The 72,089-nt window shown below is 39.7% G+C and overlaps 2 protein-coding genes across 2 annotated transcripts in view; both read left to right on the plus strand.

The window, feature by feature from the left end:
* Positions 1 to 12,234: 12,234 nt before the first annotated feature.
* On the plus strand, positions 12,235 to 41,912 carry TTK (TTK protein kinase). Its single transcript, XM_054630035.2, has 23 exons — positions 12,235 to 12,329; positions 13,747 to 13,916; positions 16,131 to 16,275; positions 16,551 to 16,776; positions 20,900 to 21,006; positions 24,573 to 24,716; positions 27,775 to 27,883; positions 28,000 to 28,075; positions 28,158 to 28,255; positions 28,789 to 28,888; positions 29,597 to 29,714; positions 31,039 to 31,220; positions 31,342 to 31,478; positions 32,821 to 32,947; positions 34,032 to 34,124; positions 35,822 to 35,979; positions 36,063 to 36,214; positions 37,408 to 37,532; positions 37,843 to 37,923; positions 39,215 to 39,391; positions 39,699 to 39,789; positions 40,024 to 40,121; positions 41,218 to 41,912. Exons 3-23 carry the CDS (start codon positions 16,131 to 16,133, stop codon positions 41,305 to 41,307), a joined length of 2,634 nt encoding a protein of 877 aa, XP_054486010.2. The 5' UTR covers positions 12,235 to 12,329; positions 13,747 to 13,916; the 3' UTR covers positions 41,308 to 41,912.
* A 26,891-nt stretch (positions 41,913 to 68,803) lies between these two features.
* Positions 68,804 to 72,089, plus strand: part of LOC129119038 (nuclear receptor subfamily 0 group B member 2-like) — a 5,288-nt gene continuing 2,002 nt past the window's right edge. Inside the window, exon 1 of the mRNA XM_054630764.2 lies at positions 68,804 to 69,407. Within this exon, the coding sequence (XP_054486739.2) occupies positions 68,804 to 69,407 (604 nt within the window). The remainder of the gene's footprint in view (positions 69,408 to 72,089) is intronic.

A 72,089-nucleotide genomic window follows, 5' to 3' on the forward strand; every position in this document is an offset into this window, starting at 1 on the left:
TTTGGACAGTGTTTTAGAAAGACATCTGGAGATCTGTGTTCAGCTGTACATCCTGAGAACTGGATGTTAAATCCCAGTCACTTTTTTTTTTTCCTGAAAGAGATAAAAACAATCAGGGACCAACTAATATGCTGCAGTAAAACTGATGATAGCAGCAAGCTGCATTAATTCAAGCTGCATAAATTGTTGCTTGAATAATAGCAATTACAAGTAAATCTAATCAGTTTCTTCTCTTCAAAGAAGGGAGAGATTGAAGAAAGGGACTGAAATGGGCATCTCCTGGAGCATCACAGAGAAGACCACCCATATCCCCCACAAGAGAGGACTATACTCTCTGATTCCTTCTCTTACTTAGTATCCAGTCTCCTCTGGAAACTAACAAGAAAAAGACAATAAGAAACAGTATCAAGTTGTGCCAGAGGAGGTTTATATTAAATATTAAAATGATAAGATTCTTCCCCAAAAGGGTGGTCAGGCATTGGAACAGACTGCTGGGGAAGTGGTTGAGCCACCATCCCTGGAGGTATTTGAAAGGCACATAGATGTGGCACTTAGGGACATGATTTAGTGGGGGACTTGGCAATGCTGGATTAGTAGCTGGATTCTGTGATCCTAAAGGTCTTTTCTAACCTAAACAATCTATGATTCTATGTCTTTTTCCTTCAGTGTCAATTTTTTCCTTTATGTTTTAAAGAAACAACATTTAAATCCATTTTGAGTTCATTCTAAAATTTCAGTTTGCTCCTCTTTTGCTGAAGTTTAAAAACTGTTTTTAATTCCAGCAATGGAAACAATCCCTGATATTTCAAATCTTACCATTCTTCACTGTTTACATATTATGAAAACAAAAAAGGTTTTTATTTCTGTTTATTGGAACATGTCCCAAAAATAGCTGAAGACTCATTCAGTTGTCTTAAATTATTATCCTCAGTTGACCAAAGTTCTATTTTTTCATTAAATAGGAAAAAAGCATTAATTTACAACCTATAGCACTTAAAAACTTGCAGAGAAAGTTTTTATTATTTTCTTGGAACATTAAAAATCAAACCATAAAATTCAACTCAAGGGAACTACTAAGAAAACAATTTCTACACTGTGCATTTTGTGGAGAGTGTTGATGAGATTATTTGGCTATTGGTAAATAAAATATTATTATTATTATTATTATTATTATTATTATTATTATTATTATTATTATTATTATTATTATTATATTGGGTATCAGTAAATAAAAAACTATCTATGTAACTCCAGCTTAAGCAGTATCCACAAGCAGGTATTTTCTGAGACACTTTGCATCACAGGTCCTGTCTTCTTCCCTGGCAAAATCTGATTAACCCTATTTCCTATATGATTGGAAATCACAGGCTCCTCTTTCTCAATAATACTGATGGACAGTAATTACAATGTAGATCCAAAAGTGCTCAAGACAATTAATACCAACATGATGCAACACAAAGCTGACCCACCTGTATGGTACTAGGATACGCTGTCATTTTAAATATTGGTCCAGTTGAATGCTATGGTATGATACTTTCCTACTTCTTGTCCAGCTTCACAAATAAATTAATTAGATTTTGTCCCTATGTAATTATTTTACCAAATGTGCGCATTTTTTTAAAACTCTTTCCAAATTGTAAATATCTTTGTAATAACAATAACTTTGTGATGAGGTGCCACCATGATGCTTTTGATGCAGTCTGTCCAGGGCTGCTAAAAAAGACCAGAAAATCTGAATCTGATCTCTCTCCTAATTCTGGCAGCAAAAGTTTTGACACACTTCTTTGTTAGCAGATCATTAATTTGTTGGGTAGTTGTGGTTTGTGCATGCTCATGGTTCATCTAACACAGGAAAATCTCCTGTTGAAATGAGCAGATGAGTGCTTTGTGTCACCGGAGTCTTCTACTAAAGCTAAGTGTGAGACAAATGTCAAATGCTGCATGTTGCTAACACTGGAGTTGTTTTCTCATTATTATCAGCAGAAACAGTGAGAACTTTAGAGGCAGGAAATAATTTATCCATTTCCAGGGTTAGGAGATGCTTTTGAAAGTAACTGGCCTTGAATGTTTTGATCATGCTGCTGAGAAAAGAGGTGAGCCAGTCTGAGATACTTCTTTCATCCCATGGCCTCAGGTTACTTTCCCTGTAGCAGAGAGCATCAAAAGGAATGTGTATTTGAGCTGCACTGCTTCAGTGGAACATCCCACTTCCACTGGGACTAAAGAAGTACTCTGGATACTTTAGGTGCATTATGAAAGTAGGGACCTCCAACAGAAAAGGGAGAAATCAGGTAAGGGGTGAAAAACAAGATTCATGAGAACTTTTTCAGAGTTCAATTGCATAAAATGCCATTGCTTTGGGGGGCAGTTGTGACATACTCAGGTCCTTGTGTAACATCACCTTCACTTCCCTTGCAGCATTACTGATTGCCCACTTAGCTGTTTTTCTTTGAATGCTTACAGGGTTTTTTTTATAATTTTGTTTTCCCATCTGGTTTGATTCCTTATTCTTCTAAGGTTGTTACATGTTACTTCTATTCCAACTCCTCCTATTCATGTATCAATTTCACTAATATTTTATTTACTTCCGTCTTAAGGCCATTAATAAAGGTTTAATTAACAGGTCAGAAGTGCAATCTCTGTGGCTTAATGATACATTGTTTGGATGCATTGATAATTCAGAGGGTGGAGTATTAATGATTAAGTATTTAAATAAATTTTGAACACTACTTCTTCTAGTTATGAGGGGACACTTTGTCCCAGTCCAAATATATTTTTATATATGCAATAATAAGAGAAACTCAATTTACATACTTATAATAGTATCTTCCACATGAGGCACTGAGATAATTACAATTCCATTACTATCATCATCATTTTTCATAGATAAGGAAGAAGAAAAAAACACACTCCAAACCTTAACTGTATGCTAATAAGACAGTGAAAGACTTGTAAAGAAAACACAGGCCTTTTCCTTATTAGCTTTTTGTCAGCTCAGTTTTTATAGAATTGTTGAAAAGGGATGCTGGGAAAAGAAGCAACAGGCAAGTAAGAGGTAGCATAGAAACAGAGTCATAATTACACCTGAGGGGCATGGTAAATGTTACTATATGTTGGATTTATTCTCTGAAAACCCTGTCTTGGCTTCTTGGACCTTGACTGTACTTTCTTGGATGTAGTTCTCCTCAAACACACTCCATCTCTCTAATTCTCTAATTCCTTTTTTCCCAGCAGATGATTTCCAGAAAATTAACGCTTCTCATGTTGTTGTTCTTGTTGGTTTTTTAATTATTTTTTTATCTTACTAAATATCACAGGTACACTGGCTAACAGAAGCTGCACATAAAACCAGACTGATAAGAATTGGCTTCTTTGTTAAATATTTAGAAATAATTTCATGTCCTTGTGGTTAAGAGCATAATTTAAGTTACTGAAATCTAGATAGTAACATCACTTTTTCAGGACCAAATTCACAATTGTCTGCAGTATCTTTTCTTGCTTTTACTGTTTGTGGTAAAGGAGACTTTTAACAGTTGCAATGGTATCAGCAGTTAACAGTCTGTGGAGCACCATGGCCAACACTTTATAGCTCTCCCAGCCTCCTAAAGACCTCACATGGCCACATAGACTCACGAATTAGCAGAAACAAATCTGTATCTTATTTTCTGGCATTTATCTGTTATCTATTTTCTGTTATTGATCTGGCAATAAACAATCTGTTTGCTCTTAATCTTTTTTTTTAGACAGTGGAACAAGAAGTGTCTGATACCACACCTGTATGTCCCATTACAGCTATAATGGTGATTGCTGTTCAGATGGCTATTACACCTCTTTAGAAAGATACATGTTGAAGTGACTGATACACACTATTGCGTTATGGCCACCTCCTCTCTGAAATACTCTAATAATGCAGTGAACAATGGTGATATGTTGTAATAACTTTAAGCCCTGATCTGGTATTGCACACAAATGCATCTTTCACCCATGAACACCATTAATTTACTACTTTGAGCTGCCCAAGTAAAACTACTTTTACTTGGTTCTTTCTGATAGTCTAAGTATTTTCTCCAAAATCTAACAATAGCTAGGTCTCAAGTGAGGAATTTATGAGGGAAGATGTCAAGAATAGATGTTGAACAAACTCAGGTCTCAGATTTCTTAAACTGGGTGTCATTCACCAATTATATCCCTCTGCCCACACCCCTTGTTTTCATCAAAAGTAAATGGGAGTCTCTCAGGGCTTTCTCACTCTTTAGGGAGTGGCAAAAATAGATTCAATTTCTCTGGCCATACTTAAGTAGTCACATAGGAACCACATGCAGTCTAAGGGCTGTGCAGAGGAACTCTGCACAAACCAGCACATGGTGCTTTCCAGGCAGGTGTCAGAGGACTGTCCCAGTACAACTGTGTCTCTTCTGAACTGGACTTTTTTCATGTCCAACTAGAATGTAGGCAGGAAAGATAACTTGTGACTATCTGACTAACTGGCTTAAACTGATCACTTTTGCCAAAGCTTTAATCTCAGAAGTAGTAGACAGCATTATTTACAGTTTTAAAGATCAAACCTCAGATTTAAAATTTCACAAAGGAATTGAATAGCACACTGTGTAACAAATTTGATAGGTTTTAAGGCAGTTAATATATGTTATCTGACATTTTTAGAAGTATTTAAGAATGCACTAATATAAAGTGTGCTGCAGTAAACATGGGAACTGTACCATGCTTAGCTTCTATAAAATGGACACTTGAAAGGAAATTTCTGACAGATAGATATATATACATATATATGTTTTCTTTTGGTTTTTTAACATGGACATTTAATAGAACCCATGGATCCAGCATGACCCAAAGCTGTGAACCTGCACAAGCAACATTTTACGATTTCTCAACTCTGTTCTTTTCTAGTTATTTCCAGCCCACATAAATCTGTAACTCAGTTTGGTCATAAATGAAATAAGCTGCTGAACAGCACCAGCTGGATCTGATGAAATCAGTGTGTACAGCTGGGTATTATCCTCCTACTGGATGGACCACAACTCTCATATCATCACAGATTTCCTGTGTGGCCTCATACATGCATTATACTGGCCAGATAACAGAACAAAACACAGAAGAGCTCCAGCTGAAAAGCCATCCATGGCAGATTACTAATTATCTAACAGGCAGGTGAGCAATCATCTTTGTTGTACTCAGTGTCAACCTGGTTTACAGAATCCCCTGAGAGAAGTCCTGAGGGCAAAGGAGTCCAGGATGGTGGAACATTCTTCAAGGAGGAACTCTCATAGGTGTAGGAGCGGGCATTCCCATGTGCCAAAAGGTGAGCCAGCAGAGAAATCTGGCCTGGTAGAACAGAGAGCTTTGGCTGGAACTTAGAGTAAAAAAATAGGGTGTATCACCTTTGAAAGAAGGAGCAGGCAGCTTGGAGATGCTACTACAGGGATGTCACAGGGTTATGCAGGGAGAAAATTAGAAAGCCAAAGCCCAGTTAGAACTTAATCTGGCTACTGACATAAAATACAATAAAAAAATGTTTCTATAAATATACCACCAAAAGAAGGCTTGAGGAGAATCTCATAGAATCTCACAGAATGGATAAAGTTGGAAGGAACCACAGGGCATCATCTTGTCCATGCTCTCTGTTCAAAAAGGGTAATCCTAGAGCACTTTGCACAGGATTGCATCCAGATGGGTTCTGAGTATCTCTGGTGAAGGAGACTCCACAACCTCTCTGGGCAATCTGTTCCAGTAGTGGTTACCCACACCGTGAAGAAGTTCTTCCTCACAATTTCCATCCTTTACTGGATGCAGGGGAACATAGTGACAAAGGACAAGGAAAAGCCTGAGGTACTAAATGACTCCTTTCCCTCAGTCTGCAATAGTAAAACTAGTAGTTCTCTCGGTATCCAGCCCCCTGAGCTGGAACACAGGGACCAGGAGCAGAACGAAGCCCCCATAATCCAAGGGGAAACAGCAATCTGCTACACCAAACACACACACACAAATCTATAGGGCCAGATGGGATCCACACAAGGATACTGAGGGAGCTGACAGAGATGCTTACCAAGCCACTTGCAATAATTTCAATTATCTGTCATCCACGTATTACAGGTGTTTTGGAGTTCCAGTGCAGTCTGGATCACACTGTGGCAGATGGTAGGGCTATGTTTCCACTCCCAGGACAGTCAATCCCAGGTGCACTGGATGCCCCAGGAGCAGTGTCCTGCACTCTGCTGCCAAAGGACTGAGGAAAACACACTTCAATGTCATTGTGATAATGCTTGTTGGCTACCTTTGACTCCAGCTTGTGTTGAAGTTCCAGCATGTCCAGTATGGCAGCACTGAGTGGTGGCATGACTTCATCCAGGCCACAGGAGTCCGTTTTGTGTCTCCTTTCTCCATTAGACTTTCACACTGCCCCTATGGGACTATTAAAGGGTGAGTCCTGCTGATCACTCCTTGGCTCTCCAGCTGATGAATCAGCTCATGGATGGGAATCAGGGAGTCTCAGCTGGTGTGATAATGCTGCCAATACACTGTAGTGGTAGGAATCAGCACCTGCTACTCTTCAGCCTTCAGCAATGCTGAAGGGACCTCTGAGAGACCTGGCAAGGTAGAGAGTTGCCTAATTTCCTCCTTCTCCAAGGCAGCTATACTAAAAGCCCACCAATACTCTTTTAGGTCTTTCAAATACCCTCTCCTGAGATGTCTACAGGGCAGATACATGGAACCTCTGGGCCAGTCACAGATGGGGGGGTTTTGCCACTCATTCTCAGTTAGACTTAATTCAATCTTCAACACAGACAGATCCTGTGATCTCCCATTACTCCAGAAACACAGGTGGGTTCTGCCTCTTTGTGATCTGATGGCATTAGTGGACACTGTGGACTGGTATTTACTAGAGCCTTCCAGTCCTGTGGATCTGATGTGTGAGGCCATTGGGATCCCCATAGTCAGTAAACCAGGCTGTCCTCTTCTTTCACCTAATTGCAGGAAGAGCCCCTCTAGCACTGGTGATAAATGTCTCCATTGACTTGTAAAATCAGAATTAATTTCCATAGGATCAGAAGTAAGACCAACCCACTCTGACTGGGGAACTGCCCACTGAAGACTGGAGCAGCAATTTTCCTGGAAGAACCTCCATTTGTGATTGCTTTTCTTTGCAACCCATGTACCTATGTCTCTAGAGTCAAGGTAGACTTTCCACCCCATTTCCTCGTGCCTTCTTTGTGGTCCCTCAGGTAAAACCACAGGGTATCTTGTGGTGTACACCCTCTATATCCTCCCTCTTGAGCAAAAGTAGGCTCACTGCAATAGCTGACATACTAGTCTGCACAGCTGATGAGTAGGACCTATCCTTTCTTTGTTGCTGAAACTCCTGGAACAAATCTTCCCACTTTTGGACAAGTTTTCTACAGCTAAGATACAGCTTCATAGGGAAGAACAGAGATTTTCTTCATATTGCTGGAGTTGGTGAGCCACTAAATCCACCATTGGTGCCTCTGTTTTTCCAGATAATGACTGCCAATGAGGTGGCATACACAGAAAGTGCATTCGGTACAAATTTCTGCCACGTGGGTCGTGTACATTAGATTTCATCTTGATCTGTGGGTGACTGCCTATTGTTTGGGGCAGAATAAATCATCTCTAGCATGGCTAATTCCTGAAGGTACTGGATACTTGTCTTCATGGTGGTCCATCTGTCTTTCTTGAAAGGATTCCTTTCCTTCATGCTTGACAGGAATCATCTCCACCACAGGCTGAGGACTTCAGTTCCTCTTTTCAATTGCCTTATCAATACTCCCTTTACCCAGAAAGTGATCCCAGCTGCTTGGTTTCCTTACCCTCTAATTCCAGATACTAGATCCATTATCCCAGCACTGGAGCAGCCAAGTGACCAATATGCTCTGGTCTGGATGATGGCTGAGATCTGGATATATATCTGGATGATGGCTGAGATCTTTTCACACATCCTGCAGATCATCAAGGATAGGGATCAGGGGGTCACCTCTTGTTCTGTTTCTTCCTCCTTGTTCTTTTGGTAATCTTGCTCTGTCCTTTACTAAGTGAGCTTTCATGTCCATTTCTTCCTGTCTACAGGAGCATCTGACACCAGCACGGGTTGGTTCTCACATTCAGCTGCAGTGCCTGTCAAGGGAGTTGGATCAGCCGTGGTGTCTGTCCCCAGGGCTGGGCTAACCACAGTGCCTGTTGTTTTGCTCTCTCATCCAGAGACTTTTCCTTCCCTGCAAAATACTGAATAGTGATGAACTCGGTAGGTATAAAAGTTACTGTTATTAATAGTTTCCAATAGATGGCTCCCAAAGTACAGTGGTGACAGCGATGCTGAATACAAATACTAGATTTGTTTAATGACCAGCAATTCTGTCATACCATAAGCCAGTGCTACGAAGTACAGCAACATGATAACTTTAGCTCAGTTCTCATGGGTGAAATACTGCAAGTAAGCTATGACATAGCACATCTGAAAGAACAAGCACACCAACTTTGAGAGGAAATAAATCAACATGGTGGCCAGAGACTATTAAACTGATATAATAAATGCTTATGATAAAATTGTTCTAATACATTCTAGTCAGATTTGTTGTTGTCTCAAGATATCATGCCCCATGGTGGGAGCCAAAATAACTGCTAAGGTTATGGTTTAACCACAGCATCTCTCACCAGTCCCCACCCCACAATTGGTGGTATGAGGAGGAGAATCAGGAAAAAAAAAAAGTAAAACCCATGCATGCACTGAGGTATGTACAGTTTAATAATTTAACTAAAATAAAATAAAAATAACAATATAATTTTAATGCATAAAGGAAGACAAAAATAAACCAGAGAGAAATAAAACCTAAGAGAACAAAGTGATGCACAATGCAATTGCTCACCACCTGCTGACCAGAGCTCATCCCATCCCTGAGCAGAGATCAAGCCCTTCCAGCCAACTCCTCCCAATTTATGTAGAGGGCATGATGCTCTCAGATATGGGATATCCCTTTGGCCAGTTCAGCTCAGCTGTCCTGCTCATGCTCTCTCCCAGCTTTTTGTGCCACTCCTTACTGGCAGAGTATGAGAAACTGAAAAGTCCTTTACTTAGGGTAGGCACTACTGAGCAACAAACAAAACATCAGGGTGCTATCTACATGATTCTCCTACTAAACCAAAACCACAGCACTTCACCAGCTATAAGGAAAAGAATTAACTCTATCCCAGCCAAAATGAGGACAAATAGGGACACGACTGAGTATATCACCTGCTTTTCTCTGTGTCAGTCTCCCCCACACAGAACCCGCCTCTAATTCCTTTTTCTCCATTGGTACCAGTTTTGATAAATCTACATTCACATCTGGTATGGCTGGCACCATCACCCAAGTGACCTCATACTTCTGTGGTGCTGGTATTCTTGATGTGGTTATGTGAGTGCTCTTCATGGTGTATGATCCTGCTACATAAAAGATGACCTTTTCAAAATATTCCACTTCAATACCTGTCAAGTTTGGCTGCCCCTCACACAACTCCTCCATAATGACATGTGAGATCCAGCCAACTTTCACTGTTTGATCTGTAGCTTTCATCAGCTGCTTACAACATTATACTCAGCAACTTCTCATTACATTCTCTATATTTCCACCTCCCCTCAGGCAGCCTAACCTCCACCCAGGCCCTAGTCAAGAGCCTGATCATTTGCCTGCAGCCTTAACACCATCTATGTATCAAGTTAATCAGCAAAAATTTAAAATCACCACTATAATACATACATCACTGTTACAGCCAATCCCTGAGGTATCCTTCCTGACATGAACAGCTTTTACACTTCTAATTGACACTTCCTTTTTGAAGTCTGTTTATTAGCCAGTTTCTACATCAGTATTTTGTGTGCATGACAAACTGCACATTTTATAGACCTCCAGCAGAAATGGAATCAGACAACACAAAGAAGCCCGAAAGAGCAATGGTTCTCATTATTTTATTGATTGACTCTAACCATCAATATAGAAAAAAGGTTTACTTTCCAAGTCCAGTCACAAAGCATGCATCCATTCTGTAAATTAATAGGAGGACTGGGAATACCAGACATGTGGTGATTATTTTTGCTGCTCAAAAACTTAGTAGTTGTTACTTACTCACTGCTTTCAGAACAACTCCTCAGTCGTTGGGGTGACTCTGCCATCTTGAATGTATGCTTGCTTCTTTTCATGGACATCCATAGGTTGTGGCCATACATTGGCAGTCAGGAGTAGTCCAGATACTCTCAGTAAATTGTGTCCATGAAATACTCAGCAAAGCTTTCTCCAAATGCACTTTCCACCAAACCAACTCACTGAATGTCTATCAACAGTTGCAATCAAAGACCTATCATTTTTCTTCTTTTAAATAAGCCCTTCATAGGCTTCAGACATTAAACCTCAAGTACCAAATTAAGAGGATGGGCTAGCGGCTGCCAAATTTTCAAGAGGAGGAAGGCCTCTCTCTTATATCTATCACAGAAAACACCATAGTGTGGTATAAAGATTTTACCAACATTTAAAAAATCCTTCGTGACTCACCTGTACATTTGCTACATTTAGATTTATAATACCGTTATCCAAAATAATATGAAATCCTACCATAAGATGAGATATTTAAAAGAGTCAAACAAGACTCCCCTGATAGTGACTCATTACAAAGACTGACCTCTCTCTCCTTTTGGTTGTTACCCAGTCTAGTACTTGTTTTTGCAATTCACTTCTGTCATTCAAAGTGGAATTACCTTTAGGTAGAGACTACAGTTCATACACTTCTTGAATTCCCTATGTATCTATGACTTTATATTAAACAAAATGAGAAGCATAAACATTTATAAGCACATAAAGAATGGTTCTACCAACCATCCAAAACCCATGCATATTTTATGTTTTGTAGAAGAATGCTAAATGGAGGTTCTTTAATTTTTTTTCCATGAGTATTGCAGCCTTTGTTTCTCTGACGCTTTTGTTTGGGGCTTTTTTCCCCCCCAAGATCTATTCCATCTTCCTTCTCCTATTTATTTTAGTTTTGCCAGGAATCTATATGGTATTGACATTTCTTGTCATAGCTACAGAAATCAAATGACAGCTCCTTAAGGTATTTTTCACTTACTAAAAGAATACCACTTTCCTCTCCTATAACACCCATCAAAACTCCTGCTAATAAAATAATCTATCTCTATGTCCCCCAAGTGAAGCCAAATGCAGAGCAGATTCACGCAACTTGTGCTGTTTCTTTACATTTTCACTAGATTTGGATTCTGGTGGAATGCAAGATCACCAACACAACAAACCCATTATACCCACCAAAAATATGGAAGGATGAGTAAGGCAATGCTAAAAAAGATCATCTCACTTAGCCTTAGCGGAGAATTAGAATTGCTCTTATTTAGTAGAGAAACACACAAAATGTCCTTGTTGAAAGCTTTTTGTTGAGTGTAGAGTGAGCCTGTATCACCAGATGAGCTGAGCTATTTAAAATTTATATGAATAAAGAAAAATGAGATAAATTTCGATGAAAGGCCAGAGTAGGTATCTTATTATTAGACATCACGTGTGATGTCTATGGCAAGTGAATGATTAGCAACTTACCAAATTAATAAGGAATAAATACACATCTGAGCTTTATAATGCGCCATCAATCTTGAAAATAGACTATATTTAGCATAATACTGAATTCATGATAAACATCAGAAGAACCACACACCTGCAAAGAACACAAATTATCGTGCGCACCCAGAATGCAAACCGAGAGGCCGAACTGTTCTGCTGAGTGCGTTTGCATTGCTATAGTCCAGGAGCGGCACGCTCAGAGCAGGAGGTGCTCGTAGCAGCCTTGGGCACGCTGCAGACACGGGATGGGCCTAGGGACGATCCCTCGGAGGGAAAGGTACGGGGAGACGTAATGTTAAGGACACTTAACAGCCCGGCTATTCCGTTACAACTTAATGAAGCTTCAAACTATAACCGGCCATGGCCAAAGGGGGAAAGCATTTCCAGATAAATAATTTAAGTCAGCCGGCACGACCCCGTCCCCGCGCTCCCCATCCCGAACCAGAAACGGGCCGCGACCGCCCCAGCGCGCCTGCGCACCCGGCCCCACAGAGCGCTGGAACCCGCGGCCGCCGCGCACGGCGCAGCCACCACCCAATGGGCGGGCGGGCCGCCTGTGTTTCCATCCTGCAGCCAATCAGCGCTCGCTTCCTCCCGCTCTCCGGCCAATGGGAAGGGCGCTCTAGGGCGTCGGTCACATTCAAACCGGGGGCAGCGCGCGGACGCGCTCGGTCGGAGCCGCGTCCCGGCTCCGCAGCGGCCTCGGTGAGGGCGGCTGGCCCGGGCGGGGGTAGGGGCAGCCGGGAAGGACAGCGAGGGGGAAGGGACCGGGCCGGGGAGCAGCGCAGTGAGGGAAGGTGGGTGACGGGGCCGGGGGGCAGCAGTGGGGCTGGTCTGCGGTGAGGCCGCGGGGGTGCTGGGCTGGCTCCTCGGCAGCCCTGGGGCTGCGGCTTCGCTGGGCTTCCGCCCCTCAGGGGAGGAAAGCTGGTTGTGCCTTCCGCCTCACGGCCTGTCTTTGTGCCACATTGCCTCACCTGCTCCGCTGCTGCTCAGTCTCTCTCTTACTTAGCCCAACTTTGCATCCTGGTGTCTTATCCTTCCTGTGTCTTAGGTTAGATTTTAGTATTTTTCTATTTTATTTCTTTCCTAGTGTTGCTGGGGTTTTTTTTCGTGTTTATTTTTTTTTTAATTGACCACGCTTTTTCTTAGTGTTGGGAGTTTTTGTTTTTCTTTAAAAAAAATCCTGATTCAGGACTTGTAAATAAAATAGAAGGAAGATTATGCAATTTTATAGATAGTATTTTTTTAAGGCTGGGTAGATATTTCAGAAAGAGGTGTTATTTTACCTCTCTATAGAAGATAAACAGAACAAGTAGTGTAATACAGTAAATAAAGTATTTCAAGACTGGATGCTGTTACTTCTTTTTATTATTGATGAGTATTTTTGGGTGTGTTAGATGTGGAATCTTACCACCAAGCTTGTACTGCCACTTTATCCATTTACTGCTCTCAAGTCTTTGTCCTTTGGCTCCTTGTTTAGTAGGTCGGCGTGAGGGGTTGAAGTTACTTTAACAACTATACTTTATTTAGGGTAGTTCTTGCTGATCTTTGCATTACGTGCTCTCCCTGTTCCTGGTTCTCCCTAACCTTCTCTCCTGTAGGCATTTCTGCATCTCAGGTATGCTGCAGTGGAGCTGGTGCAGTTACTGACTCAGTTCCCATTCAGTGCCTTTGTAACAGCGTGTGCCCGGTTTAGGTCTTTGCTGTTGTCAGATTTTAAATATATATACATATATACACACACACACACCAGGGAAATTCATGACAAATTATTTCTTTAAGAGTAATTATGCAGCTAATTAAGAAAAAATGAAGCTCTGAATACGTGCTTATGGTTGAATATTGGCATGAGTAGAAAGATTGCTGGCAAATCATGACACTATTGTAGATGAATGTGCCCTTAGTGTACTTTTTAGTCTCTGAAGGTCACAGTAAGCTGACACATTTGGAAGTGCTTGTCCTCATACAAAGTGTTGTCTTTAAGCTTTTTTAATTCTGTTTTTATTTCTAACTAGAAGTAGTTTAATTGATTTTGATGAAAACTGTATTTCTGGGATATGAAGATTAGGCAAGCTTGCACAATAAGCTTTCAGTGTTTCACCCATCAATTTTTGATGCACAGGAACTTCTTCAGGATGGAGAACTTCATTTCTTGCCTTTGGGTTCTTGGGATCATCTGAGGTAGTCTAGCCCTCATCCATCTTACCTTTTTGACAAGGCACATCCATTCTTCAGGAGAGTTTTTCTCTGTAACACATTGAACCTAGAGCAGTTAAACAGCGCACCAGAAATGTAAGTTTGATGTGTATTGTTGTGACTTAAGATGAAATTTATACAGAAATTTATTTTTCTTTTTGTCTACTGCCTTTGGGAAACTGTTGTTGCAGGAAGAATAATGAATCTTTGATACTGGTGGGGAAAATATAAAGACTGTGTTTAAGAAATCCAAAATCTATCTGGGAATTCTTAGCAGTTATGGTTGTAATGAGATATTGTGGTGTTTCTTAACATGAGGTAAATAAATTTCTTTTGGTTGTCTTGGTGCTTCAGGTTCTGGAGAAGCTGACTTCATCCATACTTTGAGGGAGTGGGTACAGTTGAAAATCAGAGCTCTGTGGATATTCTCACCCATAAAGAGGTGATTTGGAGTACCTGGTTTCCTGTAGCCCCTTCTACAGTGTTGTTAAAAGGCAAAACTGCAATGCATACTAAAATTTTCCTTATGAAGTGAATAAGTATCATCTGAACAGTGTTAGCTATAGTAATCACCTATGTAATTTTTAGCAGTGTGCTCCCCAAAAGATGTTTGGGATGGGACAGTTTACAGACCCACTCCCAGAGCCTAAATTGGCTCTGGGGGAGAAAGAGATATTAAAGCAAGATCCAAACAATCATTGAAATTAAAATCTGTTCAGTGTACATTTTGGAATATAAATAAAAGAAGGGTTCCTTTATTTGCTTCTGCTCAGTGAAACAAAAATAGTATTTCAGATATTACTGATTTAGCATGCAGTCTTTAGCTTTCAAAAGATTTTGGGGTGTTTTCGTTATAGGTCTTGCCTGAGGCTATTTGAATGTCTCTCCAGACCCTTAATGTGCTAAGGCCTCTTCACAGTGGGAATGTAGATGGTGCTTTTGCTGGACTAAGTCTTGGAATTTACACAGTGACACTGTGTTTTGAACCTACAAAACAACACTTCTGTATAGACAAGAGCAGGCTTGGTATTTTTGGTGGGCCATATTTAGGTCAGGATGAACATGGAATATGCCTTCTTTTGCCTTATAAGCAAGCTCTTGCAAGCATGATAATCTTTCTGATTTATGGTCTTTGCTTGGGGAAAGCTGGGAGCCTGGTGCTTTTAAAGACATGCCAGCTTCTGGTGAATAATGCTCTAAAAATTATTTGTGGGACTTCCTGAGAGTGGTGCCTGGTGTATTTTTTAGATAGTGGGGTTAAAGGTAGATGAGCTTCAATCCATTCAGTTCCCTCTCTAGCAATAATTCACCTAAAAGTAGATCTGAAGTTTCTAACCTTCTAGCAACTTTTTGTTGATTTGTTATACACAAGAGGACAAAAACCAACATTTCACTGTAGAACTAAACTTAGTCTTTCTTTGAGCCTATTTAATCTGTTTGAAGTGCATTACTTTCCTTGTTTCTGGGCCCAACTTCACAGTAATTAGAATGTCAAACCCCCTGAATATGCACTAAATTCATCACAGTTTTTTCTGGAATTCTTATGTTCATTAGATGCATGGAACATTGATGTGGGAAAAACTGTTTAATGTAGGCAGAAAAGGAAGAAATCATTAGGGTTTTTTAGTTTATTTTAGCAGTCTTGCTCTGCTCAGATTGCCTAAATTCTTACCTCTCAGCTATATACATGCGTTATCTCAGATGATGATAAACTGTCAGAATGTTGAGGACTTGGCATAAGTTTCTTATAAGAAGTCTTTGAATCTCTAAACCTCCTTTCAGAAACTTAAAAATAGGTGTCACTTGTCTTTGTCCTTTGAACAGAGGAGAATGTGAATTCTTTTCTGCTTAACTCACTGTGAGAACTAATTGCTGTAACCTGTGGGAAAGAGCATGGATTAACACTGTGTGCTAAACTAAAGCCAGCCTAATTATGAGTACAGAATGTGATTTAATGTGATGGACTGGAAGCTATTTCAGGCAACACATCATACCCTCCATTTTATTCAAACACTGAATATACCTGATTGGAAAGGGCTACTGTGAAGCATGAATTAGGATTTGGGTGGATCAATTAAGTACCAATTCTTTTTATTTGTCCAAGTTGTCTTCTGTAAAGTAGTTTACTTGTATAACTACATTGACAAAGGCTTAAATAGAGTATTTGTTACATAATGTGGTTGAGTCTCAAGTATCTCTCATGTATCATCCAAATGATACATGAGAGGCTTTCCCATGGTAATTCCAATCAAAGTGAGCTTCAACAGGGTTCTTCAGTAACTCCATTGTTTTTTAACCTTGTGCCTGCAGATGGAGGAGGCAGACCTAAGTGAAAGAGGATTGCCACAGATTACATCAATCATGAATAGAGTTAGAAACTTGAAAAACAAATACAGAAATGAAGAGAACATCACAGATGAATTTAACTATACTAAAATCTCAGCTGATACAACAGGTATTTGGATTTGTTTTTCTACTGTCACTTATGCAAAAGATCTTAAGCTAGATTGAGTGAAAGAACCATTAACTGAAATGATTTCAAGTTTAGTGTTTCTTTAATATTAATGACCACAAAGCTAATTTCATCTCTTGTTATTTTTTAGCTCTGTTGCTTTAATCTTATTTAAAAAATAGTCAGTAACTATCTTGCACAAAAACTTATAAAAAGTGTTTTCTTCTGTACATGTTTGCTGATGTTGTAATCAATCTCCTTTTTTGTTTTTCTATCAGATAATTCTGGAACTGTCAATCAAATAATGATGACAACAAACAATCCAGAAGATTGGCTATGTTTTTTACTTAAGCTAGAGAAAAAGGGTGTTCCTCAGATGGATGTTAGCCTACTCAATAGACTCATTGGCCGTTACAGTCAAGCAGTGACTGCATTACCTGCAGAAAAGTACAGTCAAGATGAGAGCTATGCTCGCATCCTTGTGAGATTTGCTGAGTTGAAAGCGTAAGTATAAATTTTCAATATGAGAACTCCTCATTCTATTTTTGAATTAAGGTAAGAATACCTTGTTTTATTAGTGTTTTCTGCAACAAATTATCATTTTGAGTGTGGAAGGTAAGTAGCTTTGGTTAGTCAGCTTATCTGCTGTCTCCACAGTATTTTTTATGCTAATGAACATGATTGTTTAGAGCTATTTGATTTAGATATGTTAATATGCTACTTTTTTTCTTGGTTCTCTAAATAAGGTACAAGGAGGAATAGCATGAAATCCTTTTTTGAGCTTTATTTTAGTATGCTTCCTCTCTTACGAGACAAAATAATCGCAGGTTGATTAAATTAACTGTCTTAGGATAGAAAGAATGTCTCAGAACATCATTCACCAGTTCCACACTTTGAAAATTAGTTTTGGTTGTGGTCATTTATTGCTTTATTCAGTCCAAATTTGAGCAGTGTTGTTGTTCAGATGTGTTCAAACATAATTTGGGACAGGGTTATAATTAGAATCTTTTTCGTAATAGATTCTTATGTCACTTGAAATAGTACAGCAAGTATTTTGATGAAGAGCTGTATTTAAACAATGCAGCAATCTAACAATCAGAGCTGAGCAAGTTAATTTCCAGTGAACATAGCTAATCTTTTTCTTGTATGTTCTTCCTCTATTTGACTTTTTGGCATATGGTTTCATCTTGCAGTATGATAAATGTCTACTTCTCTGCACTGTCCTTTGCACAGACCTTGCTGCATCACTGTTACTAAAAGCACACAGTGCAAGTAATCTGTTGAATCTCGTGTTGAGAAACAGGAGTGAATAATGACCTAGTCAATCTTCAGTATCTTGAAGAGGGAAGGTGTTTTTGTGTAAGTGGAGGAAAGAATCACTTCCAGAAAGGTTTAAGGATACATTGCAAGATGTCATTCTTATTCAAAGATCAGTTGCTTTTCCTCAGAGCAGAAACTGTAATATAGGCTTCTGGATCCTAGTTTGTGGAAATTCTTTTCCAGAATAGTGATCAAGTCACATCTCTTACCTCATTGTAGGAGAGTTTAAGTTCAGGAAGATTTCCTACCTCCCTAATCACTTGGGCCTATTTTCACTTGATCTTTAGAACATGGTTTGAAAGCTGGGGTACTTTTAAGATGTGTGCAAGAGTTATGTTCAGTATTCTGTGTGATGTATTGCAGAAAGCAAAACCAAAGGTGCTGTCAGTAGCTTGTTAATACATGAATAGTATGAACAGTTCTAGTAGTGATGTCTCACTGAAATATCTTCAGTCGTTTCACTGCTACAGCCTCTAGGGACTTTGTGGGAAAGTAGTGTGTCTTGTTTCACTATTAAAATGCACTCTACAGCTGTACTAAAATAACTTCTACTTTAGCAGCCATTATTACAGAATTTACCTATCTCACAAAGTAGCTCAGGTCTGCTCTTTTTGTTTTCTGCTACATATTTTTAAATTGGTAAATATCATCAGTCATATGTTTCTTGACATGCCTAATAAAAATTTCTTTTAAAAAGATGAACAAGCCACTCCAAACTCCTTTAAAAACTGTACCCACCAAAATCTGATATAGCATCAATCCCACTGGAACTTCACTATAGGATCTCCCTAAATGATGGTTCCTCATTTGGAAATTACTTTCAGATACAAGCTTGTTAATAATTTTTATAATCTAATACTTTCTTGTTCAGAATAGCATATAATATCAGTTATTTATATGAGACTACATTTATGAACTACATCTGTAATCTCACCAGCAATGAAATTACTTTTGCCTGGTTGGACCTAAAAACCAACAGTGTTGATTGTAATTTTTGGAGATTAACCTAATCAGTGGCTACCTATTTGGATCTTTTGTGTTTGGCTTGTTTACTTACTGCTCATAGCGTATTCTCATTGCTCCAAATTTTTTGTTCTCAATTTCCCTGGTGTTCTACACTCTACCTTCTCTGTTCCTGGCTGTCAGTTTGTCCAGTACTATATATTTTTGTCTTTACTTGGTTTTAGGTTCTGTTAAAGAAAATCCTCTTGTTTCATGACTCTGAGTGCTTCTAGTTTATTTTTTAGCTATTCCAAGTAAAGCAATATTGATACTACAAGTTAAGTGACACTGATAGGTGCTCTGATACTACCTTGGCTGGGAGAAGAGAAGTGCTTTTCAGCAGAGTTGTTTGCTGTTCTCCCAAATATTCCACCTAAACAAGGTGGAAGAGCAAATCAGCATCACAAACTTCAGAAGCAGTGGTAGTGGCTTGAGATTTTAGTATCTACTGCCATCAACACTATTTTGTTCTGATTGCAGAATGCTAAGTGGTTGGAATGGATCTTAAAGATCATCTAGTCCCAGCCCCTCCTGCTGTAGGCAGGGATACCTTTCACTAGACCAGATTGCTCAAGGCTTTTTCTAGCCTGGCCTTGAGTGCTTCCAGGGTTGGGGCATCCACAGCATCCCTAGGTAACCTGTTCTAATGTCTCCAGGGTTACCTCTTTATTGTGACTACCATAATTTAGGCTACCTAGCTGAAGTTCCTTCTTTCATTTTGTACCCATTTTTCCTAGTTCTACCATTAGAGTTTCTGACAATAAGTCCCCCTCTGGCTTCCCTACAGGCCCCCTCCAGGTACTGGAAGGTTGCTGTGAGGTCTTCATGCTATCTTCTCTTCTCCAGGTGAACAGCCCCAACTTTTCTAGCCCATCTTCATAGGAGTGGTACTCCAGCTGCCTAATCATCTTTGTGGCCCTTGTCTGGACTTGTGCCAACAGGTCCCTGTCTTTTTTTATGTTGGGAGCTGAATGCAGTGTCTCAGGTGGGATTTCCCAAGAGCAGAAGGGCAGAATCATGCTCCTTTTGGTGCAGTCCAGGATTCTGTTTGGCTTTCTGGGCTCCAAGTGCCCACAGCTGGCTCATGTTGACTTTTTCATCAGCCATCACCCCCAAGTCTTTCTCCCCAAGCCTGCTTGCAATCACATCTCCGCCCAGCCTTTAGGTGAGAAACTGGATTATTCCATTCTTGGCACTGGACCTTTTTTGTCCTGGTGTCTGCTTTAGCTGCAGTCTGGCTGTGCCAATACCTTTTGACCTATTGTGATACCAAGGTTGTCTGAAGAACTCTTGTGTGCTCTGAAATAGTTCAAGACAGCAAATGCTTCAATGATTTTCTGTGTTGTACATTTTCAATGGCAAACCTGCTCTTGTGAGGTGCTGCTGGCAGTAGCACAGTGCCACCAAGCGTGTGACACTTGGTGCCTATTGCTAGTGTTGGGTCTTGTTCTGTGTATTGCTATCCAAGCTGTTGCTGCTTTCTACAGGAACCTAAATTTTAACAAGCTCTTTGAAAGTGAATGTAATACATTACAGCTTAATTTCTCTGGCTCAGACTTTGCCTGCACATGGGTTATTCTGTACCTGTCTTATTGCTTTGGATGATCAGAGCTGAGTTCAGTAAAAAGAACAACTTCTTTCATTCAAAATTTCATAGAATTCTACTGAAAATGTTCTTTGCCTTTTCATGTTGTATTTTTCTGTACATTTAATTTGAATCATGGTCATAAATTTTTTGCTCTTCCACTTCTAAGTGATATCTTTGGGTATCTGTTGAGTCAAGGGGGAACTTAGGAAAGAATTCCTTTATCTCTTGATTACAGATGTTGCTGGTAAAAGTGTTAAGCTCCTTTTTATTTTTTGTCAGTTGAAACATAACATTAATGTATTATGTAGTGATGTAGATTTAGGCCTTTTGTGTCTTGACTGGTATTTGCAGTGGCTGTAGTTGCTCTCAAATATTTAAATGTTGGTGTGCTGTGTGTAAGCATGAACCTGCTCAGCAATCTGTGGCTGAATGTAACACTAGGATTAAAATTTGCCAAAAATGAACTATCAAGTGTGAAAGAGCTTAAGGATTGAGTCCCTTGAGTTTTGGGAAGGTTTGGCTTGATGTCTTTTAATAATTAGAGTTTAAGATTCTTTGACTATTTCTAGTTCACTGATTGCTCTAAGAAAAAGGAAAATCTTTAGCCTATAGGTGGGTTACTTTTTCAAAGTTATTCAAAGGCTTCATCCAGTACATGGAACTTCATCCTTCTCAGGCTCTTCACCTTGTATAACTATGAATGTGCTGTCTTTACAGGCTTCAAGATCCAGAGGAGGCACGGGACCAATTTCATCTGGCCAGACTGAACTGCAAGAAATTTGCTTTTGTGCATGTGGCTTTTGCACAGTTTGAGCTATCACAAGGTGTGTAAAAAAACAAGAACAACTAAACTTGTTTGGTGTTGCTGTTCTGTGTTCTCTGTTTTGTTGTTTCAAACTTCTGCTCCCTTACATAATTTGTAAGTAAACTGATAGGTATTGAATCAGAAAGAAAAAAATCGGTATTTCTTAAATTGAAATTTACTGAGAATGTGTATTCACTTTTAAAGTGAAAATATGCACACAGATCATTGGGATTTTTTTCTGTTTTAGAAATAACTTTCAAACTAGGTGAAAATTATTAGTAATTTCTACTTCTCTAATTTAGATCTTGCAGTGAAAGGCTTTTGAGTAAGGCTCCTCCTGCATGGAAAAGTGAGGCTCAAATACTTTGCTTGCTTGTGGAAGAAATTCTGTCCTCTTCCAAAAAGCATTTGTAGATTGTTTTTTATTAGACCAAAGTACACTGTCAATGTGCAATTTGGTTGCCCTAGTACTTGCTGGCAAGGCTGTGTTGGCTGCCCACAGGCTTGTGGGCTTGTGTTTTTGGATCTTTTGTATCTTTTGTTTCCATGGGTGATTTGAGCAGTGACATATTTTGCCCTGGATATTTCTTCCTTTGACAGTTTGCTCTGTACAGAAAGACAAGCACATTCCATGAAAGCTGTTTTCTTATTTGAATGGAAAAGACTTGATGAATGTATTAATTTTTTTTGTGATTTGTTTTCCTTCATGTTTTTTTCAGTATCGTGCAAATTATTGTATATTGTTGTATGTTGTATATATTTCTTATACTGCCTAGTATGAGAAATTCTCCCCAAACTTAGACAGATTAATTTATTTAGTGTAGCTATTCTACACTCTAAATTCTGAATGCATTTTACTGGTTATCTTTCTTTACTTTTCTTTATTTTCCACTGATAGTGGTTTTGCTCCAGTACTACTTTTTAACTGTGTTTTAGGATATTGTTTAGATGCTCAAAGTGTGGCCTATGAGGCTGAGGCATTTTGTTAAAATCAAAGTAGATACTCATTTGTCATCTCAGATTTTCCAGTTTTTCTTTTGTGATAAATTGATTTGCATTAGAGCAGGAAAAGCCATGAACCAACTCCCCCTTCCCAGAAGTACATGTTATGTTTTGTGAATGACTCCTGTACAGGATGGGGAAAAAAAAGACAAATTTGCATGTTTGTGTCTGGAAATTGCACAGTTTCTGTGTTATGCCTAAGTCAGTTATCTGACCAGTCTTGTTCTAATATAAATTTGTGGTATTGAACTTCTAAACAGTAGTAAAAAGAATATAATTATTTAGTGAGCACTGGATGTTTATTTAAACAGATAATTAAACACTAATACTGCAATAACAAAGATATTGTTAAATAAGTGTAATAAAACCAATTGTGTAATTTAATAAAGTGTAGAAATGCTGCTACAGGTTACCAGTGACTAAATTCATCCTGTAGTTATGGCATGTGTTCATGCAGTAGTTTACCTTACTTTGACAGTAAGTAATCAACCTAGAATGAAGTCCTAATCCCAAAGGAAATAAGCCAGTTATGATCGGCTTTGTTTTATCTGCAGTGTGCTCTCTGATTTGTATCTGTTACCCTTGAGCTGATCTAGGTGTCCTTTAGTAATGTGTATGGAGCTACAGCGTCCCTGCTGGGTGCCTCAAAGAGGATTAGTGCAACATGTGAGTTGTAAATTGTTACTTAAGAGTGCTGTTCCTTTTTCACTGTGTCCACTTAGGCCAGAGGGAAAGGAGGGTAGTGCTTTGTTGCTTCTTCATCCCAATGTTTTCAGCAGTGCTTGGCACACCTGTCATTGCTTTCTTTTGCATTAAGAAGAAAAACTTAATTGCATGTTCTCTTCCTTAGCTCACAGTTTTGCTCAAGATAATAGCTCAAGTTGTGAAATTAGATTTGGTAAATTGATGTTGATTTCTTAATAACTGAATATTAGTGACCTGGAAATGGAGTGACACAGTAAAAGTGCCATTCTGTTTTTTGTGGCTCTTTTTTTACTAAAATACTTAGTAAAATTTCATTTAAGTCCCCCAGATGAGGAGCTGTCTTGTCATTCCTTGGGTACCTTGGGTGGTGTGCTTGAGGATGATTGCTGTGAATTGGTCAGAACTCATGACCATAAAATTCTACTCTTGACTGTTTCAAATCTTATGCCAGGGTGCTTGATTCAGGCTTTTGGCATGTGATGAAGTGGACTGGTTGGAATTCAGAAATACTTCTGGCTTGATTTTGTGCCTTGGTTCATCATTTGTTAAGGGGGATGAAAGTTTTTCACATACATGTTTTGATGTCGTGCTCTTTCTTACTCAAGGAGGCACACAGTACTAGGAGGAATTACTTTAGAGTAGCAGGTCTTGTTGAAGCAATGTGTGGTTACTAAATATAGCAAAAGTTAGAATGCTGGTTAAAGATTCTTAGAGGTTATCCACTTTGCTAGTGATTTAGGAGAAAAAACAGTATTGGACTATATGGTTAAAAATGAAATTCTGACAAATTAGCACAAAATTTATTTAAATGAAATTATAGCTCATCTAATTTTGGTCCTTCCTTGCTTCAGTGTTTGGCATCATCCATTTAATAGTCTTAAAATAGATTACTTAAAGCATAAGTTCCTGGTACCCACACTGCACTTCCACCAACCTGAACAGGCAAAGTGATGTCTAACTTCATTTATGAGTGGAGTTTTGAGTGCAGGGGACATGCATATGCTATTATGCATATACCTGAGTATTTCTTATAATATACATGTGGCATGAAGGTAAGAACCAAGTGGTTTGTTTTGCTGCTTTGGAATGGAGGAAGAAGGGCATTTGGGGTTTAAGGGGCATTGACAGCTGTAGCAAAACATTGCATCATTTTGCCCAGATGTTCTTCAAACCAAGTGAAGTATTGTGGTTATGGTACACTTTTTTGCTTTATTTGACTTTTTCTAATAGATGCCTATGCACCTGTTTGCTCATGTGAATTGACTGCTTCAATATGTCTTGTTAACACATTCCCTTTCCCACCCCCATCTCTCTTCAAAGTTCTGTTTATGCCATTTAGTAATGTCTAAAACTGTAATGAAAAAATATCCTTGCTTTTCTTTCCTCTTTTCTTAACTGTAGTGCTGTCCAGAGTTGTTTTATTTAACAACAGCTGGTTTTAAATGTGATTTCTATTAAGTGCATTACAGATGTTTGAGACTATTTACATAATAAAATTTTTACCTGGTCAGATCTAAATGGAAGTCCATAAAAGTCATATTTCCTTGCTGATACAACAGAAAAAAAATGGATTTTAGAATGAGTACAATTTTCTTACAGTTCCTATAACCCTAAAAAAATACTGAGATTATGTATTTTGTGACTTGGTGTTCAATTTAATGTGAAAAACTGACTTGTGTGATTTGCTTTTAACTATTTCCAGGCAGTTTCCTTAAAAGGCCAATGTAAGGGGAGGTGTCCCTTATGAACAATGGTTTCATAGAACTATGCAAAGTGAATATAAGACAACATGAATGTAACCATCTCGTTAAAAAATCTTGCCCCGGTGTAATGGTTTTTTACTTCTGTGATTTCTAACTCTGTACTTCTTACACTTAGAAAATGAGAAGAAGTGTAAGCAGATCCTTCAGAAAGCTGTGGAGTGCTCTGCTGTTCCTCTGGAATTGTTGGAAACTGCTCTACAAAACTTACATTTGAAAAAAAAGCAGTTACTCTCAGATGAGGAGAAGGAGAACTTTGCAGGTAATTGCAATTTCTTAAAATACTGGTTGCTTATGCGTGTTGTGATTCTAGATTGGAAAAAATCACTAGTGTTTCTCCCTTCTAGATATAAACTCAGAATCTCTATTGCCCATAAACGGATATATTTGTTTGTATTATAAATCTCATTGCTTCAATGCTTGTTTCCATCTTCAGTGCAGTGACTGCAGTTTGCAGGAGCTGTGCTATGGTCAACCCTGATTCTGCACAGGATGTTCCTCTGGCTGTCATCAGGGATTTGCAGTTTGTAATAGAGACTGGCAGCTCTAAGTGTGAAGGAAGAGCTGCTGTTGGTGGAGAGGAATTAGGACTGAAATATACAGACTAAACTACACTTATATAGGTTGCTTGGAGGTGTATCTTGTGACAGACTGGGAAACAGTTGACAGTCATGTCAGTGAAGTCAAATCTAGGAAAAGTAATCCATTTCTACTTGATTTTGGAGAAAACTCGTGTTTGTCAGTACAAAACTGAAGTGCTTGGCTGTATCATAAATCCTAAGTGATCCTTATTGATGGATATGTAATTTCAAAAAGGGAACAGTTATTTCTTGAACTTTTCAAGAGTTAAATTTGTTTGGAGTGGAATTGAGCAAAAAATATGGTTTGACTTCAGTATTGAAGTGTGTGTAGCTAACTCTTTCAAGAGTGATGTCTAACACTTCCATGTTTTTGCATTGTGTAAAGACAGGATTAATGTAAAATAAGTCTGATTTAATTTCCTTAGGGATATATCTTCAGGAGTGGTATTTGAGATTTGCTTGGCACCTATTGAATCAACATTTGACTGAAATACTAGTGGGGGTGAACTCTTTGAATAGTATTCAGCTATGGCATTCATTTCTAATAAACTCTATTTTGTGTCTTATTCTGTTTATCATTAATTTGATATAGACATCATAAATGCCACTGCTGATGTACTGTGCAACAGAAGAATATCTTGAAGGATACCAATATCCTTCATGGATTGTATCATTTTTTGCTGACATTGACTTGCTGGTGCAGGGCTAAGGAAATACCTGTGAGAATGAATGGCAAAACTCTACCTGCCAGTTAGGAAGCAGTGAACTTTAGGGCAAGAGTAGGCTCATTTATTTTTTCATATATATAGGTTTGTAATTAGGTATTTGAAAAATGCAAACTATTAATTTAGTTATTTAAAGATTAAACTTTAAAAGGTAAATAACACCAGACTTGAAATATCTCAAACTCTGGGACATAAAAGGGGTAAATCACTGAATTTGGCTTTAAGTGAATTTGTATGGTCCTCTGGAGCAAGAGAGGTGATTTTAGTATATTGGCATATAGGTATTTTTTGTATTACCATTTGAAGAGTTGCTTTTGAAAGTTTTTTTTTATTTGAAAATATGAATGCTGTATATGTAAATGCATTTGTTCACAGCTTCAAAAGATTGTACAGAATGTTTTTGACAGTTATGTGCTGTTAGTGTTGTGATGCAAATATAAACCATGCATCAAGTCTAGAAACCTTTGGATTAATGCCTTTTTTTCTCTTTCATTTGCACATGGCAATCTAAAGTATTTGGCATACCAGGTGCAATCAAACATGTTCAGTTGGGAAAAGGTAGTTTAGTATTTCAGAAATGCAGGTCATGCAGTCCAGCTGTGGTAAGGAGTATCATAAGAAGCAGATAGGCTGTCTTAGAGTGAAGGAATGAAAGTATTGTAGATCACCAGCTGGGTGTGAGAGTCCACTGGCCAGCTTGGTGGTTCAAAAAAAACAATCTTTGGGGAAAAAAAGTATGAGTTGCATTTGTGAGATGGTGATGGTCCTGGGTTGGTAATAAAACTACACTGTACACTGAGGCACTTGTTTTATTTAAATGAGTGGTTTGGTCTATTGGCCTAAGTAGTTTGTAAAACATTAAGTATTAGAAATAGCCAATACTGCATTGTTCATCTACCAGAAGTCTGACTTCTGGCTGAAAGCAGAAAAGGGGTATGGGAGAGTTCAAAAGAAAAGTAAAATCCATTTTAATGAGCTAAAACAAATTTAAACATGTTAAGTGCTATATTAAAAAATTTAAGTCCTTAAACTGTGATTTATTGGAAGGCTGTGGGTAGCTGTGGATCTTGTTGATCAAGCAGATAATTTCCAATATTGATGGAACACAAGGCCTATGTGATGTAAAAGATCATAATATATAGTATCTTAGTTAGAATCTTGGGCTGGAGTGGACATCTAGTTCCAACCTATTGCTATGGGGCAAGAATACCTTCCACTAGACCAGGTTGCTCAAAGCTTTCAACCTGGCTTTGAACACTTCCTGTTGCCTTTGATTTTCTTTTTTTTTAAAATATGCTCTTTGGTGTCTGTCTTAAAAAAAAAATATCTTGTAGCATTGAAGAGATCTTAATCAAAATAATCAGATATTAATTTACATTTTTGAAAAGGGGTTTGTCAGGAAAATAGCTGAGTTCAAGTGATTGTTTATCTGAAGGTGCTTAAAATAGCTTGTACTCCACATTGTTCCCTAAATGTTGAATTAAACTGTGTTGTAATGTGAATGTGTGTTCATTAAGGTGTTGATACATTTTCATTAGTGTATTCTGAGTTTTTGTGGTTTCTTTGTCTTTGAGAAATGACCTTACCTTCACCTGTAGAGAAAAATAATGTGGAAGACAGTGTTGTTCTGAACTGTTTATTTGTGGGCTTGAGGTTCTATAATGACTTTTCAATTAACTTGAATTCTGGTTGTGTTTATATCTGAAATATATACTTTCACAAAGTTTAAGTTGACTTGACATTTAATTTTAAGATTAATGTGCAACTTCATAAAACTACTGCTAAATATTCAATAATCAAGCAAGAGTCTCTTCTGGATTAAGATGGGGCTGGTGAATGAGCTTTTTGCTATTGCCTGCCTTGATACTCCCTGACCTCGCACAGCTTATATGACCACTCTCAAATTTGCTATCAGTGAGATCAGCTGGTTCAATTTAACCCAATTAGTAGCTTAGACTAATTTAGTTGAATTTATCTGATATGATCTGAATGATTCTAACTATTTTCCCTACAGTATCAAGTACACAGGAGTCTGGACTTCAGAATATAGGTGGAAATCACAGAAGCTTAAAAAAGAATGATTCTAATGAAAATTCTTCTACTATTAACAGATCTTTATTTAGGTAATGTCTTAATTTCTTATTTAATGTCTTATAACATCATTTAAACCAAAAGCAAATACATACACTACAGTGTTGTGTGTTTTGTTTTGGGGTTTTTTTTTATTTTTTTCTTTTAGGGAAGAGAAGTCACAGGAGCTGGGTGCTCTAGTTAATTACCACAATCCATTGAGACCACTAAACAAATCTAACCAGGTAAAACATGTAACATTTTCTTTAAAATCTTAAACTCTTTTTTTTGCTGTACATACCTGGTAACTTTTGAATTTGTTCTAAGATTTGCCCATTTGGGAGGATTCCTGTTACCCTAGTATCTGATGATGGTGATGACATGGAGGATTCAGATGTCCCACTCACGGCTAGTATTACAAAGAGGTATGGTTATTGGATTTACCTACAGCACCACAGACTTTAATAGTCCTTTTCAATGATACTTTTATTGGATAGTGGAAATGTCAGATGTCAATGTCAAATTTGACCTGAAGGATAGAGACAAATAGTCATTATACTTGCAACAGATAGTGCATTAACCTACTTCTAAGCTTATGGAAATTCTTTGTACAAAAGTATGTGAAGATGAAGAGAAAATGTGTTCTGGCTAATCAGTAAGCTCAAAAGAAATGGAAATTGAAGAAGAAATAAATTTTGTTCAAAGTATCTAAGTTTATGTAGTCCAGTTTTTAAAATAAGAGAAAATACAGTCTTGTAACTCAAGTTATTTTTTAAATCCTCATTTTGTAGCTCTTCTTTGTATTGTTTCTGACTTTGCTGAGTGGACCTGCTTTTCTGTATATTTAAAACTTGTAGCCAGAAGTCTTCACACAACTACTTTTTTCATCTCATTCACAAAAAAGACCATTGCCACACTGTGTTGGCATGGAATGTAACTAAGAATGTTACTTCAACAGGGAAATGTCCCACTCCAAACAAACAGCCTTTGTTGCACCTTTTCCACCATCAGAACCAAAACCTTGTGGGCGTGATTCGTGCAACCTGGGAGATTTGCAGGTAACTTAAGTGTTTTTTAAATACATGGAGGAACTCTAGCTATCCTATGATATTAGTAAAAAAGATAACAGCTTTTTCAATTCAAGAAAGAAATAATGCAGGATTTCCCTTTAAGTAATCATTTGTGGATAGAAACATTGATTATGTCTCTTAAACTTGAAATTTGTTATGCATAATAGGGCATTATAAAAGAGCTTTCTCTGAACAGTGCATCTGATGGGAGCAGTGGGAGTGGTGTTTGGAATATGATTTATGAAGAGGAGATAAACAGATTTCAACCTGACTACAGTACCTTTTTCAGCTGAAGTCATGTAGTTTACCATGGGAAGACCCTATTTAAGGAAGTCAATTCAACTCAGTGCTCTATGGAGCCATAAATTACAGCTTTTAATAGAGATTTTTTTTATCAAAAACCAAATGTCTTGCATTTCTATGTCTTACATTTTCATGTCCCATGTCCCCATCTGCTAAAAGAATTCCAGAATAGAAAGCACTTAAAGGCCTTTATAGAAACTGGATTATGAAAATTCGGAGTGTTGATGTATTTAAAAATAGCATCAGTAATACTTGTCTTTGTAACCTGCACAGTTCCTTGAGGCATGTTTGCTTTGCAGTGCACCTGCCACTTAATCACCGTAAGGAAATGTCTTTTGTATACTACTTCTGAGTTTTCCTTTGATTCTTTAAGATGCTTTTTATGTTCTTTAGTCCTTACAAGAAAAAACAGCTTTACAGATGTTGGATGAGGGCAGCTCAGAAACAGCTACCAATTCAACTGTAACTCTCAAAACCAAAGTGGATGCAAGTCTTGTGACAAAAAGAGCAGGTAACTATTAATGTCATGTATGAGTAGTTTGAAATAGAATAAGCATTGAGAATGTGCTATTCTGTATTTTTTAAAAAATGTGTTGCTAAATAAAAAAAAGTGGAAGTTACTGCATTATTAACATACCTTTGGAGAACAATTCTTCAAGTTCTTTAAAAACCGTTTTTTGTATTTCAGAAATACTTCACTAGATATTGCATGGATTTTGACTGTTGTGTGAAGTCAGCTAAAAATAGTGATGATATTAGATGATGTTCTGTTGGCTTTCTGGAAAACGTTGTAACCAGGTTGGATTTATAGCAAGGATTTCAGGGCTAGTAAAATCTAGAAGGTTGCTATTATTTACCAGCTTCATGGAATATGGAATACATGTACTAACCTCCTATGGTTAGTTGCTAACTACTTCAGTGTTTCATCAGAAAGCTGGTTCCCTAAGTGGTGTTCTCATCCTGCTGAAAAAATTAGGTGAAAAGGTCTAATATTGCAAGAGTTAGATTTAGGATTGTATAAGTACATATGCATTGTAGGAAAGAAACATTACAGTTGAAAAATTTATTTTTTTTTTTAAACTTCAGTGTCCCCTCAGCTCCTCAGTGAGCTTTTCCCACTGACTTACATTGGGAATAGTTTGGTTTCAGGTCATACTTGCCCTGTTTGTGCTTCATTCATGTTTCCAGGTTAGATGTTGGCTGAGGTAGTTCAGTCCTTCAGCAGTTGACTTGCACCAAGCTGCTCGGCATGGGATGTTGCTTTCTAGTAATTTGAAAAGAAAACTTTTCAGGCTTGTGAAGGAGCACTCTTAAGCTGTGCTGTTTGCAGCTTGCACTGTCACATCCCACCATTTCACTCTTGTACAACCTGTGCAAAAGGAACTAGGAGACAGTGCCAAGTCCCTTTAGGCCTCTGGCTTCAGTCATTGCACTTGGATTATAGTTTGCCTATTGTTGCAGACAACAGACTTCTAATTTGGAGTATGGTAGTAAGCTTATCTTCAGTGCTTTATAAACCTGCTCAATAGCCCAGGATGTTGTAGTATGATTTGTGAACCTACTCTCATTGCCTGTGTTGGTGTAGGAAACAGTTGCATCTCTGTTACTGTTACAGTGTTATCCTAAGACTTTGAAGGAAGTTGCCATTTTACTACACTGAATTGAACATGCAGCCAAGAACTTCATTAATGTCTTTTAAGGCCTAATTCCAGTAAATTGTCTGTGTTTTAGTCTGATCTAGAAAATGAGGTAAAATTATTGTAGTAACTTTTCAAGTGTTGAATATTGATTCATTTTAATAGTCTGGTTTTTGTTTGTTTTTTTTTTTTCCACAGAAAATAAAGTTCAGCATCTGGAGCTGAAGACACCAGAGCCCAGGAATCTGGAAAATCAACAGCAACAATCTAGTTTTGGTGAAAGCTATAGAAAGCAGTTGGAGCAGATTAAACTAAACTGTGTTAATGCCAGAAAAAAAATGCCAGCTCAAGAAGTGTCACAGAGAAGCTGCTATGGAGAGGTAAAGTAACAAAAATATACATTACATGTGTGCTAGCAGCCTTCTCATGTTGAAGAAATTATTTCTGTGTTCTTAATTGTGGCTCCTTGTGTAATATAATATCTTGCTTTGCCCTTTGTAGGGAAAACAAACGAACATTGAACAGTCTGGTCATCCTGTTTCAAGACGATCATCACCATCAGATGCTGTTTCTAAGAAAAGTGACCCATCACACATTTATGGAACACCAAGCACCACATCTAATGATTATATGGCCTGGTAAGCCTACTATAAGGTGGTAGTTGATCTCTGGAAAAGTTGAAGCAGATTTTTACAGGGTTTGTTAAATTTTTCTGTTTGATAGCAAATATTCCAAGTGCTTCTGTGAAGTGCCTGCCTTTGAGATTGATTGCATTTAGGGACCTTTGCCTTTTTGGGCAGTTTTTCAGCATTTGAATATTTACCATCAAATCAATAAGTCCCTAGTAGAGCATTTGTTTACCTTTTTCACTGATCCCTGCTACATGACACTTTCTTTTGGATAAATTGTGGCTGAGAGGCTTTTTAGATTGATAATCATATATCAGTTTATTTCCCATGATGCAAGTGTCTGAGATTTTTAAAAGCACTTTGATAAATCCAGAAGCTTGCAGAATTAAGCACTTATGTTAGGAAGTTATAGCATTTGTTTATCCATGTTACCTTAAATAAGGCATAAACCCCTATGCCTGTGTTGGCAAATCTTTCTAATTATATGATTACTTTTTGTTTTCATAAGTCTCTAGGATGAATCATATAGGTCAAGGTTGTATGCTGAGTAAGTACTGTTCCTTTTGGTAGGACCTCTGTCTCTATAGTTGCAGAATTCAGACTGTAGGTAGGGCATGAACCACATAATTTCATGAAAGAACATGATAATAGTCCTTGAATAAATTCTCTTTACTTAGTTTGTACATGCTAAATATGCAGAATTGCTCAGTGTTTTTATTTCTCTATTTGGACTGGTTTTGTCCTTTTTTTTTTTTAAACTTCTGTGATTTTACTCTACCAAATAAATCCTAGTTATATACATTTTTTTCCAGTTCTGATCTTGGCATTAGTTTCTGTAAATACAATTGGGGAAAAATTTAGTATGTTTAGAAATATAACTAAAGAGATGGTAGACACATCAGGAGAACAAATAAAAAAACCATAGGATATTTTACAATCTTTAGTTTTTTTAAATCAATGATCTTTCTGCTCATACACAGTGTAGCTAAAGCTCTCAAGGCAATAGTGAGAGTTTTTGAAGTTGTCTGTCTTAATATGCTTACTCTAAAAAATAGGTAATCTAAAAAGTTTTTGAATAAATAACAATAAGCTGGAGAAGAGTAACTGGCTCATACTCTCTTAGAGTCAGCTCTTCTAGCATTATAGTTCCTTCACTTTTCAGTTGCTGGGAAGTGCCAGCTATTGTCTGAAGATAGTGAGTTTGTGTTCTTAAAAGTATTTGCTTGGTGTGCCATGGTCTCTTGCTAGTCACTAGGGTTTAACTTTCAAGAAACACTGAAGATTTCAACTTTGTGGTTAAAATAATCTTAGAAAATACAACTAATGCAGATACTGTTTATTTTTTTGTTAGTTTCAGTACACCAGTTGTAAAGGACAAGTTTCTGCCAGGATGTCAAATTTCTACTCCATACAGCCAGTTCCCATATTATTTACCACATACTCCAGCAACTCCATTTCAAAATCAAGTTGGCTTGCAGGTAACAATTTTGTCATTTTAGCACATATTTTCATTGGGAACTACTTTGGGTAAAATAAATGTGTGTGTATATATTTTTTTTCATCTGAAGTTACTGTTCATCTTCCTGGAGGAGTAATGGAAAGTAGTCTAGTATTCCTAAAATAACTTACTTTGTCTGTATGTCTGAATTTAGGTGACCTAAGTCAGATGTTGAAAAATCAGTTCAATTTTGTCAAAATACTGGAGCCTTTGTCTAAGCCTTTTCTAAGCAATCTAAGCCTTTTCAGGTCTCACTTAATGACAGAGAAAAGAACTAGAGCCTCTATTTTTGTTCTGCAGTGCTTTTACACTGGTATTACCCAGTACATTACCATTAAAGAGAAGCAGTGTGTGTTGAAAATCATGAGTTTGAGGGAGGTAAAAGATTGCATTTCTCCATTTTTTTTTTTTTTTTTAGATTTCACAAATTTTGATACATTTGTTGTGGCCTGACATAATGTAAAAATGGGTTACCTTAGATGTGTTGCATATTCAGGTAGGAATCTTCCCAATTGTAGATAAAGCTGGGGGATAGGTTTAAGCTTCCTACCAGAGGATAAGTATTGATAAATTAATAAATCAAACTTGAGACTTTTCTATGGCTTGGTGTAGCAGATATGGGCAATGCAGGCTGTTTCAACTTCACACTACTGCAGTCTTTTAGCTATTAGCTTCAAAAAGAATGGTAGATGGTTTCAGTACAGCTCTTAAGTTTCATGCTGAGACTGAAAGTCTCTTAGGTAGTGTAGTTTCTGACCTTATATGTAAAGAGGGATGTGTCTCTAATGATCTGGGCAGCCTTATTAAAGAAGATCCTTTTCTTGATTTCCATTGTGAGGAGCATTGGCACCTTTTACATGAATGCAGTGATGTCACATGCCAAATGATGATCAGTATATGGGGATCTAGCTTTCATTTAAAGTTTCCTTACTGCTTCTAAACAACTTTATCATCTTCAGAAAGAGCAAGACAACTTAAAGCATTTTAATGTAATAAAAGTAGAGCTCTCAAGTTCTGTTGCATGTACCAATATTTATTTCTTAACCTTTTCTATGTGTACACAGGTTCCAGCTTCTGTACCTTCGCATGAATGCCTTGTCATCAATGGAAGAGTTTATACAGTGTTAAAGCAAATAGGTAGTGGAGGCTCAAGTAAGGTAAGGTGCTCCTTTATCCTTTTAGTCAGTCACTCATTTACCCAGTAGTACAATTTATTATAAATGTTGAAATCACCTAATGAGTGCCTAGTGTTAACATGTACACAATGTTTGACCCAGGGAATCTAGAACTTTGCTGGTGTGCCATGCTTTTTTTTGCTCTCGAAGATAATTTCTGTGGTAGAGTAAGCATTAAAATTCCTGGCAGAATCAGCTGTTCTATTGTAAGAGATGTGCTGCATTGTGTACATCCTAATGTGAGAGGCTGTTGTTTAGAGCAGTGTGATTACACTGTTGGGAAATGGGTGACTTGTAAAGTTGATTGAGAGCCTGAAGGAGACAGACCATCTCTTAACTACTTCTGTAACTTGTGTGAGAAGTAGAGTTGTAGCTATGTCTGAAGTGGTGAGTGAGATGCTTTTTACATGGAAATCTGGGGTCATGGGAGCTTGAGAAAAAATATTGGCAAAATCTCTTGGGCTTGTTATAGTTCCTTAGTTTCTTAACAGCATAAGCAGTTTAGCTGGATATTGTGGGGGACTACGTCAAAGGCCTTACAGAAGTCCAGATAGATGACATCTCTATCTCTTCCCTTGTCCACTGATTTAGTCCCTCCCTCACAGAAGGTCACTGGGTTGGTCAGACAGACTTGCATGTGGGGAAGCAGTGCTGGCTCTTTCAAATCACCTCCCTGTTCTCCATGTGTTTTAGCAGAGCTTCTGGGAGGATGTGTCCTAAGGATACCTAATTTAACTAATTACATACAGGTCTTTCCCTTTGTGAATCCATGTTGACTGATTGTTACATTTCAGTTGTACCCAGTAGGATATTCTCTGTAATTTTTGCAGCAACAGAGGTTTGGCTAACAAGTTTGTAGTTTCCTGGGTCTGCCCTCCCATCCTTCTTGCCAGTTGGACTAATATTAGCCAGCTTTCAGTTAGCAGGGAACTCCAGAAAGAGGAGCTCTCTGTTGCCAATGTATGGTTGTAGAATGAGGTAGGATGGCAGGGACTTCTGTGTGTCACTTTCTCATAGTCTGCTTAAAACAAGGCTCAAATAGAGCAGGGTATGCATGGGGTTTTGTGTTTAAATATTGCCAAGGATGGCGATTTCATAGCCTATCTGGACAAGCAGTTTTCCTGTTGGTCTATATGACAGTGAAAAAATCAAAACATCCAATTGTGATTTTCCTTGTTGTTAGCTATGTCTGTTGCATCTCATACTTGGATGGTTCAAGAGGAGTCTGTCATACTTTCCCTTTAAATAGGTGAAGACTGCATATAGTATTTCCTGCAGCCTTCTCAAGACTAAATGAGACTTTGTGCTCTCAACCTCTTCTAATGTGCCATGTAGTCTAGCCTCCAAATGATCATGGTGTGACAATGTGAATGTGTGAGGGCAGATCAAACCTTTATCTCTGAGAGTGTTATTTCATAATCTTTATCTTAGGAACACTGCAGACTCATGATGTACGACACCTGGTGAAATATAATGTGGCACCAAGATAGCTTCTGATAGAGGGTTGGTTCTGTTGTAACTGGTGTCTTTGATTTTTTTCATGCTGGCTTGTATGAATTTTGTCAGATTGTTTCTTCTTTTTGAAAAGGTAGACTTTGGTATTCTGGCTGAGTTGAGATGAAGGACCATGGTACATTGGAATTAGGGATGAATGAAGTTATTAACATATTGTTTTGTAGGTGTTTCAAGTACTGAATGACAAGAAGCAGCTGTATGCTGTCAAATATGTGAACCTAGAGGAAGCTGATCAACAGACTGTTGAGAGCTATAAGAATGAAATTGCTCATTTGAGTAAACTGCAGCAACATAGTGATAAGATCATCCGCCTTTATGGCTAGTGAGTAAATACTAACTTTATTTAACCAGTATTTCACTGTAAAAAGATATTTCCTTCACTTTTAACACATGTTTTATTTTTAGTGAAATTACTGATCAACATATCTACATGGTAATGGAGTGTGGAAATATTGATCTCAATAGCTGGCTTAAAAAGAAAAAAAAGATGGATCCACTGGAACGAAAGAGCTATTGGAAAAATATGCTGGAAGCTGTTCACACAATCCATGAATATGGTATTCTTAAATAATTCTAGGTATTTGTATAGGATATATGGCAGATAATATGGGTCTTGTTTTAATTTTGGAGGTGGTATTGTTTTTAATGTTGGTGTAATCTTAGTGATCTTCAAAGATGGGTATTTACTGTATTTAAAAAAAAAAAGCAATGATGCAAAAAACCAAGTTAAATCTTGATCCAGAGACAGACTTGGCTAAGTCAAGAAGGATCTCACAAATATCACTGTCTATGTAATGCTATCTGCTTTCTTTCAACAGCCAGAAAATATTTTCTGTTTTAGACTACCTCGTATACTCCCACTTGTTCTCTGTTAGACTCAAATTTTAGCCACTCAGTCTCTCCATACTTAGCTTTGGCATTAATGACAGCTCTGCCATCTTTACTTTAACAAAGTGTTCCAGCTTTCTCCTAGAGTGCTTCAGGCCTTCCTCTCCTCTTTACCTATATATTTGTGTATGCATCTATAGCATCTATATTCTGTTTGTCTGTGTAGTATAAAGGAGAGGCAGACGTGGATCTTTTCCTATGTAATAATGAAGTGAAGAGTAGTACATGTAGCATAAAGCATCATCTATTTTAGGACTGGAACATTCAAAAATATAGCAAACAGCAAAACCTACTGAAATTCAGCAGGCATACATAGATGTGATGTTTTGAAAAAAGACATAGATTTTTGTAAAATATCAAGATTGGTTGATTATGTAGATAGTAACCAAAATTCATGTTAAATTGTGCAAGTAGAGTTTGTAAGAAGTCAGTTGTGTGTATTCCTCAGTGAATGGTACCTTTAATCAGACTAAGCAATATAATTATTTTATTTTAACTACCTGCTTAGCTAATGAAAGAGAGAACGACAAGCATAGACAGGCCACTGAACTGCTCCAGAGCAGCAATCCAGTGTGGCTATGTGCCCACAGAGCTGGAGTGTCTGTCCCAAACTGAGACAAACTCTGCAACTCAAATTGCTTGGAGCTGTTCTGGGGTACCTGCAGGTTTGATTAAGTAGTAATTCTAACTGTAAATTCATGTAAGTTAAGAACTCTTGAGGAAAAAATGGAAGCACTTTTATGAAATCTGCGGAGACTCAAATAAAGCCAATCTGCACCTTCTCTCTGTGCAAGGGTTATGGGAATTGAGTAATGTTTAACCTTATGGTAGTAATTTGGATTTACTTTAAACTTTTTTACAGGCATTATTCACAGTGATCTGAAACCAGCAAACTTTCTGATAGTTGATGGAATGTTAAAACTAATTGACTTTGGCATTGCAAACCAAATGCAGCCAGATGTGACAAGTATCATTAAAGATTCTCAGGTGAAATACTTCTGGAAAATTCATGTCCATTTTTCTGTGAAATGCAATAGTACCTGCTGATAATTTTGATTGTAATAACCTCAACTACTATTGAAATCTTATGCTGAATGGTTTTATATGTGTACATAATTATTCATGTATATTGTTTTTTACATGTTTTTAATGAAGAAAATAATAATGGCATTCAACCCTAATAGAAACAAACTTTTAAGATGCTTTTCAGTGTTTTGGGACAGAAATCTAAGTTTTATTAAGTTAATTAAATTTAATGCATGCTTTACTTAAAATATTTTTTCATTTTTATGGCTAGGCTGGCACAATGAATTATATGCCACCTGAAGCAATAGAAGATAAGTCTTCCTATGGAGAAAATGGCAAGCCTCGTTCTAAGGTAGTATGATCTTTTTCCTCCTATTCCCTTCATGTTAGGAAGGAAGGAATTCAATCATATATCTTCAGATTTTTTTTCAAAATATTCCACCGAAACTTGAACAGAAGAGAATTTATTGTGCTGTAATGGTGTGCAGAGTTGGAAGGTTAAGTTTAATCTCCCTAACTACCTAAAAGCATTTGGCAGATAGTGTTTAGAAAAATGTAAGTGCTCAATTACTGCATAAAATTGAAAGTAAAACAGAGGCACAGGCTTGGGCATTTTAGGGCCACATATGAGTTCAGTGTATCCTGTTAGTTTTTCTCTGCTACAGAGTATTGTGTATTGTAGAAAATTTTATATCACCAGGGCAATGGAATGTGAATGATGAGAAAAGTACTGAAGGGAAAGCACTTTTCACATTAGCAGACAAAATTCAACTGAGGCCTACATGGTTTGGTGCAAAAGTACTTAAAATCCATATGTACTCTCATGTACATGAAGATTAACTTTTTAACAGTTGAATGGAAGTACTATTATGTAATGAAATAAAATCTTTGTTTCCTAAATAGACAATAAAATATTTCAAAAGTAGATTTTTTTTAAGGATGGTAATTTTTTTACCTTTTGTATTTCTAAATTAAAACTGCGTGCCAAGTGCAGATTTTTTCAGCTCATCTAAGCAGAAATCTAACCACTGTGCTGGGAGTCAGGTTCTCTGTATGCATCTTTCTCCACTTCCCCCTCTCCCCTACTCTGAGCTTCTCTTGAAGTACTTCAGCTTCAAAAGGACAAGTGCAAAGTTGTCCTGCAAGGACCAGCCTGAGTGTCATAGTTGAAATATGGATCTGAATCCTTTAAACCCAGGGGAGTTGAATTGTGGCTTTCCACTTAGGAGACATAGCAGTGATATCTCACCATTTCCTGGATTTAAATAATTTAGTATGCTTTTAGTTGTGTTTATTTTTAAATCTGAAAATTAGAATCCTGCAGTTTGAGTTGTTAAGGACTAACTTTATTTTTAAGTTAGTTCTTCAAGTAAGTTGATTTTCAAAAATAGTTTAGAACAATAGCTTTCTTATGTAATATCAGTGAAGGAAGCAACGTTACTGTCTTAGTAGATAATGGCGTGCTGTCCTGGTGATTTTGTGTAATAGTAACAAAGATCTCTTACACAATGAAAACTGTACAAATACATGATAAATTGACTGAAGGGCCAGTTCCTTGATTTTTAGATCTCTCCAGCTCATTTGTTCTCTCCTGACTTGTGAAACTCTTTTAAAAAGTAATTTTTTTTAATTTTTAATATTAGATAAGTCCCAAAAGCGATGTGTGGTCACTGGGCTGCATTTTGTACTGTATGACATATGGAAGGACTCCGTTTCAGCATATAACAAGTCACATCAATAAAATGCATGCTATTGTTGATCCAAGCTATGAAATAGGGTTCCCAGATATTGCTGAGAAGGATCTTCAAGATGTGCTGAAGGTAACTGTTCCTTTTGTTTTAAGTAATGGTAATTTCTTTATTTAAAGCATATTTTATAAAACTGAATGAGTTGTGCTCAAAAGACGTTTTCCACAGAGAGATGCTCACTGCTACTTGTAGTAACAGGCCTTATTCTAAAAGAAGAACTAAGGTAGAGCTACTCATGTAGTTTCCATATTAAAGTCTCTTTTCAGCTCAATACCAGCTAAGTAAGTCCTTTGGTTCAACAACCAAAGTAAATACTGTTAATTCCTAGGACAATTCATAATTTATAGGCAAAACATTCTTCCTCTTTCTTCATTTGCAGCGCTGTTTAATAAGAAATCCTAAAGAGAGAATTTCTGTTTCGGAGTTGCTGGTACATCCCTATGTTCAAATTCAAAGTCATTGTCCAACAGGTACATTTATTTTAAAATACATTTTTATTAAATAGTATTTGTAACTATGCATTAAAAACCACTTTACAATTAGAGGTACTATGAGCTTGTTGATGTGACTCAGTTTTGTCTGGTGCCTACATCTGCTTCAGAAAAGACTTCAGTATTTTAATTCTTAAACCTGTTGCAAACTGTTCTGGCAGTTTTTATGCTGATAATGTATACAATTTCACCATGAGTATAAATTACCTGCAGATGTTCCAAATGCAAAAGGAACAACAGAGGAAATGAAACGTATCCTTGGCCAGCTTGTTGGCTTGAATTCTCCCAATTCTATTTCTAGAGCTGCGAGGGTAAGTAAATTGTCTTTTCTATTTTGTGTAGTAGTACATGCTCATTCAGAGCAAGGTTAGAATGTTTAGTAGTGAAAGGTGAAACAATACATATATGAAATCTTCAGCCATAGCTGGGAAAACATTGCATATCTTAGCGCTTCTATTTGCAAGGATGCAGAATCTCTCTACATTATTCTGAATTGGAAGGGTTGAAAGTGATGCCAGTAATCTTTACTTTTAGTTTTTTCTTTCCTTTCCACCTCCTGGTAGATCTGCTATGCTTTTAAGCAACCCCTATGTGGGAGTCTTCTAATTTAAGAACCCTCACTATGGAAAAATTATCTCAATTGATCTGTTAAGTGTGCACACTTTTGGACTGCAACTGTTCCTGCATCCTGGAAGTTGCTGAGCTGTTAATGCCAGTGTTATTGTAAATTAGTTCCTGTGTGTTGAAGTATTGCAACCTCTCTGTTTATTGCCTGAAAGAGAAGCTTGATAAATCTTCAACTCTGTTCTTTCTACCTGTGTCTCAGAGGTGATGGTGGTAAAATATACCTAAGACCTAGAGAATGCAAAACTGCTTTCATGGGGAGGAAAGCAAATTCAATGTATATTAAATCTAAAGGAGTTCATGCTTACACTTCTAGTTGCACTTGATCTGTTTTGAATATGAGGGTGAACAAATAGTTATTCTTCTAACAAAATGGTGATTTGGCTGTTTGTGGGCATCTGAGTATCTCATGTAGAGCTTGCATGCCCCCAGTACACAAATAACTCCTTCCATGCTGGGGTTTCCATAGTGGAGACGTTTAATAGAGTAAACTTGATTTTTAGATCTCTCCAGCTCATTTGTTCTCTCCTGACTTGTGAAACTCTTTAACTTTGCCCACACTGCAAAGTCAGTGTATGTATTTTCCCCTGGGCACTGCACTGCATTACAACTGGTACAACTAAGCTGTCTTAAGTGTTTTATTTTTTGATTTGACAGAGCAATTTTAATATGGAATATTTCAGTATGTGATGATTTATTTCAAGTGTAATGCTTGTTATATAGTTTGAATCCACGTGCAGTACAACTGTGTTCACCTGAATACCCTGTGTGTTTAACTTTCAGACTTTATATGAACAGTGCAACAGTGGTAAAACTCTTGATGTATCAGCATTTGCAAAACCTGGGAGTCAAAAAACATGGACAACAAAATGATGTACTACTGTTCAGGATGCAACAGATGTCTGGTCTGTTCAAAAAGTATTTTGTGCTGCTAGCTTTTAAAAGGACACTCAGCATAAAGTTTGCATTTTTATATGTTCGTTGTGTTCTTTTGATAATGATTTCAGGTCATTAAAAAGAGCTTAATTGAATGCTTTTTACAGTGGGCTCTTTCACTCCTTGCATGCTGCTTGGGTTGAGCAATGACAATGGCTACTTGGTGATTATGGTCTGTGTTACTCACAAAGCACTACAGTGTCTGGAGTACAAAAACTTGTGTGAGAATCTTTCAAGATGAGATCTTAGGAGAAGCTAATATAAAAAAGTTCCCAAAAAAAGCCAGCTGATGTACATGAAAAACATGAAATACCTTTTGAAACATCTCCTAAGGCACAAACAGTGTTATGCTGTTCTGTCCTTTGCTAACAAATACCTTGGAAATGAGCATTCTGTATAAACCACCAGTTACAATATTGGTAGATGCATGTAAATGTCACCCGGTTTTTGAGCTGTTCCTGTGGTTGAGTGTTATGATGGAATCATCAGTACTGTGTTGAACTTGTATGAATAAAATGACTCTTGTTGTATTAAAAATGCTATTACAGGTTAAGTCTGCTTTTCAAATTTCAAAATAGAAATTCCTTCAGGATTCACAATGGTAATAAATTACTAATTTGGGTTTTTAAAAGCATTAATACTAAGCATTCGCTAAAATGCACTGAATGTAAGAGAAGTGGATTTTACATGGTTGTTATTGGATTGGTCAGGTTTTAACTGAATTACATTTCTGATGCAAGTGTATGTTCATACCTGCCCTCCCTTGTTTTGGGTTAGCTGTGATTCTCTACATTACACAGGGAGAGTGATCAGAGTGGGAATTATTCCTGATAAACAGGAGGACTGAAGCAGGGGCAGAGAATGTGTGCTCCACTGCAGTGTTGGACCACACAAAGAACAGCACATCTCCCTCTTAAGAGTAAACCTGGAATGATAAACTTAAGGTGTTGGTCTCATTGTCATTATGTGAAACAGGGTGTGGAATCTCAATTAGTCATCTGTCAGGATGGGGGTAGTTGTCCCATATTTCTTGTGAAAAAGGCTTGTTCCCTGTAGTGGTCTTGTTCTTGCTCATTTTTTTTAAAGACTTAGTGCTGCTGCTGCAGAAGTTCAGAGGTATTTCAGGCATAAGGAGTACCTGTGGTAATTGTATTCCACCTTTTGTTTATAGCTTGTTATGTACATATTAAAATTTTCAAAGTTGAAGCCAATGAAGAAAAGATTTTATTGTTCTGCACATTTGATATTCTAAACAGTTTGAGAGACTGCTAAGGTATGGGAAGTGAAACACTTTGGCTTTCTCTGGAAGGGGGGAAGTATCAGCCTCCTGAGAGAAAAACCTGTGAAGAAAATCTTTACTCTGCAGAAATGTCTTTTCATAAAGTGAAAAGTTTCCCAAGTCCTTGTCTAGATTACAGAGCTTGAAAAAATTATTTGTAGTTATTCTAATGTTACAGTTGTTAACTTTTGCTGTTTTGCTTCCCTAGTTTGTGTTGAATATTGAGAAGCAGTGCTACATTACTGCATAGCAGTCCTACAGTAGCTACAGCTATTTTTCTTTTGTAGTGTATGATTTATCAAGCCTTTCTCTTATTCCATGGCTGTTGAAGAGCCCACAGGAAATATAACTGACATGAGAGGGAGCTTATGAAAGAGCCCTGGGGCTGATAAGAGGCAGTGGGTTGTTATCAATCATCCCTTTAAAATAATTTTTTTCCATTGCAGATGGGCAGTTCATTTATTCCCCTTCCCCACCTCCATGACATGCTGCAGATATGTCTGCCTTGGTAGCTGCCACTTATAAGTCTTCAATCTATTTCAGGTTTTTTTCTTCTGCTTTATTGAAAGCTATCTCCCTTCTCAAGTTCTGCTGGAGTCTTAAAAGCATAAGTGAATTACAGAAATGTATGATTAGCTTTAAAGGACAAAAAATAACAATCTTAAATGTTGGGTAACAGGTAACTGCTAATAGCTTTTTCAAGGTTACAAAATGTCCATCCTGTGTTACTGTCACCCTCAAGGCTGCATTTCAGGACATTGTCTATAATGGAGAGAGAAGATGGCTGGTAAAGCAGAGTATGTCTCTGTAAAGAGATAAATCTACAGTACAATACCATATCAGCTAATAATGAGATTCCACAGCTGTGTGAAGGGTACAAAGGTAAACGAGAACACTTCACTAAGTTCCCTGTTATAATTCTTGTTAGAAAAATGGGTTTGGGAGTTTTACAGCCTGTAAATCTAAAACTGTGTTCCAAAAGCTCTGCTCAGCAGCTGGCACTATAAAAGAAACCTAACTGCAGAAGGGTTACTTTCCTTTTCATTTATGAATGGGTATAGCATGACTCAGTCTCCAGATTCCTCCGGAGGGTAAGTGGAGGGCCAGGAACTGACCTCTCCTCTGTGGTGATGGGAGCTGAGGGAATGGGAGGAAGAGGGGAGGGGAGGTTTAGGTTGAATATCAGAAAAAGGTTCTTCACCAGGTGGTTGGGCCCTGGAACAGGCTCCCCAGGGAAGTGGTCACAGCACCAAGCCTGACAGAGTTCAAGAAGTGTTTGGATAATGCTCTCAGGCACCTGGTGTGACTCTTGGGGTGTCAAGATCAAGAAAAGGAGGCTGTTTGCTTGCATATACCTCTGCTCTAAGGACACTTGACCAAGGAACAAGAAAAATCTATTCACAAATCCATCACCATGATGCTGGAGGAGTCAAACTCCTGCTTCTCATCTAGTCTTGTGGAAGGCACTCTTAAGGTGCTACTGCTGTACGTGTAGCTGTGCAGGAGGGAAATAGTAAAATCCCTAACAGCAGAGGGCAGAGCAGAGAGTGTGAGTTAGTCTGGAGGTAAGTTGTCAAATTGTCACTATTTTGGTCCCTCCTGTGGATTTCTGTTCTTCCTTTAAGTACCTAATAATGATTGCATACTTAACAGTTTTAACTAATTCTGGGAGTGGTGGTAAGTATCATGTTAAAAATTCAACAGTTGAACAAACTTGAGTTCTAGCCATGGTGTGAAGTCTAGCTTGCTCCCTGAACTCAGCAAGCATCTCTGGTTAATCCTTGCAGGTGCCAGTTATAACAATCCTTGCTTCTCTCTTCCACTTGTTTACACTCTTATTGCCTTACTGCTCACACAAAACAGAGTTCTCAGCAGCAACAAATAAAACAAATACCACTTTTTATTGTATTTCTCTCTTTAACACTTTTATTGCTAAGGCATGTCCTGTTTCAGCTAAGGGTAAACTGCTAATATGGGAGTATTCCCTTCCTGCTTGATGTATATGTCTCTTCCAGACTTGGTTATCTGTCCCACCTGCCTGGAGCACAAGGCTTGTCAGTGTGCCCTTGTTTGCTTACTGCTTCACATAAAGTAATTAGGAGATAAATCTTGTGAGATAAAGGCTATAAAGAATGGAGCAGGCACTGCAATGTGATTTACTTGTAGGATATAGAGGTGTGCACCTGTATGGACACAGAAGAAGTCTTTATACAGCCTGTCCATACACTTTCATGGGAGTTGCTGAAATGAAACCTGAGATAAAAATCTGACTCCTCACCTCAATTCCTTCTCTTGGCAGGTAGAATATTCACAGCTAAACAATGATGCAATTTGAAGATTCTGGCTCTAATCAGATGAATTGCTAAAATCCAGGCAGATTTTGCAATGAAAGATCTGACTAATTTGATGTGGAATAGTGGTACCACTGTTCTGATCCCTGAATAAACACAAGGAATAAGTCAGTTTTAAAATATCTGTCCATTGGTCTTAACCCTTATATATTGTAAGGCTCTATGGCTTGTCTCTGTACCCACTTAATGTGTATGTTATGTGGTAAGTGCAGGCATGCTTTGAATTCCTCTTTGTAACATGCTCTGTGTCTCTTGCTTTTCCCCTGTTTTATGTCACTGTTATTTTTATTTTTAATTGGCTTTTAAGTAACTATATTTAAAGAAATATGAATTGGATTTGCACTTGCTTCCTTTGTCTTGAATAGACATAATCTTAGAGGTCCCAAATGATTCTGTTAGCCTAGCACTGCCAGGTCATGGATAAAATATTTCTATGAGTCTTAGCTCTTTACATTCCTTGTCTTGTTTGCTTTGTTTGTCATAAAGCTGTTCAGTACCACAGATCTGTACAGTGCTACTTGTGTTCAGTGACTCATTGGGGCATAAAGCTCTTCACTGCTATTGCAGAGTGGCATTGTACTTTGAAATACTCTTATCAGGCATAAAATGTGTGTTTGGATGTTCATGCAATGGGACACATAGTTCTGTGCAGCGAAAGGCAGTGAAGTCCCTTCCACAGTGATGGGGAAATGCTGGGCTGTGCAGCAGCTGCTGTGTGCTGGAGGGACTCCTGAGCCATCCAGCAGGAAGCACTCACCAACATTGCAGGAAGGTACCTCAGAAATGAGAAGTTCTGAGTCTTCAGGAGGGCTTGGGTACCTGAGTGAAAGATGAGTGTCTGCCTAAATATTTCGCAGTCTGATGTTTGGACTTTACCTTTGCAGTGCTTTACATCTGTTAAGACACTTCCTAACGGCAGTGATGGATGCTGAGCAATGCAAATATGAACAAAGCATTGGTTTTTGGGACAGCAGATGAAGGCATTTGGCTTGCTGTTTGCTATGGGTTAGAGAATGCTCCTGTTGCTCTAGCTTCTCATCTGGAAAGAAAAGCCAACTCACATGCATCAATGTTCAGAGCTAAGAAAGTTGGGAGACTTTCATGCCAAGCTATGCTCTCTAAGATATTAGTCCAAGGAACTACTTGAAATTGATATGCCAGTAGCAGCCTTTAGGGCAGTTGATAAAACTCTCCAGACCCAGGTGGCTTTGACTGCTGGAGTCTAAAGGAGCTTTTAAGAGCTGTGTGAGGTGTTGTCCTGTGTGGTTTTTAAATTAGCCTTAGGAACACAGGAAGGGAAGGTAGTAAATATGATACTTGTCTTTATGCATGTTGAAGCTTGTAAATGAGACTACCAAATATGCCTTCCATAAGTAAATAAAGCCTATGTTGACAGAACACAAAGGAATTCACATGGGAAAAAAGTATCCAGACATACATACAACACAAGGGGCTGTTGGAGTGGTATTTGGGGATGGTTCTGCATTATGCGTAGTTTTCTGAAAATGTCTGCCCAAACCTTGTACCAAAGGAACCAATTAGAATATTAATTATTGGGAAAGGAAGAATGCAAGAAAATATTATGCTGCTATGTAAATATATTTGATTTAAATGCTGTCTGCAGTCCTTGAAAAGGTTTAACAAAGCTAGAGAATATGGAGAGACCCAATGCAGGCCTTCAGGGAGATGGAAATGACTTCCATATAATACTAAAATCTGTATGACTTCCTCAGGAAACTCTCACTAAGAGGAATCAGCATTGTGCAGGGCTAGGACCTGATGAATGATTGGTCAGACTGCTAGAAATGGATGAAAGGAAGATCCTAGGGTTTAGTATGCAACATGTTAAGTACATCTGAAGTATTGTGGAAGCCAAAGATACTAGTGTATTCAAAAAGAGATTGGATATATTCAAGGAGGTCAGGATGATCCTTGGCACTGTATGTAAGTGGTGAGATGTAATCTCTGGCTTGGGAATTCCCCCTATATATATCTCTGATTCTAAGTGCCTGGGCTGTTTTGCCAGAAATGAAATTGCTTACCTTGCTCAAAGGGTTCATGATAAAAAAGTTTAGCAGACCACACTGCCTTGTGCTCTGACCCATGTGACAATAGATTCCTTAATTGGTTGGGTTTCTTTGGGTCCTGGGTACTTCATTTCCATCTCCATGCCTGTCAGTGTGGCACCTTTTGCAAGCAGCGTTCGAATGTATTTGTTCCATGAGTGTCAATGGAAGGTGATCATGTTTTAGCAGGCATTGTGTACCAGCAGCAGCAGCTTGGCCAGAGCTGTGCTGCCTTATCTTGCTTCCCACCTGCCACCTGAGCCACTGCCTCAGGGAGTCAGGCAGGTTTTGTAGCTGTGCTGTAACTTCCCTGCTGAGATCATAGCTGTACCTCAGAAGGGCAGCTGGAATCATGGCAGGCTGTTGCCTGGGTGTCAGCTTTGGAGCAAGGCTACAAAAAAGCAAGTAGCTAGAATAGGCAACTACAGCAGTGGTAGAAGCAGGGTTCAGATCTGTTTGTCAGAAGTTTGGTTCCACAGATCCAGTTTTAGGTTCTGTACCCATGCTGTGGCTTTCTTGACTGTGCTTGTAACCACATCCTGACCTAGTTGGCACCAGGTCCCACTTCACACGCTGCCTGCTGATAACACCAGCAGCAATTCCTGCCAGCAGCTTAGGTCGGTGCAGGTCGTGATGTTTCAATAACCACTTTGGCACACTGGTGGGTTTTTGTACATGGGTGGGTCCTGCAAAACTTGTTTAGCTAGCCCTTCTTTTCCAGAGTTCCCTGTGTGCTCCGTCTTCCCACAGCACCTTGCCTCACACTTTGCTATATGCATGTCCTTACACACTGTTTCAAGGCAATAGCTGGAACCTTTCCAGTGGTGGTTTCATGGGGAAATGCTAGTTCAAGGAGTTCACAGTGGTCCTTTCAAATTCTTCTGGGTTTCACTTTAGACAGGGGCCTGGTTTCATTTGGGTAGACTCCTGCCCATAATTCTGAACATAAGACCTCCCTGTCCTGGAGTTTAGGTTCTCCCAGGATCTGGAATAAGTGCTGAATAATAAGGACCCTGGGGCATTTGCTGATCCCTTTGTGGTCTATCACTATATTGGAGTATTAAATCTTGTCCATTCAAACTCTGGCCAAGGATCTTTTTGAGTTCAGGGAGATTCTGCTTCATGGAAGACAACTGAAAAATAAACTTTCCTACATGTTGGACATCAGTTTTCATTTATTTCTGAAAACCTGTATGTTTTCAAAAGGAATATGCAGAAAAACTGGCTGTGTAATGAGTCAATCCATAAACATTGCTAATGCATGAGTTGTGCATCCAAAGCTACATCCAAGCACATTTTCCATAAAAGCTTATTCATTGTGTCTGATTCCAGTAAACAGGAGTCACTACAAGTGGAGGCTTACTCATTCTATTTACTGAAATACTGTATCTTTCTCTCAATTTTGCAATTATAATAATAACTTGGAGTCTGTATTGACATATGGTATCACAGGGGTTAATTGATTTTCATCTTGAGCATCTCATAGAACATCATAGCCTAATAATGAAGAATTTCCCTAAGACAGGGCAAGCATAAAGGAAAGATGAAGATATAAATCCAGGACTGGATGAAGCATCTACTTTATCTAAAGGAAAACCCTTTTGTAGTTGCTGGTGTGAATGGATCCAGATAAAACAAAACAAAACAAAATGCACAACAAAGCGGAAAACTTCAACCAGAGGCAGGGAGGTGCTACATCCCCACTGTTCTGCTTTGTGAGCTGTTATGAGCCTCTCTGGGCTGGTGTCTGCTCTCCTTTCTCCCAGACTTCCTTCTTGGCTGAGTGAGTCAGAATTTTCTATAGAGCGTTTTCCTGATCCACCTACTGAACTGTCTTTGCCCTTCTGTGCATCCTGGTTGGCCACTTTTAAACACGATGCATTGAAAAAGAAAACATTTTGGAAGTCTCACCAGGTGCCTTTTTAGAGGGAAATACTTATCTTTTCAGAGAATACTTTTCTAATTACAATCCCTAGGCAGCATTTTTTTTTTCTTGGCTTAGGCAGTTATGCTTCATAGCTAGTAAAAAAAACAACTAATGCAGAACTCTTCTTCTGCCCCCCCTTTTTTCACTTGCAACAGTTTACAGCACACAGTGAAAGGCTTTGGCACTAGGTACTTAACCTGCTCTATGTATGATTGAGGTTACTGTGACTTTTTTCCTTTCCACCTAGACCTGAATGACTGATCCTGAATTAAGGATGATAAAGGTAGAAGTAAGAATAAATTTTATTAGAATATTGGTGGTGTCATTAATTATCTGTGATCCTTAAACTCTGAAGGTGCTCCAAGAGCCTCTTTTCAGCCTGCTGGAGCTGGTTTTGCTTTGCACTGAGTAACTCAGGCTTCTGATTTCTTTCTGACCAGCAGGATAACATCCAAAGTCGTACGATGAACATGAATGTTAGTACTGTATGTTGTCATCTGTCTTAATGGTTCACTTTTCCCTCATTTCAGTCATTAAAAAGTTGTGCCAGAAGATGCATGGGAAGATATATGCAATGCATCTTGATCTTCTGACTGTCATAAACTAGTCAGTAAGGTCTCATTTATCATAAATACCCAAGCTGCATTTTGTGTCAATTTCTACATTATTGTTACATATTTTTAATCAAGACATACTTTTGAGGTCAGGCTAGTTAGTCTTGCATAGATCAGCACATTTATTGCCTTTGTAGTCTTGCTAATCTCCAACCATGTTACATTCACTTCAAAATGTGTCTACCTAAGCTGTAGTTTCATATGCTAATCCTTTCAAAGTCACTGAAAAGCAGCTTGTTGGGGTTAGAATTAAGGTCCATGCTGCCTCAGAGCTTGTCTCTGGCCAGTATGGGATGCTAAGGAAAGAATGGCCTGGGGCAGGTGTGCAATGATGCATCTCAGGATGGTGATCAGCACCTTCCCTTCCCTGCAAGTACAGCTGCTCTTCCAGTTCCAGGACAATGGGGTTGTGCAACAGCATGCTCAGGTGCAATGGCTACCATGCCTTTGCTCCAAGGAGACGTCATGGTCCTCACTGAAAACTGAGGCAGAGAATAGATTTCTTTTGGGTTAGATGTAAATTAGTTATGTGTCTGTTGTCCTCATTTTCCCTGTTTCTTTTTATGTAGGAGAACATCCTGTTCATTTTGATTACCTTTTAGATGAAAAAAAAAAAAATTTGAAAAGTTCTAATACTCCCCCCCCTTTTTTTTTAATAAAATTCTGAAATGTTGTATCTGGAATTCCTGCTTTTTGAGTTTTTTAGAAATCAGAAGCTGTATTCCTTGATCTGCATTTGTTTGCCCTGCCACTTTGTGATCACTTGTTTCTAAAAGAGTATCTTGCAATCCTTCTATCCTCTTTGCTTAACAAAATGAAACTGCCTGGCTTTTGGACTTACAGATTTAAGAGCTATTTGGTAAGGAGAAATGTCTCTCTCTAGTTTGTGCCTTGAACTTTTTATTTTCGAGGTTGCCAGCCTCCCAAAGGGTATGGCATATGGTGATATTAATCTCTTTTTTAGCCTCTATGTTTCTGGAGAGCAGCTCTTTCCTGTAGGCAGTGCTGCTGGCCAGGGTGGCCAGAAGGTGATGTCACCTGCTGGCCAGAATGGTCAGAAAGGAATCAGAAGCCTGAGGAGCTTGGTCTGAGGAAAGCCATAAATGAGTGCTCTCCTCATGCTTCTGGTTTGGTGTGGCCACAAGCCTGCCCTGGGAAGTGCATTTCAGGTTGGGTCAGGACTGGTGCTTGGTGAGCACTAAGGGCCAGAAGAGATCTCCTCAGCAGAAGGATATTCTGCTGCATTTTCTACAGCTTGAACTCAACTATTTGGCTTGATCAAAGCATCACCTTTTAATTGCTTTATGTTTCATTTCTGCAAGTAACTTGATGTTGTATTTCTGCTGCAAGTAACTGCTGCTTACTGGTTGCCCTTGTATTAATGACTGCAAGCTTTTAATGTGAGCTGTGACTGTATCCAGACCAGGTGTGTACCAGTGGCAGCCAGAGTGCAGGTTTGCTTCTTTCAGCTGTCCCACAGTCAGAACAAAGTGCCAGGAGTGAGCAGGGTTTCTTTTGGTGCTGTCCTGGGGTTTGTTATCAGGAATGATGCTACAGAGCAATATGTCATTGTCCAGTCAATGCCAAATTGATAGTGGCATTGGTGTAAGGGCTGCTGTGGCAATGGCAGCAGTCCCTCCTGTTCTCTGCATGGGCCTGTATTTTTGGCATATAACTGGCAGGTGTTGACAGTGTCCTCAGACCACCTTCAAGCAATATGAAATGTCATTTAGCTTTCTTAAATCTCTCTATAAAAAATAATTATATTACTCACAGTCTAGGTGCCTTTAAACATGTTTCTACCTGTACTGAGAGCTTCCTCATCTGTCACTAAGAGATTATGAACAATCTTTTGTATTCATAGCTCTGCCTTCTTTTGGTAAGGTTTTGTGTTTAGTTATAGCTCTTGTAATGGTTGGCTGAGCTGTACACAACTGACATGCCACTGGCTGTGCACTATAGTTTATCTCACTTCTGATGGATCCCCAGGGAAAAATTTCTGCACTCACCAAATATCTCCCAGGTTAGCATTTGATTTGTGTGTTACCTACATTGACTGAAAGCACACAGAGCTTTTTGACTGTCTAAAAGGCATGTTTTTTGTTCAAACACTGGTCTTCTAGTAGTGAGTCTAAAATTTTCTGTGACTATAGGCTGTGGTCAAAGCTGCTGTTTCTGCTCAAACACGCTGCTTGCTGGGGTCTGTTTGTGCCTGGCCCACATGCTAGAAGCTCCATGTCCTGCTGGTGTTTTAGGAATGCATTGCCCATGCACTCCTTAAGTGACTCACAGGTATTGTAATCAGGTTCTTTAATTAACTCCTTTGAGAATTAAATCTTTACCAGGTTTTTAACAGTGGCTTGGATACTTTTGCATAGGAATACTCTAAAGCAGCTGATTCAGAGAACAAAGTTAGGTAAGACATTTTTGAACTTAGTTCACTGCTTTAGGAAGATTTGTATTCATTCCTGCTCAGCTGGACAGCTGCTTCTGTTTGACTCTGGTTGGCCATGATTCCTCTATGCACCTAGGAATGTTCTTTCTAATCAATATGGTTTGATGTAGCTTTAGTCTTGTATTGCCAGTTCTTTCCACAGCTGCTCACAAGATTAAGTCACCCTTGACTAATCAGGTGGCTTTCTATGGTGAAATGACTGGATCTGGGAATGAGGGGTGAGCAAGAGATGATGTTTCCTTTGACTTTAGCAAGACTTTTGGCACCGCCCCTCATAAAACTCTTGTAAGCATGGCAGGATATTAGGGATTGGGTGGAAGGGTAGATGGACAACTAGAAGATGGGTGAAATGCTGGCTGGATGACTGGGATCAGAGGGCAGTGGTTCATGGGTTGCACTTTCAGACCCCTGCAGTTCTCTACTTGTTGCTGGGGTGTGTCCTATTCTACATCATCGATGGCCTGGAGGAGGCAATGCAATGCACCCTCATCAAACTTGCAGATGATTAATGCTTGAGGTCAGGCATGCTTTTCCCAGGTAGGCTGGAGGAATGGATAAACAGGAACCCCATAAAATTCATCAGGAGCAAATGCCAAGCCCTGCCCTGGGCACCAGGATAAGCTGGGACTGTTGGGGAATTGCTCTGTGGAAAGGGCTGTGGTAGGCAGTGAGCCGGGCATGTGTGTGCCCCAGACCAGCACCTGCAGTGCTCTTCCAACAGAACCTCTGCCTGTGCAGTGTTTAGCTGAGGTAAATTAGCCAATATCTGCTGTTAAGTTCTGTGTCATTCCCCCATGATTCGAGTTCTCTCTAGCAGTAGCATGATTTACCCTGTGCCTCTGAGCAGTAAGCACAGCCATGCTCACTGTGTAGTTTTAAAAGAAAATTAGGGATTTTTTAAAATTATGTGACCTGGGTGTCAGGATGTTTTTATTACCTTTCCAGCCTCTCAAGACCTCACAAGGTCTGCCCTGTGTTCTTTAAGACTGGCTGTTAGAGCCTGTGTTGCCCCTACATCTCTGTGATGTGACAAAGAACACAGCATATGGGAAGGACAATCAGGAGGAGGAGGAAGCCCTGCATGGGTAACTTGCCACTAGTGAAAGCAGCAGGTGGGAAATGGGGTATTTCACATCTGCTGGCGCTGAGAAGTGGTTGGATGGCACATTGATAGGGACTGATGCCAGGCATTTGGTATCTACTGCCAATTTCCAGAGGAAGGCCAGCAATACTGCATGTGGTGAGGGGAATCAAGCTCAAGGGCTTTTGGTCTGTGGTTGGACCCAAAAGCATCTCTATTTCCAGCTTATTCCTTGGAAATATCATGAGGGCAGTGCTGCAACTAATCCCCCTTTTGAAGTTTTTTTTTTTTTTCCATAAATCAAATAATGTCTCGAAAAATAAATTTTTCTTAAGTGAGAAACTTTCGGTCTGGCAGTCCTAATGTTGAAGCACATTTATTCCTCTGGCATTGCAAAGAGCTCTTGCGGTGAGCGGGAGCTTTGTTTGCAGGCTGGGTTTGCGAGGCAGGGAGCAGGGACTGTAGCACATTTCTCCGAGTTCTGCATCCACTTGAGGGCACCACAGCACTGCCGGCAGCAGGGATTTTGTTAACTGCGTGCGGGACTGTACCCTGCACTATAAAGGAATCCTTCGGGGGAAAAAAAAACCCTGCATAATTTATTTAAAACCACCACCACATTGTAAGAATGTGTATTTCTGCTCTGTTTGACCTCCCCCGGATTGTGGGCGCTCTGCCCCAGCACACGAGACCCTCTTGTGGTGCACCAGCCCTTTTCCTGCCAAGAGGGACATGTGCTTGTGGTGAACTGACTCAAATGGAGGAAAAACAAGGACTCATTTAGTTCTTAGCTCTGGTGGGATACCGGCTTTTCTGGGAGAGCCAGGGCAGTGACAACTCATTTATTTGAGAAGGGCCTGTGAGCCAAAGGCAGATACAGTGCTCAGCATGGGGAGTGGGCTGGGCAGGCAGCCCTCTGCACCCTCCCTCCAACAGGCAAAGCCACTGCTACCACTGAGATGCTGAACCTCTTCTTCCTTTTTCCATCCATGTCTGCATCCCATGCTTTCTCTCCCTTCCAGCACGGCTTTACTCAGGCTCTGACCTTTGCATCCCCAACCAGCCTAATGTTTGTTACTGCCCTCTGCAGCATCCCCTGCAGGCACGGCACAGTCCAGGCTTGGGTGCAGCTGCGTTCCCTCAGCCAAGGGAGTTCTTTTGGCAATAAGGTCACCTTTGTGTGGCTGAGGAGGGCCCCCCAGAATGCTCCTAGAGAAACAGAGGCTGAACAAGCCCCAGAACAAGAATGGCCGAGGTTCACCCTGCATCCCCTCAGAGGTGCAGCCCCTTGGCTTGGCTGCCTGAAGGGGAGCAATGCTGGCACTGGCTGAGGGATGGTTACTCGCTGATTTTAGAGGGAGGTTTCTGAATTTTCATAGAATTATTAAAGTTGGAAAAGACGTATAAGATGATCAGACTCCCAGCTGGTAACCCAGCAGTGTGAGGTCCACCACTAAGCCATGTCCCTAAATGCCACCTCTGCAGGCCTGTTAAACACTTCCAGGAATGGTGATTCCATCACTTGCCTAGGCAACTGATTCTAATGTCTGACCACCCTTTCACTGAAGCAATTTTCCCCTAAACTAGCTCCTCAGCACAACTTAAATGCATTTCCTTTCATCCTGTCACTTGTTATATGGGATGAGAGACTGATCCCCACCTGGCTACAACCTCCTTTCAGGAACCTGTAGAGCTGTAGGCTGATAAAAGGCGTCCTCCAGCCCTCCTTGTCTTCAGGCTAAATGCCCCCAGTTCCCTCAGCTGCTCATTATCAGACTTGTCCTTCAGCCCCTTCACCAGTTTGTTGCTGTTCTCTGGACACATGCCAGCCCCCCAGTGTCTCTCTTGTGGTGAGGGGCCCTGAACTGGACACAGCACTTGAGATGTGTCCTCACCAGGGCCCAGTACAGAGGAAAAGTCACTGCCCTGGTCCTGCTGGCCACACCATTTCTGCTACATTCCAGAATGCCATTGGCCTTCTTGGCCAGCTGGATACAGCTGGCTCATGTTCATCTGCTGTCAACGAGCACCATCAGGTCCTTTTCCTCTGGGCAGCTTTCCAGGCACTCTTCCTCCAGCCTGTAGTGCTGCAGGGGGTTGTTGTCACCCAAATGCAGGACCTGGCACTTGGCTTTCCTGAATCTTACAGATAGCTTTGACCTGTTGATCCAGCCTGTCCAGATCCCTCTGTAGAGCCCTTTTGGCAGAGAGGCTTGACTGAGGATGTGACTAAACCACAAAGTGGTCTGTTCCTGCTAGGGCCAATTGCTAACAGGTCAGGAGTCCTTCACAGCACTGTAAAGAGCTGCCTGGTGAAACCTCCTGAGGGGTACTTGGAATTTAAGCTTATTACCTGAGAGGAATAAAAAGGAGGAGGTGTGTGCTGCTCTGGCAAGTGTTGCAGGCCTTGGAGTTGTGCCCCAAAAGTGTTTCTGTTTGCATTTCAGAGGCTGGGCCACTGCAGTCTTGTCAGCACATGAATGGGCTCCCAAATGCATAAAGCTTCAGTAGGAGAGATCTGTCCTACAATGCCAGAAAGAATAAGAATTTATTTAATCTGGGGCTCAGCCCAGGAGTCCAAATGGCCCTGGCTGGCACGGTGCCAGGCAAATAGATAGGAAAAATGGGTTTGAGTCTCAAATCTACCACCAGGTTGTGTGAAAAACTGTGTCCTCTCTGAGCTTCAGCAGCTGCACACTGCACTTCATTATGTTCACATTCAATGACCTAAAATGTAGGGGTGACATTGCTGTCTAGATTTGTTATTTATGGCCTCATTGAGAACCTTATCTTTCTCAGTGAGTCATCTCTTTCAGAACTCCTCTGCAACAGATGAAATTTCACCCGATAAAAAGACTTTGGGCAGGCTGGTGTTGGTCTAAAGGGTGGGAAAAATGAATGCCTCTTGCCCCTGGGTCAGCTGCTTCCTTTCCAACTATTATCTCTCTTTTAGCTTTGTTGAATGAGGTTGGTGATCAGGCTGTGAGATTTGGGACCGCCAGTCAATCTGCTGAGCTTGTGCCAGCCGGGAGTGAGGTGCAGCCTGCACTCCCCACAGAGGCTGCAAATCAAACAACTGCTGATTTTAATGAACTGTTTGAAGAAAAAACATTGGTATCCTGGGTTTCTACAGTGAGAACCCAGAAGTCTCCCTGTTGCAGAGCTGTGTGAGGGTCTCCCACTGTCCCAGCCAGCCCATGCACTGGGACTGTCTCTTGCTTCTTGAATCAAAGCGTGGTCTGAAAGCCCAGGGGTCAACTCCACAAGTTGTTTTATCTCTTCCCTCTGTCAGACCAGCTAACCAATGAATTTTCTGGAAAGAAAACAGAGCTGTGTGCTGTGGACATTGACTCCAGCAATGTTTCCATCACCCTTTTTATGCAGTTTGATGTAGGTGTCAGAGAGAATGGCTCCTGTACACTGGCATCCAAGAGATCATTATTTAACACTCATCTCTTTGATTGATCTCAGTGATCTAACTGTGCCTCTGCACAGTTCAAAAGGGCACTGAGAATTAGGCTTTACTATACTTTTGTGGTATATTTCTACTACCTTTGGAGGCCCTGGGCTCTTCTCCAGTTGTCTGTGAACTCTACTCTCCCTTTGAGGTGCTGAGTAGTTCAGTTCTACTTTTAAGTCTTCAGTTCCATTCTCTTCCTGTCCAATTGCTCCATCCATGCCACAAAGAGTATCTGCATGCAAATCCCTCTGGCTCCTGGCTTTCTTTAATATAAATCCATTGGCTTGGCAGCTTCTATTACCTTTACACCTGCCTGGTTCAACCCCAGGCAGAGGCCAAGCCCCAAGCAGCCACTTGCTCATTCCCCCACCTGCAGGATAAGGGAGACAATTGGAAGGGTAAAAGGTATAAAACTCGTGGGTTGAGATAAATACAGTTTAATGGGGAAAGTAAAAGCTACTCAGACAAGCAAAGCAAAGCAAGGAATTAATTCAGTGCTTCCATGGGCAGGCAGGTGTTCAGCAGTCTCCAGGAGAGAAGGGCCCCCTCATACCTGGTGGTGACTTGGGAAGACAAACACCATCACTACAAACATCCCCCCTGCCCCTTTCTCCTCCCCATCTTGTACACTGAGTATGAACTCACATGGTCCTGAGTGTCCCTTTGATCCATTGGGGCCACCTGTCCCAGCTCCTCCAAACCTGCTGGGCTCCCCCAGTCTCCTCCCCAGCATGGCAGTACAAGAGTGAAAAGGGCTTGGCTCTGTGTAAGCCCTGCTCAGCAATAACAGAAACACCTCTGTATCATCAACCCTGCATTCAGCACAAGTCCAAAACACAGCCCCCTACAAGGCACTTGGGAAAAGCCAACTCCACCCCAGCCAAACCCAGCACAGCCCCTCATCTTCTCCAGGGCATGTTTCTCATTCAAGTTCTTGCTTTACCACAGGTGGTCCCCCTGGCCACTGTCTCTGCTGCAGTGAGATACAGATTTCATCTCTGTGTCCAAGGAGAGGCCATTGCAAGCCTGTTCTGTGTTTCTAGTTCTAATCCTGTACTAATGATTCAAACTGCCTGGAATATCTACATGCAGTGGAACACAGGGATGAAGGTGCAAAGGACTCTGTTAATAAATTTAAGTGAGGTTACACAGTTTACCTTTTTTCCTACCCTATATCTCCTGTGAAGATAAATGGGGAAATTAGTGTTAGAGTTATGTAACACTGGAGAGAAGTGCCTGTTGGTGTTTAAATACGTGTAGGTGTAAATGATTTCTTTTTTTAAAACCAACTTTTATGTCTGCTAAGTGAACACTAAAGCACTGGTTTCACAGTGTAAAGTAAAGGCAAAGCAGTCCAACTTGAGAGTCAGTGTTGAATAATACTCACTGCACTGTGGCATCACAGGGTAAATATGGTCATGTTAGACCAGAGATTAACGTTTTCCATTAATTTTACTTTTTCCATAAACAAGACAGGACTGTGTTATTTTTTTGCCTTTAAAGTAGCATATTAACAAGCACATGTTGCTGCTGGATCCCAATTAAAGGTTAACTGCAGTCAGCTGTTATATGGATGGCTTATCAGTTGTTTTCTATCTGTGAAGTCAACCTGAATATGATTCTCTGTCCTTGGATTTTGCAATTACATCTGGGTGGTTTGGCTTACCTTTAAGATGGTTAGTGTGAAAATAAGTAACATACTCATGGAGGTGATAGTCAGATCAAAAGTCACTGGGTTCTTGCAGAGAATTACCAGGTGTGTGGTCATCATCCTGTTTGTAGCTAATCTAGCTGTGCATTTAAGGACTCAAAAGTCTACCTGGATTTGTCCAATTTTTTCCTATTTTTCCAGAAAACAGGAAATAGGGAGTTGGAAATAGGGTGGCAGAGCAAAGCTTCATGATACTCTACAGACAGGGAAGTATTTTCCTCTCAGCACTGCTCTTATTATGTCTACTATCATAAATAGTACCTGCTGCATGATACAGATACACGAGGCCATATCCCAGCAACTGTCTTAGAAATAATGATGTTTGTGTGTCAGGTTTAATCCACCTTCCTTCTTTCACATTTAGAAATCTTCTGGGCTTTGAGAGCAATAAGCAAGGATGCACCTGTAATTTGCTGGAGCTTGTTTACTTCTTGTCTTAATTTGTTTTGTGATGAATCCAAAGAAGGTCAAGGTCCAGTTGTTTTACCTGCTCAAACATCCAGTGACAAACAAGCAAACAAAACAGAAGGCAGGAAAAAAAAGGTTAGAAGAAAACATTTGTTTATGAAGCAAATTAATGCCCATTTTGATGTGTCATCATATATCATTGTTTCTTTTAGCAGTTTTAGACCACAGTATCAGTTGTGTTCAGCTAAGGCACATCCAAACCCAACCACTTGTGTGGCTTCATGTGGACATCAGTGATAGCAATGCTTATTTGAAGCAAAGAAATTATTTTGGTGTTGGAAAAGAAAATTAAAGGGGGGAAAAAAATCTTCCCACCTTCCTCTATTTTCTCCTCTTTGAGATTAACACTTCCATAGTAAGCTCTTGGCTCAGGCAGTGAAGTGCTAATTTCTTAATAAACAATAACAGGGAAAACAAATAACCAGTAGTAATAATTTTTCCCCAATAATTTTATTTGCTTGCCAGTTTTCTTCCTTAGTTCTTCGCTTCTTCTGAATGCCTTCATCTGTTGAGATTTCTGTGTCATGATTTAACATGTAACAAAATGCACCAAGGCCTCACACTTAATCTCACCCTTATCCTTATCAAAATGTTCATTTTTCAGAAGGTTTGATATTCCAGAGACTTCTTTCTCTCCTGCTATAATTATTTAATGGACTTTCTATCATCTACTGTTTTTTTTTCTGTTATCTTGCTGCCTAAAATGACATTTTGGGTCAAGATGTGTGTTTTCTGAGGCTGTATTAACAGTCTGCTAATCCTGTGGTCTCACTGAAACACAAAGTCAAACAGAAGGTGAGGAAGGCCAGCTAATAAAACAACTCTGCTTGCTTTTTTTTCAGACCATATTACTTGCTGTGGACACATGAATTGGGACTGGGAGTGGTTCTTCCAAAAATAAATATTTTTAGCTGTTCTGCATGCTCTTTTTAAATACATTCTATATTATTTGTTTTAACTTTAGAAGTTTTTCAAGTGATGTCTTGTTTTGACATTGCAAACAAAACCAGAATTACTTTTCCCTCTATGTGTTTTGACTTCATTTTTGCCCCAGGTTTTTGGGATTTAAAGGTGACACCCGTAGTCACAATAAACCAGATATCCCATGTCCATAGTTACTCAAGAGAAAACGTGTGAAATTTAAATTTTCACAGGTTTGTTTTCTACTGGGTGTTCCATTCCAACATTTGTTCTGAAAAACAAATCTGTTCTTGGTCACAGTTTATAGTTTATTAATAAAGTGATGTTAGCATGACAGCAGAGCAAAGGTGAGTGCTGCCCTTTCCAAACTATGCTTGCAGAAGTGTGAGGGACTGGGCAGCAGCATGGAGCTCTGAAGGGGTGGCCTCCTGCCACAGGATGGGCCCTGTTGGGCCAGCTCAGTACAGCTTGTCCCAAAAGCCTCTCCAAACACTGGGCTGGGGACTGGGCTGAGGTCCCCTCCAAAGTCCTGTCCCCACAACATGTGTGGCTGCTGCCAGCTCCAGTCTCAAATGAGATCAATGATGAGCTGTGTCATTTGTTCACACTTATGAAATTGTGTGACACATGATGGGCAAGGTACTTGGTGTGGGTTCAGAGGAGGAGTTCTAGCATGAAACATTTATATAATGGGATTTGGGCATTTCCCAGATCAGTTCTGCTTCATGCTGAGCTGAGAACTTGGTAAATCCTGGCCCACTATGGGAATAGCTGTAAACTGGGCATGGAGAAATCCTTCTGCCCTGTCCAAAAGAGAAATTCATCTCTGCAACAGATGGCATCAAGTACTGACTTAGTGGAAGGAAATTCTAGGGCCCTTCCTGCTTGAAAGAACCAGAAGCATATGAGGCAGGAGGAGGGAGGAAAAGGGGAGAGGTCTGGGTCAGAAGGATCTGCACTGTTGGATCTGAGCTATAAAGGGAAACAGGTCCTGGGAGTATAAATGCTTTGGTCTATCTGAATTTGGATGTGACCTCTCACAAGGTTATCACAGAGCTCTCACCATCTTGTCACAGGAACTGGGGAGGGTGAAGGGACTGTTGAGCCCACTGCAGACACGTGCTTCTCTTGGTCTTTTGTTTCTTTTAATGAATTCAACAAGCTTTGCAGTTAAACTGATCTGACTCATGGTTTTCAAACCCTGCATTTCTGAGCAGAATTTCAATGCACAATGGCAAGACTCTAAGGTCCCACCTTCAAGGTGGGAGATTTAGGTATCAGACACACTCCTGAGGACAAAACTCCCCCTGCATACGTTTCCCCAGGTAGCTAAGGGAGAAAAAGGTATGTCTGCTTTGTTTCAAAGGCTGGTTTGAGAGGTGACAATGGATGCACCTCTGAAGGAAAAATACCTTCCAGTAGCCACTGTGAGCTAGGAGCAGTCACTGGCATGTAGCATGACAAAATCATACTGGAACTGTGTGGGTCCCAAAGGAGAATGTTGCACACTTGATTTCTTACCCAGTTTTATAATGTGTTTGAAATCAGTACATTGCATACATTTCAGTTTCCACTGCTCTAATGATCTGATGATTTCCTGAAACACTTTAATGGAGTTTCCACTGACCTTAGAATAATAGTGTTTTTTAAAAAAGTGGTTAAGTGCAGATTTTTATGAGACAAATGGAGCCAGACTTCTCTTTCAAAAATATGATTTTTGCAAATGTGCATGGTTCTAAAAATCTCAGAGCTGTTTTTCAGAGTGACAGAAATAACATAAATGCCAGAGTAAGCAGCAGTTGATCTTGCAACACTAAAGTTTCAGTACTAAGTCATTAACTAAATACAGAAACAGGTCCAGAAGAAGGTCTGAATATCTTTCAAGCTGCCCCTGAGGAGCATGGAAGTGCCTGTGTCTTGTGGCCACCTTTGACTCAGCAATTCACATCTTTATACAACTATTTGCATTTATCCTGTCATGATCTGTTCTTATTAAATGTGCTCAGATTGATCTTTCCCTCCTTTCCCTCCCTTCTATTTTTAACCTGTACTATTTAACATTTTCCATTTTCAGAATCTTCTACTCTCTCAGCAGCTTAGTTATTTCTACAGAGAGACTGTGGCTATCCTTCTCTGGGTTTCAGCATTTAAAATCCATTTCCTTAGCCTTAATCTCACATAACTGTTAGCTCAAAACCATACATGCTCTCTGGAAAGGTTTTCAATCTTTTTTCTTTACCCCTGTTGGACTCCATGGTTCTCAGAAGGCTGTCTCACTCCCCAAGGTACCTTGACAGCTGAGCCTCTAACATGGAGATAGGAAAAGAAATTCATTTACAATTTACAGTATGACTCAACATCTTTTCTTTCTACCCAGTTTTGTCAGACCAACCTGTTTCTAAAGAAATAATTGCCTGAAGGCAGGCAGACTCGTGCCTTTCAGTACTGCCGGTCAGGTAAAGGTTTGACAGATTAAGTATCCATTGTTTGTAATACCAGAGAATTTTCTGGTTTTAAGTATTCTGAGCTCTTAGAAAATCCAGATTTTGAGACAGAACTGCATTGTTCCTTTTCCCCAGTCTGAGTAGACAGATATTTATATTAGTAGAGAAGTTATCCTATGGCAAACAGCAAGGGAAGTTTGGGCACGTTAATTTTGTCACAGGGGAAATTCAATACATTAGTCCTATGTTTCTCACAGAAGATGTCTTCTGATCTGTTTGTCCCCTATATATTTCAAAATAAAATGAAAGAGTTTGGGATTCAGTTTCTTGGGCCTTGCTAATCTGATCATATGTGAAATGCATAAAGCCAAATCTGAAGGTGTACACCACATATCTAATCTGCCATCTAACCTTCACTTGCCAATCTATGGTATTTACAGAGTGCTGATCACTAAATTAGGCATTTATCTTCAATGACACAAGACAGACTAAACTTTGATATGATAGTGGGCTCCATATTACATTAAATTTTATCATCTACACCACTCTTCTCAGCTGAAGGAGGAGTTCCTTTTCAGTGCCACTCTGGAGATGGCATTGCTATCCAGGAACATTTTCTAACTGTGCTTTGCATCATTTTTCACTTGCTGAGCAATAAGTGGTACATCTATCTGTATTTAAAATGACAGGTGGTGCCTGTCCCAGTGCTGATAGGGGTGACTGTACAAACACCATCTCCTCAGTGGGGGAGCTGGGAAAAATGGCACAAACTTGTACAAGGTCACTTCTGGTATATTTTAGAATCTCTACATCCTGAGCTGTGCCCTTACAAAATATTGACAATTTACCCTTGTGAAAAATTTAGTATGAAGAAAGCAAACAATTGGTGTTGGGCAGCTTAAAAGCTATTCATGTCTCCAGATTCGTGTCCATTTCCAAACATGACTTTAACCAATCCCTTACCTGTCACCTGTCCCAGAAGCAGCACACCTGCTATGGTGGGCAAAGTGCTGAAGAAGGCTCTGACCCATGTTACTGTGAGGCAGGTTAGAGCCATTAAAAAATTGTGAAAGAGTTTACTTATCCAGCTGGGTTTGTTTGTTTTGCTTGTTTGTTTGTTGTTTTGCTTGTTTGTTTCTTTTCTGTCTTAAACAACATGAAGAGACATTTTGGGTTTATTTATGCATATGTATTCAAAGAAATCTATTGCTTCTTTAGATTTATAAGAAGCTGAAGAATTAAGATATATGTTCCTGTGTCATCCCATCTTCTGCCTGAGGAGAACTGCTGAGCTGTTATTTACTTTCTGTGCTAATATTTTAGTCTCATATTTGTTATAGCTCCAGAAGGCACATGTTTGCATTCACATTTGCAACAGCTGAGATATAACCAGGCAGTATAATAACTCTAACAAAATGTCCTTGGTTTAAAATGAAGATAAACTCTGCCCCTACTTCAGCTAGTGAGCAGCACCTGCCAAAAAGTCACTTTAAATGCTACTCAAGGTTTCTTGAAACAAAGAACAGGAGTACCTGAGTTAAATATAATGCCTTGGATATGTTTTTAGAGAGGGGGCTCCTCAGAAGTCCTGTTTTACATCAAGGTTTGAGGCATAAGTTCAGAGACACTTGCCTTCTATGTAACTCAGTCACCAGAGGCAAATTTAAAACAGGCCTAGTTTCAGTGTTAGAAAACATTTCACGGCAGGGCAGCTGCCTCTCTATTAGTTTGCTAATTTATTCAAATGGCTATCATCAAAAAGATGCTGATTTTATCAGACACAACCAACAAATGCATTTTAAGCACATGCTTACCCTCAATAACTTGAGCTTCAAGGTAGGCTAAGCATGTTTAAATTAACTGGATTTGTTATTCATGTAGATTTATTTCAGATATTAGGGTCAAATCCTACTTTATGATGGCATTCTCATAAGGTAAAGACATTGTTTCAGAACTTGTTTAAAAGATGAGCAGGTTTCAATGTGGACCTGGTATTTCCCAGTATCTGCCTAGCCAAAGCTGGCAGTCTGAATGGTAGCTTTTAGTTTCTCTAGCTGAGAAATGAATGCCTTTATAGCTCAAGAAAGATGGAGGAAATGGAACCCTTCTAGAAAGATAATGGTTTTATTGCTGTTTCCTTTTCTTAAGGCTGTTAGAGAGGTCAGCTGTCCTCAAAAGTGCCAGTGACACGGAATTCACCCAACCTCTCCCAGAAAACACATTGTATAAAACTCCTAGAGATTCCTGTTCTGTAGTCATATGGATGTTTATAGGCCAATTAAATGTTTTCAAGTGAGACCAGAGTGATAAGAGGTCACTGAATCAAGGAAAATGTGCACATATCAAGCTGGTGTGACGCCAGAGAGGCTGCTGTCAGTTTCCTGGGAAGGCATTTCCTTCTTAAAGCCCATATGAAATAATAGCAGAAGATTCTTCTCCTCCAGAAATGCATCTGCCTCCAATTTTACCTTTTAGGAAAGTAGGAGAGCTCACATCAATGCTTGGTAATAACACAGTTACTATATATATGGTGTACATATGTACAGTCCAACATTTATGTGCTTGTATATATGGACACTCTACTATAAGGACAGTGTCAGATCTTCTTTCTCTTAATAGTTAAATTATTATAGTCTTTCAAACGACTCACAGCATTGAGTGAACTATTCTGAAGAGCAGTGCCTTCAAATTTTGAGAATAACAATGTCTGCTGATGGTACAAAATTATTTGGAGGAAGACAGGACTTTCAGAAGAATTGCAGAAAGGCTTTATGAAAATCATCAGCTAGGTGTCAAATGATGATGAAGTATATGTGTGTATGCATATATGGCAAAAGATGCACATAAACCACTCCTGACTCTACTGATGAATTTAAGAGACTCTGAACTGATGACCATCATTCAGGAATAAAACCTGGGGGCTGTGACTGTTCCACAGCAACAACAGCTCATTGTTCAGAAGTGACTTCTGAGAAAGACAAAACAGAGAACTTCATCCTGTCTCTGTATAAATCCATGCTTTCCTAAGGCCTGGATATTGTGTCCTATCCTGATACTTCATGTACATCCCTCTAAAGAATATCTTAGAAAAGCTGTAGGGCTAGGAAAGATTCAAATAAGGTTAACAAGATGAACAAAGGCCTTGTGTCACTCTAAAGAAAGAAGCTACAACTCTTTAGTTTGGACAAAAGGAATCTTACAGAGATTTATAAGTAGACCAAGTAATAGACAGGATGAATAAGGATTGATTGATTGATTCCCCTTTTTCCTCCACAGCAAAAGAGCAAGAAGGCACCAGATACTGTAAATGTAATGTTTGATCAAGTTTTGTCTCACTTACAAGCATCCACAGAGAATTCCTTGACATAGGCTGATGTGGATGTTCTTGTGGCTTTAGAAGCAGACTGCATAGGAACAAAGGTTAGAAATTAATTGAAAGTTATTAAATGAATATATAATAAAGTGATTCTGGCTCAGGATTTCCTTAAGATGCAAATTATTCAAGACAAGAAAAATAGTCATGAGAAGAGTGGTATGTATCATACACTCTTCCTGAAAGATTCATGTTTGGCTACTGCCAAGGTAAGAATAAATTTGTCATGTAAGCTCCTCTACTATCTGACAAGTCTCTTCAGACTTCCAAGTATTCCATTAAGTGATTTAATGCTATGGACTATGAGCCAAAAATAATACGTCTTATATGTTTGGAGCCAATGAGATATTTATTATTTTAATTCCCAGCAATTTTAATGCTCAGCAATGGGGTGAATATACATAGAATGGCTTGGGTTGGAAGGGACCTTAAAGATATCTAGCTCCAACCCCTCTGCCATGGGCAGGGACACCTTCCACTGACCAGGTTGCTCAAAGCCCTTCTAACCTGGCCTTGAACACTCCCAGTGATGGGCAATCCACAGCTTCTCTGAGCAGCCTGTGCCAGTGCCTCACAAGTGGCTCACAGTAAAGAATTCCTTCCATATATCTAATCTAAACCAACTCTCTCTCAGTTCTTTTAATTTTGTGTGTGAACTTAGGACACATTGCATTGTTGTCCAAAAGGCAACACTTGTGCTGGAGAAGCAATTCTGATGGTTTCAGAGAGAATGTGGGGGCAGTGAGTATTTGTGGGCATGGGTGTCTCCTAGGTTGAAAAAGTATATAAATGCAAAAAACAAAAGATAACACTGATGTGATTGTGTCTCATTGTCCTCAAGCCAGCATGCTAGAGACAGCTAAAATAGATAGAAATCCATGGGGATTTATCATATCACAAAATTGGGTTTTCTATTTTGTTCTTCCTTAACATTTGAAAGTATGAATCATTGCTACTGCAGCATGCTTCATATCTAGGTGCATGTGGCTGCAACCATTCTATAGGTAAGATTTAGAAAGAAAAATTAACTATTTATTAACTATAATACTATTTATAAGTATAGAGCTGAATTTGGCTGCTGGTCTTCTACCTTTGAGAAAATTGGGTCACACAGGCAGTCAGTTTTGGATCAGGATGACCAGGATCAGTTTCACCTGCAATTCAGTATTGACTCATAATTCTAAGTAATCATTTTCTCAGGAAATCTGATAATGTATAATGCATTCTAGGCAGTCATACTGGTGCAGTGACCTTTACTCTTATTTTTGGTAAACAGTCATACAATTATTATATAATTATATATATCTATTTATATATACATACTGGGAAATTCTGATAGAAAGAAATATAATTTGCTTCTGCCTCTTAGCTCTATACACAAACAAAGGAAATAAATGATGACAAATAGAAATGGTATCCAATACCATACGTTGCTGACATCAGAACTCTGCATATGACTGATGGAGACCTCAGAAGGAAAAAAGTAGGAAAAGAGCCAATTTAACCTGAAGGAGAGTTTTCATAAGCACAGTTAATAGGAGCTGTGAAATAGTGGCATGTACCAGAGAGGGAAATGGTTAACCATGAGATGTTGCTCTTGGAGCACAGGAGCTGGGCTGCTCAGAGCTCTGCTGCCTAGATTACTGAAACACCACCACACTCACCAGCAGTTAGGAGACAGAACTTCTTTTCACAAGCAAACACTCTGCAAGAATGATTTTAGCAAGCTCAGTATGTCTTTCTAGTACAGCCATTAGCCAATCAATATCATTCATGCTGAACCTCAGATGGCAATGCCCCTGTAACTGGAGTTCATTCCATTCAACCTCAGCCCAGCTTGAATTTTACATCAGGAATAAGAGGGAGGGGCCTTTCTGGGGACTTTCTGGGGACTTCCCTATTGCTGTGCCATTTAACTTACAAAGCTCTTTGATACCCCAGCAATGGACAGCAACAGGGAGCTGTTGAATGAATGGAGAGGTGGACAAGCAAATACCACCAGGTATTCAGCGCTGTGTGTGCCCTGAACCTCCACAGCAGTTAGCAGTCACTGCACCTCAGCAGCACTACACTCCTAAATTTCTCAACTTTGGAGCAGACATCTCTTACTCCACTTTTTGCCTCCTCAGAAGGGGAAAATTTTGCAACATAAATATCATGAAGAGGTAAAGAATGTACTTAAAATAGACCAGCATGGAAAAAACCCAAACCTGGAGTAGTAAAAGACAAATTTGCAGTTAGGCATCTGATGGTGGGGGGGGGAGGGCCTTTGCACACCAAAGGCTTGGAGATCTGGCAGATAGAGACCTTCACGCTGTTGTTTTTAATGCCCAGTTCTTGCTGAGACATGCTAAGAGCCCAGATGGTAGGAATGCATAAACATCATGTGAAAAAATTTTCACATGAAAATGTACCTTTTCCCCTGTATAAGAGCAAGCAAGAGAGTAGAGTGTGAAGTAACAAAAACTTGAAGTACCAATGTCTTCTTATTAAGGCTAAGTTGCTTTCATTCCTGCTACCTCGTGTTCCCTGCTGTTGGCTGAAGAGTCCTGACAATTCAATCATTCAGCTCTTGTGCTGCTACAAAAGTTCCCATATACACTAGTATGAATTGCCATTTTTGTTTCATCAATTTCTATGAGGAAAATTTAATTACACAGCCTGTCTGGGAGAAATATTCTGAAGGAGGAAGCTGTACTGGATGTCTTGTGTTGTTTTGTTCTACATCAATGCCCAGGTGCCCAGGCTGCTCAGGGAAGTGGTAGAGTCACCATTCCTGGAGGCACTTAAAAGCATGTAAATGTGGCACTTGAGGACATGGATTAGTGGTGGACTTGGCAGTGTTGGGTTAATGGCTGGACTTGATGATCTGAAAGGTCTATTCCAACTTAATCAATTCTATGACTTAAGCCTTCACATTCTGTGGTTGAAATTACCATTTGTGAAATGCAAGAGAGAACACTGTCATGCACTCCCAACAGCTGACGTTCTCTGAGGTTTCTCTCAAATCTCACAGAAACCTGAGGTAATTCTGAAACACAGGATTTCCATCTCCAGGACTGTCCCCAGGACTGGCCATGCCACCCTGGGCTACAGCAGCCCAGGGACGCCAGCAGCCTCAGCCACGCCCCATTCAAAACACACTGGTGCAAGTAAAGTTCAAGGTAACCTTATGGATCAGGGTCATATCGCTTTCCAACACCTGCCCAGGTCTATATAAGCACACAATGCCTCCCTGTGTGGCAGAAGGGCCCTCCCCTGCTGCTGACGCACAGCTCCAGACATGCTGCTTCCTGCCACAGGGAGCTCTGGCTGCATGGCCACCAAGATCCCTGCTGAGAAATGTGGGAAATGTCAGTGTGGGACACTCCATTCTAAAAGCATCCTGTACCAGATCCTTAACAAAGAGCAAGGAAGTGAGACCAAGTGGCACCAGCAGCATTGCAGCCCCCACTGCTCTGCAAGAAGGAAATGCTGCCCTTGTTTGGACAGAAGAGTTGTCCTGAGAACACCAGAAGCCACATGCAGAAGAGCTTCTGAAGTGCTGTTGAAGACTTCAACTTTCATTAGAAACTTACCTTCTTTTTATCACATGCCTTGGGAGGATCAGTTTGTCCTCATACAACAAAACTGGGCCCCTCTTTTTGTCCTGGGCATGGCACAAGAAGGAGTGGATTTTGACCTGAGAGAGGTTCCAGCCACCAGTTTATTGAAAAAAATCCTCCTCAATCAGTCTTCAACAGCTATGAATGAACTGGGCAGCTCATCAGCAGGGGCATCTTTCACAGAAGTTCAGAAGATGAAGAATTTATTGTGGAAATTCTGGGACCTGGACATAAGTGCAAAAGAATACGCCTATCTTAAAGGAATTATTCTTTTTAATTCTGGTAAGTCCTCCCAGAAATTACACAAATTATTATGTGCCTAGAAAGATATCTGACATTTTTGATTTGCATAGAGAAAATGTTTTGTTTTACTCATTTCTATGAATATAGTTAAATGTTCTCAAAAACCTGTATTCCCTGATTTAACACTTTTTCTGCCTGATGTGGTTTATTTTGGTTCCTTGGACATGTGCAGTATGTCACCCACTGTAAGTCAAAACAACCTCTATCTGACAAATTGTAAGTCATAAAGAATTGTGTAACTTCAATGACTTCCAGCTCAAAGGTAACACAGCAGCCTCACCCTCACGTCACAGCAAGGGAGAGAGGGTACATGGGCACATGACCTGAGCTTTAGAGGTATTTTAGCAAAGGCTTCTTCAGTAACAAGAACACTGGAGAAAATAACCATCTGATTTTCATCAGTGAGGCAAAAGGATGATATGTTGAGTTTACACAGCTTTTTTGTATATTTATATAATTTAGTATCTCTACTTTCAAAGCCTGGGACACCAAACTAAGACTTCTGATTGCATCCTCTCACTTCTGATGCCAAGTTCAGGCTCCTTAGGAAGGAAGGTTTGCCTCAGTCAGCACCATGGAGTGCATGAGTCATTAAAAGCTGAGCTCTAAGTCCACCAAAGTAAATGGAAAGACTTACTGACTCCAGCCTGCTCTGGCTCAGATGCCCAGCTCCTTCCACAGCAATCACTGCTGCTGGCTGCACTGTCAGCAGTGTGCTGTACTTGGGGCAGCACCAAAAGGATACTTGAATGCCTCAGTTATTCCATTATAATTCTCATGGTGGATGGTTTATAGGCTGCTCAAAGGCTGTGTGACTTTATAGTTGCTTCCAATGGGATTCAAATTCTGATTCTTGAGGTGTAATGTCATCCAGATGCTTGGTATTGCCTTGAGTGTCTGTGCTGCAGCAGCAGAGCAGAAGAGTTCATTTCAGTGCAAGCTTTTTTCACAATAAAATCAGGCAAAAAGAAACCACTGTTTTTATCCAGGGGGATGATAAGAGGAGAAAGGCCTCATCTGCAGCTTACACAGTTTAACTAGCTGGCATTTTTATTGTCTCTGTGGGTAAAATGCAATATTCACTTAAGGAGAAACAGCAGTAGCAGGGTTATGTTCTGGATTTGTGCCTCCTAAAGGCCTGCTGCTTCCCCAGGGTGCTGTATGAGAGAGCCAGCAGCCCTCAATGCTGTCTGCAGGCACATTCCACAGTTTCAGGAATGACACTCAGCTCTTAGCTGGGATGACCTTATTTCCTGGAATATTTCTCCATGAGCTGCAGAAGGCAGCCTGGAGAACATCAGTTAAGCTTAGATTCAGTTAAGCCTCCATATGAAACAGAGTCACCATCTAAGTCTGAGCTGAAACAGATACTCAGGGCTTATACACAGCCCAAAGCACCCTTTGCTGAAAACAAACCTGTACAGCTCTTGTTTCACAACTACTACTTTTAATAGTTTTTCAACACCTTCCACCAAACTCAGAAAATGTTTTCTACATATTTGCAACACATTTTCAAACTTTTCAAGTTTTGGCTTGATGTTTGGCAAAATGCTACTATTTTTGCAGGCCTCAGTTCTAAAAGGCTTTCAGGCTTTCACCAGCAGTGACTAACTCTCTTTTGGATTATGAAGTACCTCATTACCACCCTTAATGTTTTATTTCTGTTGGGACCACCAAAACTGACTGAAGCAATGGGGAAGGGCCAGGACCAGAGCGGTCCAGAGCTGGGTCATGAGCTGGAGTTCCACAGGACATCCAGGGATGCAGCTGTAGCAGCCATCACTTGGATAAGAAGCATGACAACTATGTAAAGCTTTGCTTGTACCCTGAGGGATCTCTTGTGGCACAGACATTGTGCTTACTATGATTAGAAAAATCCCTTTGGCAAGAGGGTGGCAGGCAGCACGATGGAGCCTAGGTCCTCCTACAAGAATCATAGAATGCTTTGGGTTGGAAGGGACCCTAAAGATCTTCTAATCCAACCCCTCTGCCATTGGAAAGGACACCTTCCACTAGGCCAGGTTCCTCCAAGCCCCATCCAGCCTGGCCTTCTGGCCAGTCCCTGAGGCTGTGGCATTCACATCTCTGAGCAAGCTGCTCCAATATCTCACCACTCTGACAGTAAAGGATTTCTGCCTACACATCTGGCCTAAGCCTACCTACCTTCTTTCAGTTCAAGGCCATTTCCCCTTCTCCTATCATTACAGGCCCCTGTAAAAAGTCCCTGTCCAGCTTTCTTGTAAAGCCCCTTTAGGCACTGGAAGGCTGCTCATAGGTCTTTCCAAAGCCTTTTCTTCTCCAGGCTGAACAACCCCAACTCTGTCATCCTGTGTTCATAGGAGAGGTGCACCAGCCCTCTGATCATCTTCAGGGCCCTCCTCTGGAGTCATTCCAGCAGGTCCATGTCCTTCTTATGCTGAGAGACCCAGAGCTGGAAATAACAACAGAATCTGTGCAGCACCTCTGTGTGGGAGGCTCTGGCTGGGTTACTGATTGACCACCTCTGGGCCAGCAAGAGCCTGCTAAGAAGAAATTGTGCACCAGCCCCTGAGGGTAAACCAGCCCCTTGCATCAACAGAATCCAGACTCTCCAGAACATATTGGCATCCCCACTCTTCCCAGGGGAGCTTTGGCTGGGTGGCTTTGGAGCTGTCTCAGTAT

Source organism: Agelaius phoeniceus, chromosome 3, assembly GCF_051311805.1.
Source record: "Agelaius phoeniceus isolate bAgePho1 chromosome 3, bAgePho1.hap1, whole genome shotgun sequence".
Lineage (NCBI taxonomy): Eukaryota > Metazoa > Chordata > Aves > Passeriformes > Icteridae > Agelaius > Agelaius phoeniceus.

Bases quoted from the DNA above. Each gene is read 5' to 3' on its own strand.
- TTK (XM_054630035.2), top strand. From the start codon at position 16,131: ATGGAGGAGGCAGACCTAAGTGAAAGAGGATTGCCACAGATTACATCA. The intron at 31,479-32,820 runs GTAAGCCTACTA...TTTTTTTGTTAG, and splicing joins TCTAATGATTATATGGCCTG to TTTCAGTACACCAGTTGTAA. The intron at 36,215-37,407 runs GTATTCTTAAAT...ACTTTTTTACAG, and splicing joins TCACACAATCCATGAATATG to GCATTATTCACAGTGATCTG.